The 72,089-nt window shown below is 48.6% G+C and overlaps 1 protein-coding gene across 1 annotated transcript; it reads left to right on the forward strand.

Moving 5' to 3' along the window:
• The first annotated feature begins 21,232 nt into the window (after positions 1-21,232).
• On the forward strand, positions 21,233-41,169 carry LOC141191496 (PIH1 domain-containing protein 1-like). The gene is made up of 10 exons (XM_073661392.1): positions 21,233-21,307; positions 22,463-22,593; positions 22,804-22,870; positions 23,099-23,284; positions 23,641-23,702; positions 23,783-23,864; positions 38,381-38,480; positions 39,211-39,258; positions 39,660-39,750; positions 41,020-41,169. The coding sequence occupies exons 2-10, from the start codon at positions 22,513-22,515 to the stop codon at positions 41,167-41,169; spliced, it is 867 nt and encodes a 288-aa protein (XP_073517493.1). The 5' UTR covers positions 21,233-21,307; positions 22,463-22,512.
• The last annotated feature ends 30,920 nt before the right edge of the window (positions 41,170-72,089 follow it).

Here is a 72,089-nt window from a genome sequence, read left to right on the forward strand (position 1 = left end):
TACTGGGTGTAATTCTCTGTGTATGTATTATTCTGTATATACAGTATATACACTGGATAGAACCAATTCTCCTGTCCTCCATACTGGGTGTAATTCCTGTGTATGTATTATTCTGTATATACAGTATATACACTGGATAGAACCAATTCTCCTGTCCTGTATACTGGGTGTAATTCCCTGTGTATGTATTATTCTGTATATACAGTATATACACTGGATAGAACCAATTCTCCTGTCCTGTATACTGGGTGTAATTCCCTGTGTATGTATTATTGTGTATATACAGTATATACACTGGATAGAACCAATTCTCCTGTCCTCCATACTGGGTGTAATTCTCTGTGTATGTATTATTCTGTATATACAGTATATACACTGGATAGAACCAATTCTCCTGTCCTGTATACTGGGTGTAATTCCCTGTGTATGTATTATTCTGTATATACAGTATATACACTGGATAGAACCAATTCTCCTGTCCTGTATACTGGGTGTAATTCCCTGTGTATGTATTATTCTGTATATACAGTATATACACTGGATAGAACCAATTCTCCTGTCCTGTATACTGGGTGTAATTCTCTGTGTATGTATTATTCTGTATATTCAGTATATACACTGGATAGAACCAATTCTCCTGTCCTGTATACTGGGTGTAATTCTCTGTGTATGTATTATTCTGTATATACAGTATATACACTGGATAGAACCAATTCTCCTGTCCTCCATACTGGGTGTAATTCCCTGTGTATGTATTATTCTGTATATACAGTATATACACTGGATAGAACCAATTCTCCTGTCCTCCATACTGGGTGTAATTCTCTGTGTATGTATTATTCTGTATATACTGTATATACACTGGATAGAACCAATTCTCCTGTCCTGTATACTGGGTGTAATTCCCTGTGTATGTATTATTCTGTATATACAGTATATACACTGGATAGAACCAATTCTCCTGTCCTGTATACTGGGTGTAATTCCCTGTGTATGTATTATTCTGTATATACTGTATATACACTGGATAGAACCAATTCTCCTGTCCTGTATACTGGGTGTAATTCTCTGTGTATGTATTATTCTGTATATACTGTATATACACTGGATAGAACCAATTCTCCTGTCCTGTATACTGGGTGTAATTCTCTGTGTATGTATTATTCTGTATATACAGTATATACACTGGATAGAACCAATTCTCCTGTCCTGTATACTGGGTGTAATTCTCTGTGTATGTATTATTCTGTATATACAGTATATACACTGGATAGAACCAATTCTCTTGTCCTGTATACTGGGTGTAATTCCCTGTGTATGTATTATTCTGTATATACAGTATATACACTGGATAGAACCAATTCTCCTGTCCTGTATACTGGGTGTAATTCCCTGTGTATGTATTATTCTGTATATACAGTATATACACCGGATAGAACCAATTCTCCTGTCCTGTATACTGGGTGTAATTCTCTGTGTATGTATTATTCTGTATATACAGTATATACACTGGATAGAACCAATTCTCCTGTCCTGTATACTGGGTGTAATTCTCTGTGTATGTATTATTCTGTATATACAGTATATACACTGGATAGAACCAATTCTGCTGTCCTGTATACTGGGTGTAATTCCCTGTGTATGTATTATTCTGTATATACAGTATATACACTGGATAGAACCAATTCTCCTGTCCTGTATACTGGGTGTAATTCTCTGTGTATGTATTATTCTGTATATACAGTATATACACTGGATAGAACCAATTCTCTTGTCCTGTATACTGGGTGTAATTCTCTGTGTATGTATTATTCTGTATATACAGTATATACACTGGATAGAACCAATTCTCCTGTCCTGTATACTGGGTGTAATTCTCTGTGTATGTATTATTCTGTATATACAGTATATACACTGGATAGAACCAATTCTCCTGTCCTCCATACTGGGTGTAATTCCCTGTGTATGTATTATTCTGTATATACAGTATATACACTGGATAGAACCAATTCTCCTGTCCTCCATACTGGGTGTAATTCTCTGTGTATGTATTATTCTGTATATACTGTATATACACTGGATAGAACCAATTCTCCTGTCCTGTATACTGGGTGTAATTCCCTGTGTATGTATTATTCTGTATATACAGTATATACACTGGATAGAACCAATTCTCCTGTCCTGTATACTGGGTGTAATTCTCTGTGTATGTATTATTCTGTATATACAGTATATACACTGGATAGAACCAATTCTCCTGTCCTGTATACTGGGTGTAATTCTCTGTGTATGTATTATTCTGTATATACAGTATATACACTGGATAGAACCAATTCTCCTGTCCTGTATACTGGGTGTAATTCTCTGTGTATGTATTATTCTGTATATACAGTATATACACTGGATAGAACCAATTCTCCTGTCCTGTATACTGGGTGTAATTCCCTGTGTATGTATTATTCTGTATATACTGTATATACACTGGATAGAACCAATTCTCCTGTCCTGTATACTGGGTGTAATTCTCTGTGTATGTATTATTCTGTATATACAGTATATACACTGGATAGAACCAATTCTCCTGTCCTGTATACTGGGTGTAATTCTCTGTGTATGTATTATTCTGTATATACAGTATATACACTGGATAGAACCAATTCTCCTGTCCTGTATACTGGGTGTAATTCTCTGTGTATGTATTATTCTGTATATACTGTATATACACTGGATAGAACCAATTCTCCTGTCCTGTATACTGGGTGTAATTCCCTGTGTATGTATTATTCTGTATATACAGTATATACACTGGATAGAACCAATTCTCCTGTCCTGTATACTGGGTGTAATTCTCTGTGTATGTATTATTCTGTATATACAGTATATACACTGGATAGAACCAATTCTCCTGTCCTGTATACTGGGTGTAATTCCCTGTGTATGTATTATTCTGTATATACTGTATATACACTGGATAGAACCAATTCTCCTGTCCTGTATACTGGGGTGTAATTCTCTGTGTATGTATTATTCTGTATATACAGTATATACACTGGATAGAACCAATTCTCCTGTCCTGTATACTGGGTGTAATTCTCTGTGTATGTATTATTCTGTATATACAGTATATACACTGGATAGAACCAATTCTCCTGTCCTGTATACTGGGTGTAATTCTCTGTGTATGTATTATTCTGTATATACTGTATATACACTGGATAGAACCAATTCTCCTGTCCTGTATACTGGGTGTAATTCCCTGTGTATGTATTATTCTGTATATACAGTATATACACTGGATAGAACCAATTCTCCTGTCCTGTATACTGGGTGTAATTCCCTGTGTATGTATTATTCTGTATATACAGTATATACACCGGATAGAACCAATTCTCCTGTCCTGTATACTGGGTGTAATTCTCTGTGTATGTATTATTCTGTATATACAGTATATACACTGGATAGAACCAATTCTCCTGTCCTGTATACTGGGTGTAATTCTCTGTGTATGTATTATTCTGTATATACAGTATATACACTGGATAGAACCAATTCTCCTGTCCTGTATACTGGGTGTAATTCTCAGTATCTGTATATACACACTGCACTGCTAAAATAAAATGTATAATAATAATAATTTGAGTGGTTTACCCTCTGATACGTACCACTCCCAGCATGCACTATCAGATTTAATCCTTCAGGGCCTGCTGGGAGTTGTAGTTTGTTACAGCAGTGATGATGCGGGGACAGGTATTGCATTTGAACCCACAGCATCAAGTCATTCACACTTAAAGAGAACCTGTCGCGTCCTACCTGCCCTTTACACTGCCCCCATAGCGTTGGTAGTGGTGCAATGTGCATCACTAACAAGCTGTTTTCATGAAAATCAAAGTAGCTAGGATGAATTTATAATGTTACTTATATCCTACCTGCCTTTTCAGTCATAGGGACGTGCTTGTCATATTCAGTCAAGGGTGGGCGCAGCATTCACTCACTGCTGGCGCCGTCCATGTATTTGAATCCTGTTCCCAACAAGTGCTAATATTGTAGATGTCCGGCCGCCTGCGCAGTGAGGCTGTGTGATTACCAGATTCTCTGCGTATGCACCGGGAACATAGCGCGTCATAGTGCATGCGCAGTGAGGCTGTGTAGTCCTCAGCTGCACTGCGCATGCGCTATGACGCTCTATACCCCGCGCATGCGCAGTGAGGCTGTATGATTATGACTTTTTCTTCACTTTGAAAATTGTTTAAGTTGGCTGAGGGACTGGGTGGTTTACCTAGGACAAGGAATGGCCATGTGTAAGAAAAACCGCTACTGATTGTAAATGACAGATTCTGTTAACTACAATAAATAAGTTGGTTAACAAGAAACACTTTGATATAGTGCACTACACAATACAGTTCTCTTTTACACACTGTATAGTTTGCTAAAAGGCACAAGTTTTAGTGGGAGAGGCCAAAAAATGAACGAGTAATACAACCGTTTATGGTAGCTGTAGTGTGGGCCACTAGAGTCAATTCTCCTGGTGGGCCCTAGTCACCCCAGTCCAACCCTGGGTATAATAATTTTATAGGCTGGGTTATTACAGATGACCGATAACAAGTGTGCACTTTTTTGGCTTTATTTTAGTTTATTTCTAAAAAAAACATTTTTATTGGCACTAAAAAATTTAAGCCAATATTTAGAAATTTTTTTGTTTTCTTTTACATTTTAGCCCCTTTTTGTAATATGATCTTACTATTAGCGCCATATAGTAGTTTTGGCCAACATCTTGTAGTAATGTCCCCATCATGGTCCCTATCTTGTGCTTATGTCCCCCATCATGGTCCTCATCTTGTTTTATTGTCCCCCATCATGGCCATCTTGTAGAAATATCCTCCAACCTGGTCCCCTTCTTGTAGCAATCTCACCATTCGGCTCCCTATCTCATAGTAACGTGTCCCTTCCTGGTCCCCTTTTTGTAGTAATGTCTCTTTGCAGTAATGTCAGGATCCTGATCCTCATCTTCTAGTCCTGTTCCCATCCTGGTCCCCTGCGGACATTAGCTGCTGGCCTGTGATTGACCCACAGTTGGCATTGGTATAGCTGAGCAAAGAGCTTGTCTGTGCACGGCGCCTGCAATATGTTCCACTGAAATAGTGCTGACGTGCCACAATCCTCCAGGTGTATGGTGCCTGCGGCCTGCATGAAGCAGCCCCTGTGGCCAAATGTTTGAGACCCCCGCTCGAGTCTATAAAGCTACAGCTGCCAATCAAAATACAGGGTGCCATGATATACTGAGGGGCTGCGATTGGTTTGATTAGTATTTCTGTGATGACAGAGTCTCTTTACCCCCTGAGTGATTTCAGACCAATCACCTATTCTGTGGAGAAGTGATAAAGCCATGGGGAGCCATGTCATCTTCTGGTGTAGGTCCACTGTGTTTTATCAAGACCAAACTCAGCGCAGCCGTCTACCAGGACATTTTACAGCACTTCATGCTTCCCTCTGCAGACAAGCTTTTTGGAGATGGAAATGTCATTCTCCAGCAGGACTTGGCCCCTGTCCACACTGCCAGAAGCACCAATACCTGGTTTACACAACAGTATCACTGTGCTTGATTGGCAGCAAACTCGCCTGAGCTTAACCCCATAGAGAATCTATTATAGAGAATCTATGGGGTATTGTCAAGAGAAAGATGAGAGACACCAGACCCAACAATGCAGACGAGCTGAAGGCTTCTATCAAAGCCACCTGGGCTTCCATAACACCTCAGCAGTGCCACAGGCTGATCCCTCCATGCCACATTGCCGCATTGATGCAGTAATTGATGCAAAAGGAGCCCCGACCAAGTACTGAGTGCATTTACTGAACATACATTTCAGTAGGATAACATTTCGGATTTTAAAATAATTTTTCAAGCTGTTATAAAAGTATTCTAATTTACTGAGATAATGACTGTTGTGTTTTCATTGGCTGTAAGCCATAATCATCAACATTAACAGAAATAAACACTTGAAATAGATCCCTCTGTGTGTAATGACTCTATATAGGAGTTTCACTTTTTGTATTGAAGAACTGACAAAGTAACTTTTTGATGATATTCTAATTTAGTGAGATGCACCTGTAGATAAAAGGGTTTCTTAACTTGAATTGACGTCATAGCACAGACCTGCATCAACTCAGCTTAAACAGAACAAACCCATAGGACCCTATTCATCATAGTGTTTACTCCAGAATTCTGTTATAAAATGCTCAATCGTATAATTTGGATGCAACTGAAGGCTATGTAAAAACGTTGGAACTTTTTGCTTTCTAATGACATTTTTATCGGTAAGTGGGCAGGGTTGTGATGACTGCTGTTTGGCAACTTCATCATGAGCAGCGGTGGTCGCTACAAATCCTACTCCAGTAAGTGGAATAGCATGGAGGCGCTGCCCAGCCATCAGACGCCTCTGATGAATATGTCTCTTACTGAATCAGGAGCTGCGTCCTTCACCCCCGCCCTCTCCAGACCGGCATGAACATTAATCAGGTGCATAGTTCTTTTAAGGCGACAATGCAGCAATTTAGCTGGAGTAATTAATATTTTGTATGCATTTATGTACATAAATGACATAGCCGAGTGCTGTGATGGCCTATTTTTATTAGTCCCATACAGAATCCATGAATGGACGGACAGACCTGTGCTAAGCATACGTGAAAATTATTTTATTAAACCTGGACTTAGTCTTTCCTAAGTAACTTTAGGGTCCCTGGTGGTCCTAACCTCAGCAACTTATGTTTTATCCAATATGACAGGAACAGTGTGTCCCTCCCCAGCCTGTGTTCATGTACTCTATGTAATGTAACCTGCTTTAGTGTAAGGGGTGTAAGGCTATGTGCCCACGATGCAGAAATGCTCAGTTTCTACATCTCCCTGGCAGAAAAAACGCATGCGGATTGTACATGCGGATTGTACATGCGGATTGTACATGCGGATTGCACATGCGGATTGCACATGCGGATTGTACATGCGGATTGCACATGCGGATTGCACATGCGGATTGTACATGCGGATTGTACATGCGGATTGTACATGCGTTTTTCCTGCCAGGGACATGCGGATATGAAGTGTTCTTCACATGCATTTCCGCATGCGGGTGTCAAGCGCTTTCCAAGCGATTTTAGCATCACTTGGAAAGTGCTTGACAACTTGGTCACACTATATAAATCCATGCAAACAGCATGGATTTATATAGTGTGACCGTAAGAATGGTAAAAAATAAATCTATACTTACCTTCTGATGGCCCCCGCTGTCTTGCTTCGCTCCGTTCTGGCTGCCGGCAGCTCGCGGTACACTGAAGGACCTGCCGTCACATGACTATGACGTCAGCGCAGGTCCTTCAGTCCACAGCGCGCTGCCGGCAAGTGAAGACAAGGACACCGCGGGCCATCAGAAGGTAAGTATAATATTTATTTTTATTTTATTCTTTTTTTCACAGGTACTATGGTACCCGGGTCCAGAGGAGAGTCTCCTGTCCTCCACACCCGGGTACCACCCGGGTACCATCCGCACATAGAAATGCATATTATCCGTGTGTGCAAATGTGCGGACACGGATAATATGCGTTTCAATGCAAGTCAATGGTGGCAATTACGCTGCGTGTCCGCAAAATTAATGGACATGCTGCGTATTTTTCCGGAATGATAATCCGCAGCATGTGCACAGCATGGATTATCATTGGGGAACATGGCAGGTCTTCTACCATGCGTTTAAGCGTTTCTGCAGCATTTTTGCCGGTGCTTAAACGCATGGTGGGCACACAGCCTAACAGCGTGTCCCTCCCCCGGCCTGTGTTCATGGACTGTAATGTAATCAGGCCTAGGTCAACATCTCTTGTAGCATCTAGAGGGTGTGAACCCTTCCCCCATCCAGGGGCTGATCCCAGTAGACAGAACAATAGACTGTTTGGCCCAGTCAGTTGCGTGGGGCCTCCCGACGCTGGAGGGTCTCAGGCTGCGGCCAGACCCTCGTGGTGTGTGTGGATTGATAGAAGCTGCCACGTTGGATTGTGTTGTGTCCCTCATCTGCTGGATCCATTGAACTCATCCAAGGACTATTTCTATATTTTCCCTGGCGGGAGGCGCCCCCGGACTTGTTTCTGCTGTTATATAGCAAAAACGAACCAAATACAGAGTATATGGCAAAGAATCAAAAAACTTTATTGTAAACAATATACAGAAAAGACAAACATGATTAAAAAGGACGACACACAGACAACCAAACTGGGTGACACATACACAACATAATAATAGATGTTAAATATCTACTGGGAGAAAGTGCAAGAAGTGCTCGTATTCAAGGCATTTATGCACTGGTACAAAATTATGGGATATTTCATCACTATGGATATGTACCACGTGCCATATGGCCTATAGTGCCCTATGAAGAAATGCTAAAGAATTATATTGCACTCTTACCCATATTAGATCAGCACCCAGAATAAACAAGGACCCCAATGCGTGTTTCGCGTGGTATATCCTATGGATTTCTCGGGGATATTGTTTAATAGGACCTTCCATGTCTGTTTAAATATACTTTGGTCCGTTCCAGTCCCGTGACCGCAGGCCCTAATCATCTCCTGAACCATCAGCGCATGCGCGCTGAACCACCCGAACCAGATACGTCACACACGGCCATCAAGGTGAACCACGCATGACAGGGAACCAGGACACGTTACCATGGCCCCCCAACATGCGCAGACACCATGCAGATGCCGTGCATGACGCAGAGGCAAGGGGAGGCACAGCACCCACGCGCTCGCCAAAAAGAACAACACAGCAACGCATTAAGACAAGTATAGTAACGCAACTACTTAATAATGCAAAAATGTGTTAGAGTAAGAAGTAATATTTTCCTATAATTGCAACACGATTCTGTCAGTACAAAAATCAATTTTCTTGGTCCAATTTAATTGTTGCTCGTAGTATCCTCATATTAACCATATGTAGGTGATCCATATAGATGGTGCATATAGACTATGGAGGGAGAAAGTTACAAATGACAAAGAAAACAAATTAAAATCAACACATACAGTACAGACCAAAAGTTTGGACACACCATCTCATTTAAAGATTTTTCTGTATTTTCATGACTATGAAAATTATACATTCACACTGAAGGCATCAAAACTATGAATTAACACATGTGGAATTATATACTTAACAAAAAAGTGTGAAACAACTGAAAATATGTCTTATATTCTACGTTCTTCAAAGTAGCCACCTTTTGCTTTGATGACTGCTTTGCACACTTTTGGCATTCTCTTGATGAGCTCCAAGAGGTAGTCACCGGACTCTACATGCCTGGTTCCCACCGTGAAGCATGGAGGAGGAGGTGTGATGGTGTGGGGGTGCTTTGCTGGTGACACTGTTGGGGATTTATTCAAAATTGAAGGCATCCTGAACCAGTATGGCTACCACAGCTTCTTGCAGCGGCATGCTATTCCATCCGGTTTGCATTTAGTTGGACCATCATTTATTTTTCAACAGGACAATGACCCCAAACACACCTCCAGGCTGTGTAAGGGCTATTTCACCAAGAAGGAGAGTGATGGGATGCTACGCCAGATGACCTGGCCTCCACAGTCACCAGACCTGAACCCAATCGAGATGGTTTGGGGTGAGCTGCACCGCAGAGTGAAGGCAAAAGGGCCAACAAGTGCTAAGTATCTCTGGGAACTCCTTCAAGATTGTTGGAAGACCATTTCCGGTGACTACCTCTTGAAGCTCATCAAGAGAATGCCAAGAGTGTGCAAAGCAGTCATCAAAGCAAAAGGTGGCTACTTTGAAGAACCTAGACTATAAGACATATTTTCAGTTGTTTCACACTTTTTTGTTAAGTATATAATTCCACATGTGTTAATTCATAGTTTTGATGCTTTCAGTGTGAATGTACAATTTTCATAGTCATGAAAATACAGAAAAACCTTTAAATGAGACTTTTGGTCTGTACTGTACAATTGTTTAAAAATACCACAAAGATTATATCTATTAAAGAAATGGGGTGACGCTCAGGGCCTCATTAAGGCCATTTGGCGTCATTGTTCCCAGTTCCACTATCCGTTTGGTTTCCCTTTGAGCCAGAAGTTTTTTTTACATTTCCACCCCTAATGCCACTATGGATGACATCAATACCACGTACCATAAATGTTTTAGGATTTCTCCCAAGACAGATTTTAAAATGGCGTGCTATCGTCTTTAAGGAGATTGTGTCGGCCACCGTCCTCATACCCCATGCTCCCTCACACCAGCCCCCTGGTTGCCCTTCTACATTCCCCATGCCCCTCAAAACAGCCACGCAGCCCCCTGGATGCCCATCACAGCAGCCACACAGCCCCCTGGATGCCCCTCTACATACCCCATGCCCCTCACACCAGCCACACAGCCCCCTGGATGCCCCTCACACCAGCCACACAGCCCCCTGGATGCCCCTCTACATTCCCCATGCCCCTCACACCAGCCACACAGCCCACTGGATGCCCCTCACACCAGCCACACAGCCCCCTGGATGCCCCTCTACATTCCCCCTGCCCCTCACACCAGCCACACAGCCCGCTGGATGCCCCTCACACCAGCCACACAGCCCCCTGGATGCCCCTCACATCAGCCACACAGCCCCCTGGATGCCCCTCTACATACCCCATGCCCCTCACACCAGCCACACAGCCCCCTGGATGCCCCTCACACCAGCCACACGGCCCCCTGGATGCACCTCTACATACCCCATGCCCCTCACACCAGCCACACAGCCCCCTGAATGCCCCTGTACATACCCCATGCCCCTCACACCAGCCACACAGCCCCCTGGAGGCATCTCTACATACCCCATGCCCCTCATACCAGCCACACAGCCCCCTGAATGCCCCTCTACATACCCCATGCCTCATCAAACCAGCCACACAGCCCCCTGGATACTCCTTTACATACCCCATGCGCCTCACACCAGCCACACAGCCCCCTGGATGCCCTTCTACATACCCCATGCCTCCTCACACCAGCCACACAACCCCCTGGATGCCCCTCTACATACCCCATGCCTCCTCACACCAGCCACACAGCCCCCTGGATGTCCCTCTACATACCCCATGCCTCCTCACACCGCCCCCTGGATGCCCCTCTACATACCCCATGCCCCCTCACACCAGACCCCTGGATGCCCCTCTACATACCCCATGCCCTCTCACACAAGCCACACAGCCACCTGGAAGCCCCTCTACATAACCCATTCCTCCTCACACCGCCCCCTGGATGCCCCTCTAGAAACCCCATGCCTCCTCACACCAGCCACGCAGTCCCCTGGATGCCCCTCTACATACCCCATGCCCCCTCACACCAGACCCCTGGATGCCCCTCTACATACCCCATGCCCTCTCACACAAGCCACACAGCCACCTGGAAGCCCCTCTACATAACCCATTCCTCCTCACACCGCCCCCTGGATGCCCCTCTAGAAACCCCATGCCTCCTCACACCAGCCACGCAGTCCCCTGGATGCCCCTCTACATACCCTATGCCTCCTCACACCGCCCCCTGGATGCCCCTCTACATACCCCATGCCCCCTCACACCAGCCACACAGCCCCCTGGATGCCCCTCTACATACCCCATGCCCCTCACACCAGCCACACAGCCCCCTGGATGTACCTCTACATACCCCATGCCCCCTCACACCAGCCACACAGCCCCCTGGATGTCCCTCTACATACCCCATGCCCCCTCACACCAGCCACGCAGCCTCCTGGATGCCCCTCTACATACCCCATGCCTCCTCACACCACCCACACCGACCCCTGGATGCCCCTCTACATACCCCATGCCCCCTCACACCAGCCACGCAGCCCCCTGGATGCCCCTCTACATAGCCCATGCCTTTTCACAACAGCCACACTGCCCCCTGGATGCCCCTCTACATAGCCCATGCCCCCTCCATAGGCGGATTATAATGAGGACGATCTGGGCTACCGCCCGGGGCCCCGAACCTCCAGGGGGCCCAGAGCTCCGGGTGTCTATGGCCAGATTGTCCTCATTATATGTGCTGCGCGGCACATACCGGCAGACAGTGGCGGGGGGGGGGCCCGGCCGCTGCATTTACTTCGGCCGGGCCAGCACTGCAGCAGTTAACTTCCCTGTGCTGGCCCGGCCGCGTCACTGCTAGGAGACACGGCCCTGTGCGCGGCCGAGTCTCCTAGCTGTGATGTCACGCAGTGCGCACCTGGCCTGCAGTGCTGCACCGGAAAAGAGCTGGAGCCGAGCCAGGGGATGGTGAGTGTGTGTATGTATGTGTGTGTGTGTGCAGGCAGATATCATTGTGAGATGTCTGTTTATATGTATTTTTGTGTTTCAAATGTGTTTATGCGTGTATGTATATGTCTTTATATGTTTGTTTGTGCGTGACTGCGTGCGGCCTCCTGCTGAGTATAGATGGCGCCGTGCGGCCTCCTGCTGTCTCTGGGGTGGGGGCACCATGCGGCCTCCCGCTGTGTATAGATGGCGCTGTGCGGCCTCCTGCTGTCTCTGGGGGGGGCGCCGTGCGGCCTCCCGCTGTGTATAGATGGAGCCGTGCGGCCTCCTGCTGTCTGTGGGGGGGGGCTCCGTGCGGCCTCCCGCTGTGTATAGATGGCGCCGTGCAACCTACCGCTGTTTATAGATGGCGCCGTGCGACCTCCCGCTGTGTATAGATGGCAACGTGCAGCCCCCTGCTGTGTATAGATGGCATCGTGCGGCCTTCCGCTGTGTATAGGTGGCGCCGTGCGGCCTCCCGCTGTGTATCGGTGGCGCCGTGCGGCCTCCCGCTGTGTATCGGTGGCGCCGCCCGATGTGTATAGGTGGCATCGTGCGGCCTCCCGCTGTGTATAGGTGGCGCCGTGCGGCTTCCCACTGTATAGGTGGCGCCGTGCGGCCTCCCGTTGTGTATAGGTGGCGCCGCCCGCTGTGAATAGGTGGCGCCGTGCGGCCTCCCGCTGTGTATAGGTGGCGCCGTGCGGCCTCCCGCTGTGTATAGGTGGCGCCGTGCGGCCTCCCGCTGTGTATAGGTGGCGCCGTGCGGCCTCCTGCTGTGTATAGGTGGCGCCGTGCGGCGTCCTGCTGTCTCTGGGGGCGGGGGCGCTGTGCGGCCTCCCGCTGTGTATAGATGGCGCCGGGGGATGGTGAGTGTGTGTGTATGTATGTATGTATGTGTGTGTGTGCAGGCAGATATCATTGTGTGATGTCTGTTTATATGTATTTTTGTGTTTCAAATGTGTTTATGCGTGTATGTATATGTCTGTATATGTTTGTGTGTGCGTGACTGCGTGCGGCCTCCTGCTGAGTATAGATGGCGCCGTGCGACCTCCTGCTGTCTCTGGGGGGGGGGCGCCGTGCGGCCTCCTGCTGTGTATAGATGGCGCCGTGCGGCCTCCTGTTGTCTCTGGGGGAGGGTGCTGTGTGGCCTCCCGCTGTGTATAGGTGGCGCCGTGCGGCCTCCCGCTGTGTATATGTGGCACTGTGCAGCCTCCCACTGTGTATATATGGCACCATGCGGCCTCCTGCTGAGTATAGATGGCGCCGTGCGGCCTCCTGCTGTCTCTAGGGGGGGCGCCGTGCGGCCTCCCGCTGTGTATAGGTGGCCCCGTGCCGCCTCCTGCTGAGTATAGATGGCGCCGAGCGGCCTCCTGCTGTCACTGGGGGGGGGCGCCGTGCGGCCTCCCGCTGTGTATAGATGGCGCAGTGCGGCCTCCTGCTGTCTCTAGGGGGGGCGCCGTGTGGCCTCCCCCTGTGTATAGATGGCGCCGTGCGGTCTCCTGTTGTCTCTGGGGGGGCGCCGTGCGGCCTCCCGCTTTGTATAGATGGCGCCGTGCGGCCTCCTGCTGTCTCTGGGGTGGCACCATGCGGCCTCCCGCTGTGTATAGATGGAGCCGTGCGGCCTCCTGCTGTCTGTGGGGGGGGCGCCGTGCGGCTTCCCGCTGTGTATAGATGGCGCCGTGCAACCTACCGCTGTTTTTAGATGGCGCCGTGCGACCTCCCGCTGTGTATAGATGGCAACGTGCAGCCCCCTGCTGTGTATAGATGGCATCGTGCGGCCTTCCGCTGTGTATAGGTGGCGCCGTGCGGCCTCCCGCTGTGTATCGGTGGCGCCGTGCGGCCTCCCGCTGTGTATAGGTGGCGCCGCCCGATGTGTATAGGTGGCGCCGTGCGGCCTCCCACTGTGTATAGGTGGCGCCGTACGGCTTCCCACTGTATAGGTGGCGCCGTGCGGCCTCCCGTTGTGTATAGGTGGCGCCGCCCGCTGTGAAAAGGTGGCGCCGTGCGGCCTCCCGCTGTGTATAGGTGGCGCCGTGCGGCCTCCCGCTGTGTATAGGTGGCGCCGTGCGGCCTCCTGCTGTGTATAGGTGGCGCCGTGCGGCCTCCTGCTGTGTATAGGTGGCGCCGTACGGCCTCCTGCTGTCTCTGGGGGCGGGGGCGCCGTGCGGCCTCCCGCTGTGTATAGATGGCGCCGGGGGATGGTGAGTGTGTGTGTATGTATGTATGTATGTGTGTGTGTGCAGGCAGATATCATTGTGTGATGTCTATATGTATTTTTGTGTTTCAAATGTGTTTATGCGTGTATGTATATGTCTGTATATGTTTGTGTGTGCGTGACTGCGTGCGGCCTACTGCTGAGTATAGATGGCGCCGTGCGACCTCCTGCTGTCTCTGGGGGGGGCGCCGTGCGGCCTCCTGCTGTGTATAGATGGCGCCGTGCGGCCTCCTGTTGTCTCTGGGGGAGGGTGCCGTGTGGCCTCCCGCTGTGTATAGGTGGCGTCGTGCGGCCTCCCGCTGTGTATATGTGGCACTGTCCAGCCTCCCGCTGTGTATATATGGCACCATGCGGCCTCCTGCTGAGTATAGATGGCGCCGTGCGGCCTCCTGCTGTCTCTAGGGGGGGCGCCGTGCGGCCTCCCGCTGTGTATAGGTGGCGCCGTGCTGCCTCCTGCTGAGTATAGATGGCGCCGAGCGGCCTCCTGCTGTCACTGGGGGGGGCGCCGTGCGGCCTCCCGCTGTGTATAGATGGCGCAGTGCGGCCTCCTGCTGTCTCTAGGGGGGGGAGCCGTGTGGCCTCCCCCTGTGTATAGATGGCGCCGTGCGGTCTCCTGTTGTCTCTGGGGGGGCGCCGTGTGGCCTTCCGCTTTGTATAGATGGCGCCGTGCGGCCTCCTGCTGTCTCTGGGGTGGCACCGTGCGGCCTCCCGCTGTGTATAGATGGAGCCGTGCGGCCTCCTGCTGTCTGTGGGGGGGGCGCCGTGCGGCCTCCCGCTGTGTATAGATGGCGCCGTGCAACCTACCGCTGTTTATAGATGGCGCCGTGCGACCTCCCGCTGTGTATAGATGGCAACGTGCAGCCCCCTGCTGTGTATAGATGGCATCGTGCGGCCTTCCGCTGTGTATAGGTGGCGCCGTGCGGCCTCCCGCTGTGTATCGGTGGCGCCGTGCGGCCTCCCGCTGTGTATCGGTGGCGCCGCCCGATGTGTATAGGTGGCGCCGTGCGGCCTCCCACTGTGTATAGGTGGCGCCGTACGGCTTCCCACTGTATAGGTGGCGCCGTGCGGCCTCCCGTTGTGTATAGGTGGCGCCGCCCGCTGTGAATAGGTGGCGCCGTGCGGCCTCCCGCTGTGTATAGGTGGCGCCGTGCGGCCTCCCGCTGTGTATAGGTGGCGCCGTGTGGCCTCCTGCTGTGTATAGGTGGTGCCGTGCGGCCTCCTGCTGTCTCTGGGGGCGGGGGCGCCGTGCGGCCTCCCGCTGTGTATAGATGGCGCCGGGGGATGGTGAGTGTGTGTGTATGTATGTATGTGTGTGTGTGCAGGCAGATATCATTGTGTGATGTCTGTTTATATGTATTTTTGTGTTTCAAATGTGTTTATGCGTGTATGTATATGTCTGTATATGTTTGCGTGTGCATGACTGCGTGCGGCCTCCTGCTGTCTCTGGGGGGGGCGCCGTGCGGCCTCCCGCTGTGTATAGATGGCGCCATGCGGCCTCCTGCTGTCTCTGTGGGGGGGCGCCGTTCGGCCTCCTGCTGTGTATAGATGGTGCCGTGCGGCCTCCTGTTGTCTCTGGGGGGGGCGCCGTGCGGCCTCCCGCTGTGTATAGATGGCGCCGTGCGGCCTATTGCTGTCTCTGGGGGGAGCGCCGTGCTGCCTCCCGCTGTGTATAGATGGCTCCGTGTAGCCTCCCGCTGTGTATAGATGGCGCCATGCGGCCTCACGCTGTGTATAGGTGACGCCGTGCGGCCTCCCGCTGTGTATAGGTGGCTCCGTGCGGCCTCCCGCTGTGTATAAGTGGCACCGCCCGCGGTGTATAGGTGGCGCCGTGCGGCCTCCCGCTGTGTATAGGTGGCGCCGTGCGTCCTCCCGCTGTGTATAGGTGGTGCCGTGCGGCCTCCCGCTGTGTATAGGTGGCGCCGTGCGGCCTCCCGCTCTGTATAGGTGCCGTGCGGCCTCCTGCTGTTTCTGGGGGGTGGGCACCGTGCGGCCTCCCGCTGTGTATAGGTGGCGCCGTGCGGCTCCTGCTGAGCATAGATGGCGCCGTGCAGCTTCCTGCTGTCTCTGGGGGGGGTGCCGTGCGGCCTCCCGCTGTGTATAGATGGCGCCGTGCTGCCTCCTGCTGTCTCTTGTGGGGGCGCTGTGCGGCCTCCCGCTGTGTATAGATGGTGCCGTGCGGCCTCCTGCTGTCTCTGGGGGGGTGCCGTGTGGCCTCCTGCTGTGTATAGATGGCGCCGTGAGGCCTCATGCTGTCTCTGGGGGGGGCGCTGTGTGGACTCCCGCTGTGTATAGATGGCGCCGTGCAGCCTCCCGCAGTGTATAGCTGGCGTCTTGCGGCCCCCTGCTGTGTATAGGTGGTGCCGTGCGGCCTCCTGCTGTGTATAGGTGGAGCTGTGCGGCCTTCCGCTGTGTATAGGTGGCGCCGTGCAGCCTCCCGCTGTGTATAGATGGCGTTGTGTGGCCCCCTGCTGTGTATAGGTGGAGCCGTGCGGCCTCCCGCTGTGTATAGGTGGCTACGTGTGGCCTCCCACTGTGTATAGATGGCTACGTGCGGCCTGCCGCTGTGCATAGATGGCTACGTGCGGCCTCCTGCTGTGTATAGATGGCTACGTGCGGCCTCCTGCTGTGTACAGATGGCTACGTGCAGCCTCCTGCTGTGTATAGATGGCTATGTGCGGCCTCCTGCTGTGTATAGATGGTTACGTGTGCTCAATATTGAGTCATACAATTAGGCTGTGTGCCCACGATGTGTTTTTAATGCGTTTCTGCAGCATTTTAATGCGGAAACGCATTAAAAACGCATGGTAGAAGGGCAGCAATGTTCCCCAATGATAAACCGCATGCTGTCTCTGGGGGGGTGGGCGCCGTTCGGCCTCCCGCTGTGTATAGGTGGCTCCGTGCGGCCTCCTGCTGAGAATCGATGGCGCCGTGCGGCCTCCTGCTGTCTCTGGGGGGGGTTCCGTGCGGCCTCCAACTGTGTATAGATGGCGCCGTGCGGCCTCCTGCTGTCTCGGGGGGGCACCGTGCGGCCTCCCGCTGTGTATAGATGGCGCCGTGTAGCCTCCCGCTGTGTATAGGTGGCGCCGTGCGGCCTCCCGCTGTGTATAAGTGGCTCCGTGCGGCCTCCCGCTGTGTATAGGTGGTGCCGTGCGGCCTCCCATTGTGTATAGGTGGCGCCGCCCGCTGTGTATAGGTGACGCCGTGCGTCCTCCCGCTGTGTATAGGTGGTGCCGTGCGGCCTCCCGCTGTGTATAGGTGGCGCCGTGCGGCCTCCCGCTGTGTATAGGTGGCGCCGTGCGGCCTCCTGCTGAGTATAGATGGAAATGTGCGGCCTCCTGCTGTCTCTGGGGGAGTGGGCACCGTGCGACCTCCCACTGTGTATAGGTGGCGCCGTGCGGCCTCCTGCTGAGTATAGATGGCGCCGTGCGGTCTCCTGCTGTCTCTGGGGGGTTGCCGTGCGGCCTCCCGCTGTGTATAGATTGCTCCGTGCGACCTCCTGCTGTCTCGGGGGGGGTGCCGTGCGGCCTCCCGCTGTGTATTGATGGTGCCGTGAGGCCTCCTGCTGTCTCTGGGGGGGTGCTGTGCGTCCTCCCGCTGTGTATAGATGGCGCCGTGAGGCCTCATGCTGTCTCTGGGGGGGGCGCTGTGCGGCCTCCCCTGTGTATAGATGGAGCCGTGCGGCCTCCCGCTGTGTATAGCTGGCGCCGTGCGGCCTCCCGCTGTGTATAGATGGCGTCGTGCGGCCCCCTGCTGTGTATAGGTGGCGCCGTGCGGCCCCCTGCTGTGTATAGGTGGCGCCGTGCGGCCTCCTGCTGTGTATAGGTGGAGCACTGCGGCCTCCCTATGTGTATAGGTGGCGTCGTGCGGCCCCCTGTGTATAGATGGAGCCGTGCGGCCTCCCGCTGTGTATAGCTGGCGCCGTGCGGCCTCCCGCTGTGTATAGATGGCGTCGTGCGGCCCCCTGCTGGGTATAGGTGGCGCCGTGTGGCCTCCTGCTGTGTATAGGTGGAGCAGTGCGGCCTCCCGCTGTGTATAGGTGGCGCCGTGCTGCCTCCCGCTGTGTATAGATGGCTACGTGTGGCCTCCCGCTGTGTATAGATGGCTACGTGTGGCCTCCCGCTGTGTATAGGTGGCGCCGTGCGGCCTCCTGCTGAGTATAGATGGAAATGTGCGGCCTCCTGCTGTCTCTGGGGGAGTGGGCACCGTGCGACCTCCCACTGTGTATAGGTGGCGCCGTGCGGCCTCCTGCTGAGTATAGATGGCGCCGTGCGGTCTCCTGCTGTCTCTGGGGGGTTGCCGTGCGGCCTCCCGCTGTGTATAGATTGCTCCGTGCGACCTCCTGCTGTCTCGGGGGGGGTGCTGTGCGGCCTCCCGCTGTGTATTGATGGTGCCGTGAGGCCTCCTGCTGTCTCTGGGGGGGTGCTGTGCGTCCTCCCGCTGTGTATAGATGGCGCCGTGAGGCCTCATGCTGTCTCTGGGGGGGGCGCTGTGCGGCCTCCCCTGTGTATAGATGGAGCCGTGCGGCCTCCCGCTGTGTATAGCTGGCGCCGTGCGGCCTCCCGCTGTGTATAGATGGCGTCGTGCGGCCCCCTGCTGTGTATAGGTGGCGCCGTGCGGCCCCCTGCTGTGTATAGGTGGCGCCGTGCGGCCTCCTGCTGTGTATAGGTGGAGCACTGCGGCCTCCCTATGTGTATAGGTGGCGTCGTGCGGCCCCCTGTGTATAGATGGAGCCGTGCGGCCTCCCGCTGTGTATAGCTGGCGCCGTGCGGCCTCCCGCTGTGTATAGATGGCGTCGTGCGGCCCCCTGCTGGGTATAGGTGGCGCCGTGTGGCCTCCTGCTGTGTATAGGTGGAGCAGTGCGGCCTCCCGCTGTGTATAGGTGGCGCCGTGCTGCCTCCCGCTGTGTATAGATGGCTACGTGTGGCCTCCCGCTGTGTATAGATGGCTACGTGCGGCCTCCCGCTGTGTATAGGTGGCGCCGTGCGGCCTCCCGCTGTGTATAGGTGGCGCCGTGCGGCCTCCCGCTGTGTATAGGTGGCGCCGTGCGGCCTCCCGCTGCGTATAGGTGGCGCCGTGCGGCCTCCCGCTGCGTATAGGTGGCGCCGTGCGGCCTCCCGCTGCGTATAGGTGGCGCCGTGCGGCCTCCCGCTGCGTATAGGTGGCGCCGTGCGGCCTCCCGCTGCGTATAGGTGGCGCCGTGCGGCCTCCCGCTGTGTGTAGATGGCTACGTGCGGCCTCCCGCTGTGTATAGATGGCTACGTGCGGCCTCCCGCTGTGTATAGATGGCTACGTGCAGCCTCCTGCTGTGTATAGATGGCTACGTGCAGCCTCCTGCTGTGTATAGATGGCTACGTGCAGCCTCCTGCTGTGTATAGATGGTTACGTGTGCTCAATATTGAGTCATATAATTAGGCTGTGTGCCCACGATGCGTTTTTAATGTGTTTCTGCAGCGTTTTTGCAGCTGCGGAAACGCATTAAAAACGCACGGTAGAAGGGCAGAAATGTTCCCCAATGATAATCCGCATGTGCTGTGCACATGCTGCTGAAATTTCCGCTGCGGATTATTATTGCGGAAAAAAATGTAGCACTACCAATTATTTTGCGGAAGTGCTGTGTCTTCGCCGCCATTGACTTGCATTAGAACGCGCCAATTTCGCAAGATTGCATCTGTACTTGTGTAATTGGCGCGTTCTAATGTGTGGATGGTACCCGGGTGTAGAGGAGAGGAGAGTCTCATCGACACCCAGGTACAATTAAAAAATCTAGAATAAAATAAAAAATAAATATATATTTACTTTCCGGCGGCCCGCGCTGCGCTCCTGCTTGCTTCCCGGCACTTCGCGATGAAGGACCTGCGCTGACGTCAGAGTCATGTGACGGGTCACGCGACGCTGACGTTGGCAGGTCTTACAATCCACCGCTGTCGGCAAGGGAGAACGGAGTGTAAAGCAGGACACCGCGGGCCATCGGAGGGTAAGTATACATTTATTTTTTTATTTTTAACCACTCTCTCTGGTCGCACTATATAAATCCATGCTGTTTGCATGGATTTATATAGTGTGACCTAGTTGTCACAAGCACTTTCCAAGTGATGCTAAAATCGCTTGGAAAGCGCTTGTCAACCCGCATGCGGAAATGTCAGTGAATAACGCTCCATTTCCGCATGTCCCTGGCAGGAAAACGCATGTACAATCCGCATGCGTTTTTTTCTGCCAGGGAGATGCAGAAACGCTCAGGAAAAATCCTGAGCATTTCTGCTTCGTGGACACATAGCCTGAATGTAAGGCTATGTGCCCACGATGCAGAAATGCTCCGGATTTTTTTTTGAGCGTTTCTGCATCTCCCTGGCAGAAAAAAACGCATGTGGATTGTACATGCGTTTTCCTGCCAGGGACATGCGGAAATGGAGCCCTTGCTACTTAGGCTAAGTGCCCACGATGCAGTATCCACCCCATGCCCCTCACACCACCCCCCTTTATGCCAGCACAGCATTTATTCACATGGTCAGTTCTCTCCGCCTCAGTCCTCACAGCACAACGCTGAACACGAGCTCCTCATCACCATCCTCCGGTCCCGGCACAATGTGCGCACTGCTGCAGCTGCAGGTGGAAGAGCGTCCACTGGACTGAGAAGCCCCGCCCCTTCCGGTGACGTCATGATAGAATGAAATCACTCCTCCCCCTCAAGAAATCTACTCCAATCTAGACGCTCCGCTGCTGCTGAGGCGTGGTGACGCTGTAGCTGGGTGATTGCAGTCAGAGTAGTGGTGTTTGGCGTCTGTACTACAGGTAAGAAGATGGGAATGTGCCAAGGTGATTACTACATTCAGGACAATAAGTAGCTAGCTGTAGGTGTGCAGAATCCCACTCCCAATATTGTCAGGGTCTCGCACCCCCTCATGTCGTGGGCTGTCAGGCTCCCGCACCCCTTCATGTCGTGGGCTGTCAGGCTCCCGCACCCCCTCGTGTCGTGGGCTGTCAGGCTCCCGCACCCCCTCGTGTAGTGGGCTGTCAGGCTCCCGCACCCCCTCGTGTCGTGGGCTGTCAGGCTTCCGCACCCCCTCGTGTCGTGGGCTGTCAGGCTCCCGCACCCCCTCGTGTCGTCAGCTGTCAGGCTCCCGCACCCCCCTCGTGTCGTGGGCTGTCGGGGCTCCCGCACCCCCTTGTGTCGTGGGCTGTCGGGCTCCCGCACCCCCTCGTGTCGTGGGCTGTCGGGCTCCCGCACCCCCTCGTGTCGTCAGCTGTCAGGCTCCCGCACCCCCTCGTGTCGTGGGCTGTCGGGCTCCCGCACCCCCTCGTGTCGTGGGCTGTCGGGCTCCCGCACCCCCTCGTGCCGTGGGCTGTCGGGCTCCCGCACCCCCTCGTGCCGTGGGCTGTCGGGCTCCCGCACCCCCTCGTGCCGTGGGCTGTCGGGCTCCCGCACCCCCTCGTGCCGTGGGCTGTCGGGCTCCCGCACCCCCTCGTGCCGTGGGCTGTCGGGCTCCCGCACCCCCTCGTGCCGTGGGCTGTCGGGCTCCCGCACCCCCTCGTGCCGTGGGCTGTCGGGCTCCCGCACCCCCTCGTGCCGTGGGCTGTCGGGCTCCCGCGCCCCCCCCTCGTGCCGTGGGCTGTCGGGCTCCCTCACCCCCTCGTGTCGTGGGCCGTCGGGCTCCCTCACCCCCTCGTGTCGTGGGCCGTCGGGCTCCCGCGCCCCCCCCTCGTGCCGTGGGCCGTCGGGCTCCCGCACCCCCTCGTGCCGTGGGCCGTCGGGCTCCCGCACCCCCTCGTGCCGTGGGCTGTCGGGCTCCCGCACCCCCTCGTGCCGTGGGCTGTCGGGCTCCCGCACCCCCTCGTGCCGTGGGCTGTCGGGCTCCCGCACCCCCTCGTGTCGTGGGCCGTCGGGCTCCCGCACTCTCCCCTTGTCGTTGTCTGTGGAGAAGATTAATACATATTTTCATTTTTCAGGTTTTCTCTTATAAAACAAGATCCCTGAGCTTCTGTCTTTGACCGAAAAAATGGCGTCTGACAAGTCGCTGCTGTCTGCAGAAATGAACACAAACATGGAGGAAGCGCTGTATGAACAGATGCTGATGAAGGTACGAAAGATGAATTGGAGAGGCCAGCAATCACCGGGTGAATGTCTCCTCCGTCAGCTGCCGGGGGCGCGGCAGTCTCCAACATTTACCTAATGTGTATTGTTGGTTTTAGTCCCCTCACAGTTGTACTATTTTGGTGCAGGAAAAATCAGTTTGCAGAACCATCCTGTTCATGTTACTCACTGATTCTCACTTGTTGCCTCATTTCAGGCCAAACAGGAGATACAGAGCAGAATACCGAACTTACCAGAAAGCAGACAGATCAGACCCCGGCCGGGTGAGATGGGCATCCTCTGATTATTATCCAGATTACTTTGTGCATATTATGTGACAGATACCACAGTGGGGCAGTGGGGTCTTATTGACTGCAACGGTCACATGATGCAACCAACGTGGGGGGGTCACATTTGTTTTTTCTTATGCAGTTGATTACATGTAAATGCTGCTTGGCTTTTGCCGATTTTATTGTGCTTTTGTTCACTTTTTGTTTTTATTTCTGTGTTAGGTTTCTGCATTAAAACTCGCACATCCAAAAATACCAAAATCTTTATTAACATCTGCAAGTCGAACCAGATCTCAGCGCCCCCGGACCTGACGGAGCAGGAGTTAGTCAGCATCCTGGAATCTGATGATCCCTCCGGCTATCGAGTCCCCATGAGCCTTGGAGAGCCCCACGTTGAAGTTGATAATAGTACGTTTCTTTGTTGTTTTTTTTTTAAATACAGCACGTCTCTTTTTAAAGGGGTAGTCCAGAGATATCCTTAAAGGGGTTAAAATAGCAAGTATTACAACTTACTAATCCTTAATGGTCAAAGGTGCCATCTCCACAGGTTTTGGTAGGTCCACTTCCAGTCTGCGGAATAAAGTTTGACATCTTGTTGTTGACTTTTGAGCTTTTTTTGTTTAGATTTGGGACTTAAAGGGATTGTCCACTACTTGGATTCCCCTTTACGAACTTATACCACTTATTCATAGCAGCCCTACTAAGGTCAATGGATTGAGTCGGCACCGCAAAGTATCTAAGTCCTGGTGCACTTTGTCCTACAGGTGGAAGCGGCTGCATGGCGTACGACATAGTGATTAATGGCACCTTCTTTGAGAAAATTAAGGTAACTACAATTGCTTATTCCGACATACAAGCTGTCTGCTCTGCTTTGTGTCAGCTCCTTACTTTGTATTTTTTTATTAGAATAATGAGCTTTTCAGGGAATTTTTTATCACCGTGGCCATGGAGGGACTAGAGAACAAGTACGAAATGGAGCTGTCAAGAGGTAACGACCGCATCACTGATATTTTCCTTGATTTTTTCCATCGACCACACAAGGACTTGTTCTTTCGTGGAGCAAGTTTACCATATACAGTGCCTACAAGTAGTATTCAACCCCCTGCAGATTTAGCTGGTTTGATAAGATGCAAATAAGTTAGAGCCTTCAAACTGCAAACGAGAGTAGGTTTAATGAACAGAAGCATAAATCTTACAAACCAAAAAGTTATGTTGCTCAGTTGAATTTTATTAAATTTTAAACATAAAAGTGTGGGTCAATTATTATACAACCCCTATGTTTAATATTTTGTGGAATAACCCTTGTTTGCAATTACAGCTAATAATCGTCTTTTATAAGACCTGATCAGGCCGGCACAGGTCTGTGGAGTTATCTTGGCCCACTCCTCCATGCAGATCTTCTCCAAGTTATCTAGGTTCTTTGGGTGTCTCATGTGGACTTTCTTCTTGAGCTCCTTCCACAAGTTTTCAATTGGGTTAAGGTCAGGAGACTGACTAGGCCAGGGGTCTCAAACTCGGCTGGGTATATGGGCCGCACATGGAAAAAATTTGAATTTGGGGGGCCGCATTCTTTGTTCAATGTGACATTTTTAGTGATACCATTTTTTTTGTATACACCTTTTGAACATTTTTGCCGTGTTTATTTTTTTATGGCTTGGGTCGTTATGGATGTGGCGATAATAAACGTGCACTTTTTTGTGTTTACTTTAGTTTACATATAAAACAGCATTTTTAGTGCCCAATATTTTTTCATGCTTTATTTTATTTTTGATTTTTTTTACAATTTTATTTCCCCCAATTGGCCACATACAGTAATATTGTCTTACAATTAGCATCATATAGTAATAATGGAAAACATCTTGTAGTAATGTTCCCCATCCAAGTCCCCATCTTGTACTAATGTGCCCCATCCAGGTCCCCATCCTGTGGCTATGTGCCCCATCCAGGTCCCCATCCTGTAGCAACGTTCCCCATCCTGTCGCCCATCTTGTACTAATGTGCCTCATCCAGGTCCCCATCTTGGGGCTATGTGCCCCATCCAGGTCCCCATCCTGTGGCAATGTTCCCCATCCAGGTCCCCATCTTGTGGCTCTGGTCCCCATCTTGTGGCTCTTTGCCCCATCCAGGTCCCCATCTTGTGGCTCTGTGCCCCATCCAGGTCCCCATCTTGTGGCTCTGTGCCCCATCCAGGTCCCCATCTTGTGGCTCTGTGCCCCATCCAGGTCCCCATCTTGTGGCTCTGTGCCCCATCCAGGTCCCCATCTTGTGGCTCTGTGCCCCATCCAGGTCCCCATCTTGTAGCTCTGTGCCCCATCCAGGTCCCCATCTTGTGGCTCTGTGCCCCATCCAGGTCCCCATCTTGTGGCTCTGTGCCCCATCCAGGTCCCCATCTTGTGGCTCTGTGCCCCATCCAGGTCCCCATCTTGTGGCTCTGTGCCCATCCAGGTCCCCATCTTGTGGCTCTGTGCCCCATCCAGGTCCCCATCTTGTGGCTCTGTGCCCCATCCAGGTCCCCATCTTGTGGCTCTGTGCCCCATCCAGGTCCCCATCTTGTGGCTCTGTGCCCCATCCAGGTCCCCATCTTGTGGCTCTGTGCCCCATCCAGGTCCCCATCTTGTGGCTATGTGCCCTATCCAGGTCCCCATCCTGTGGCAACGTTCCCCATCCTGGCGCCCATCTTGTACTAATGTGCCTCATCCAGGTCCCCATCTTGGGGCTATGTGCCCCATCCAGGTCCCCATCCTGTGGCAATGTTCCTCATCCAGGTCCCCATCTTGTGGCTATGTGCCCCATCCAGGTCCCCATCTTGTGGCTATGTGCCCCATCCAGTCCCCTCTTGTGGCTATATGCCCCCTGTGCTGTTCTTCACACACATAAAATAGAAAAAAAAAAAGATGGTTCTCACCTGTCCTCCGTTCCCTCGGCGGCCTTCCTGCAGATGTGGCCCGCAGGCACCACAGAGTCAGACCCCTTGACGATCCCGACCTGGTCCAGGAGGAGCCGCCGACAGCAGCGCTGAATTGCCACACAGAGACTGTCTCCCAGCACTGCATTTCCAATGCCAGCCGCTGGCCAATCAGAGGCCAGCAGCTGACATCTGCATATGGCAATGACGTCATACTCGCTGCGCCGACACGCAGATATCAGCTGCTGGCCTCTGATTGGCCAGCGGCTGGCATTGGAAATGCAGTGCTGGGAGACAGTCTCTGTGTGGCAATTCAGCGCTGCTGTCGGCGGCTCCTCCTGGACCAGGTCGGGATCGTCAAGGGGTCTGTGCCTGCGGGCCGCATAAAGCAACCTCAAGGGCCGCATGCGGCCCGCGGGCCGCGTGTTTGAGACCCCTGGACTAGGCCACTCCAACACCTTGACTTTTTCCCTCTTGAACCAGGCCTTGGTTTTCTTGGCTGTGTGCTTTGGGTCGTTGTCTTGTTGGAAGATGAAATTACGACCCATCTTAAGATCCTTGATGGAGGAGCGGAGGTTCTTGGCCAAAATCTCCAGGTAGGCCGTGCTATCCATCTTCCCATGGATGCGGACCAGATGGCCAGGCCCCTTGGCTGAGAAACAGCCCCACAGCATGATGCTGCCACCACCATGCTTGACTGTAGGGATGGTATTCTTGGGGTCGTATGCAGTGCCATCCAGTCTCCAAACGTCACGTGTGTGGTTGGCACCAAAGATCTCGATCTTGGTCTCATCAGACCATAGAACCTTGAACCAGTCTGTCTCAGAGTCCTCCAAGTGATCATGAGCAAACTGTAGACGAGCCTTGACATGACGCTTTGAAAGTAAAGGTACCTTACGGGCTCGTCTGGAACGGAGACCATTGCGGTGGAGTACATTACTTATGGTATTGATTGAAACCAATGTCCCCACTGCCATGAGATCTTCCCGGAGCTCCTTCCTTGTTGTCCTTGGGTTAGCCTTGACTCTTCGGACAAGCCTGGCCTCGGCACGGGAGGACACTTTCAAAGGCTGTCCAGGCCGTGGAAGGCTAACAGTAGTTCCATAAGCCTTCCACTTACGGATGATGCTCCCAACAGTGGAGACAGGTAGGCCCAACTCCTTGGAAAGGGTTTTGTACCCCTTGCCAGCCTTGTGACCCTCCACGATCTTGTCTCTGATGGCCTTGAAATGCTCCTTTGTCTTTCCCATGTTGACCATGTCTGAGTGCTGTTCACAAGTTTGGGGAGGGTCTTAAATAGAAAAGGCTGGCAAAAGAGATCTTTAATCCACACATGTGAAGCTCATTATTCTTGGTGCCTGAACTACTTCTTAATACTTTAGGAGGACCAAACAGAATTCTTGTGGTTTGAGGGGTTGAATAATAAATGACACTCTGAATTAACTTTTAACGTTTTAAAAAAAAAAAAAAATTTGCTGCAGTGCATTTCCCACTTCCAGGCTGATCTACAGTACAAATGTCACAATGCCAAGTTAATTCTGCATGTGTCAACCAGCTAAATCTGCATGGGGTTGAATACTACTTGTAGGCACTGTAATATATTGAACATTTTTATGTACCAACCTGCTGTATGGCACCGTATCAAATGCCTTTGAAAAGTCCAGATAGACAACATCCACTAAGTTTCCCTGGTCCAACCTAGAACTTACCTCCCCATAGAATCTTTTCAGATTAGTTTGCAGGACAGATCCCTCATAATCATATGTTTAGGTTATTCTTATTGAGGTGCTCCAGGTTAGTATCTCTTAGCAAACCCTCAAAGATGTTGCCCACAGTACAAGTTAAACTTACCGGCCTATAAATTCCAGGCTCAGATGTTATCCCCTTCTTGAATATTGGTACCACATTTGCTATGTGGGTGTAACACTGGTGGATATGGACCCACTGCCCCACGGGAGGGTTGTGACTAGGTGTCTACTGGGTCTCCACTAGAACCACTGGTGGTGAGGATAGACTGGGCCGCCGATAGACACCAGGTACAACTTCAGGGCAGTCCCCGGGACTGCAGCAGCATTCCGGAGGTACCAGGGTACCAGACACAGGAGAGCGAAGACAAGGACTAGGTCAGACAGTCTGAGATCCGGGCAGGCAGCACAGGTTCAGGATAGAGAAAAATGGCAAGGGGGACAGGGGTTTTTGATACCAGAAAACTCCTTTAACGCTTGCAACCTCTGTTGCTTGACTGCAACTCAAACAGTCAAATCAGTCAGTAAGAATTTAGAGCACTTCCATGGCGATATTTTGCATCAGTATTTGTTAGCAGATGCCAGGAGTGGATCCAAAACAGAAGAGGTGAAAGTGTTTCAGTTACTATTTTTCACTGTGTTTGTTCCCCTCTGGTTTTCAGCTTACAAATACTGATGTAAATTAGTGCCCAAAATACTCACTGTGTGAATGAGGCGAGGAAGCTGCTTGTAGTACTGTAATAGAAGTCCTTATTCTGAGGATGAGTGCTGTAATTCTTGTCTTCTCTGCTCCATCAAACTCCCCAGAGCAGGGGCAACCCCTGGGGCAAAACTGCTGGCGGCAGATGTCCAGACGTATGACTCAGTGAAGTGTGATGGACCCCGACTCCCAAACAAAATGAATCAGACACATACAAAATAAATACACAAAGCATTGCAGTTAGGTGTCAAACGTTCTCAACTTTATTTAAATTTACATGACACCGAAAATGGCACAACCCTCGACTCACGAAGAGTCACCCTCCAGCGCTCAGGAGAGGAAAACCCCCTGTGGAGGAAACCTCTAGGGAACCATGGCTGGAGGGCTGCCCTTCCCTTGGGCTTAGAGAGTTAGTGCCGATATATGACGGAGTTTTAGAATTTCTACATATTTACAGAGAACGACATAACAAATATAGACTATTAACGTGATAAACTGGATGTGGGAGAGATCTGGCTGTGATATCTGTCACCACATTTGTTGCTGGAACGAATTTAGTTGATTTGATTTCCCAGGTGGATCTACCACTTCTCCCTTACAGATCCAGCTCCGTCTCTCAAGAAGTTGGGTACTTGGTTACAGGGGTTGCTCATTATAGATAACCCCTAATAGGATGAGTATCCCCTCCCCCTCCCAATTTATCACCCATTAAAGTCAAGTATCCATCCATGAACTCCCAAAGAAGAGCAGCTGTTTGTACATAGTAACAGAAGGGGATCCTGTTTTGGTGACCCCCCCTCTGTTACCTTCCCTTCCCCCCGGGGTGTCTAAGAAGACAACCCCTTTCCCTGCTAGAACCTCCAAATTACACCAACGTTGGCTCATTACGTGGGATGGTCAAGCTCAAGGTCCTCAGGCGCATTATCAGTAATGGCGCTGATCGTGGCAGCGCGGCATTCTTTTATGGAATCTTCTTTATGACACTTGTTTATGCCCTCACAATAGTTGTCATGGTTACTACAAGGGCTATTACTGTTATGTTCTGCTACCAAAGCTAAGGAAAGAGAGGAGATCTGTCCCTACTATAAGACTCAGCTGAATCCCTACGATGTAACAGGGAACCTGATCCTGCGATCAGACCTGCTAAAGTCCTAATCTAGTCTGTACGGAGACCTATAGATTTGGGGAGGGAATCCCTACAAGTACTAAGGACTGGGAGGAATATGGGACACCTCCTAACAGAAATAGTAGCAGACAGACGAACAAACAAAATAGATAGAACATAGAGGTCCGTAGACCAAGCAAACTAACAGAGTTAGATACAGAGCACAGGCTAGCTAGAAAGTAGATATACAATGAAGTCCAGCAAAGCCAGAAGGGCGGAGCAGGACTAAATAGGCCAACAAGGTCATGTGACCAGCAAAGGAAAAAAAAACCTAACAGCAAGGTTCTAACAGTACCCCCCCTTCTAAGAGGATCCTCCGGATCCCCTAGGACCAGGCTTATCAGGAAATCTCCTGTGAAACACTCTGATAAGTCTGGACGCGGAAACATCATCTGACCTCACCCAAGAGTTATCCTCGGGTCCGAAACCTTTCCAGGCCACAAGATACTGCAAACTACCTCTATACCGTCTAGAGTCAAGGATGCGAGAAATTTCATATTCCCCGTCCTCCACCACCGGAGGAACAGAGGCAGAGGCGTCACAATCCGACACAACAGCTTTTTTTAACAGAGAGACATGAAAGACCGGATTAATTCTCCAGGAGGTAGGAACCTCCAACCTAACAGCAGATTGGTTGACAACCTGAAGCACCTTAAAGGGCCCTACAAACTTGGGACCCAATTTCTTAGAAGGAATCCTCAACCGCAGATTCCTAGAGGACAACCAAACCATGTCACCAACAGCGAACAAAACCTCCTGTCGTTTCCTATCAAAGTAGTCTTTAGATTTTCTGTTGGCCTCCTGAAGATTACCACGCACATCCGTCCAAACTCTTTCCAAATCACCGGAAAAATTCTCCTCCTCAGGCACGGCAGATCCCAACTTGGAGAACGACCCAAACGACGGATGTCTCCCAGAACAACAAAAAAAAGGCGAACAACCAGCAGAAGAAGATGTATGATTGTTCAGAGCAAATTCGGCAAGTGGCAGAAACTCAGACCACCCCTCTTGATTGTCTGCCACAAAACAACGCAAGAACTGCTCAACATCCTGGTTTTTCCTTTCTGTCTGGCCATTAGATTCAGGATGATATCCGGACGAAAACGACAAATGAATTCCCAACCTGTCACAAAAGGCACGCCAAAAACGAGCCACGAACTGAGGACCCCTATCAGAAACAATGTCAGTAGGAACGCCATGAAGTCTGACAATTTCCTTGACAAAGGCCTTAGCGAGAGTTTTAGCGCAGGGCAGTTTGACGAAGGGAACCAAGTGACACATCTTGCTAAAACGGTCCACGACCACCCAGATGACAGTAAAACCCTCAGAGGGGGGAAGGTCAGTTATAAAGTCCATAGCCAAATGTGTCCAAGGAGCACTGGGGACCTCCAAAGGACAAAGCAACCCCGCAGCAGGAGTATGTGAGGACTTAGATCTAGCACATATAGTACATTGACGCACCCACTTAATGACTTCCTTCTGCCATCCAGGCCACCAAAAACTGCGACCCACCAGTCTCTTGGTCTCAGAGATTCCGGGATGACCTGCCAACCGAGATTCGTGACACTCAACAAACAAATCTCTCCTAAAGGTCCCAGGCACAAACAACCTCCCATGAGGAGTGTTAGATGGGGCATTCTCCTGAGCTTTAAGAATCTCATCTTCCAAAACGGAGTCTAAAGCAGCTATCACAACACCTTCTTGTAAAATGTTTTCCTCATTCTCAGCACCGACTATGGGAGAAAAACTGCGAGACAAGGCATCCGCCTTAACATTCTTAGTACCAGGGATGTAAGTAACGGAGAAATTAAACCGCGAGAAAAACAGTGCCCACCTAGCCTGACGGGCATTCAGGCGCTTGGCAGCGTCAAGATATATCAGATTTTTATGATCCGTAAGAACCTGAACGGGAAATTCCGCACCTTCCAAGAAGTGGTGCCAGTGTTCAAATGCGAGTTTAATAGCCAATAATTCCCGATTACCAATATCGTAATTCAATTCAGTCTCCGAAAATTTTTTTGAAAAAAATGCACAGGGATGTAATCCATCCCCGTTATCCTGAGACAATACTGCGCCAACCCCCACAGAGGAAGCATCAACCTCAACCAAAAACGGCCTAGTAACATCAGGCTGCATAAGGATGGGAGCAGAGGTGAACCTCTCCTTGAGATACACAAAAGCTTCAATGGCCTCAGAAGACCACTGAACCGCATCAGCACCTTTCCTGGTGAGATCAGTCAGAGGTTTGACAATACTAGAAAAATTTTTTATGAATTTTCTATAGTAATTGGCGAAACCCAAAAACCTCTGTATCGATTTCAAACCAATAGGCCTAGGCCATTCCTGCACAGCCTGAACCTTAACCGGATCCATCTCAAAACCTTTGCTGGAGATAATGTAGCCCAAAAAACTAATTCTCTGTACAGCGAACTCACATTTCTCCAGCTTAGCAAAAAGCGAATTGTCCATTAATAACTGTAATACCTCACGCACGCTCCGCCAATGAGACTCCAGATCTGGCGAATAAATCAAAATGTCATCCAAATACACAACCACATTTTTACCGATCAAAGGTCTAAGGATGTCATTAATCAGATTCTGAAAAAATGCAGGAGCATTAGTAAGACCAAAAGGCATAACCAAATTCTCAAAATGACCCACAGGAGTGTTAAAAGCAGTCTTCCATTCATCACCCTCCTTCATGCGCAACAGATTGTATGCCCCCTTAAGGTCAATTTTAGAGAACCACTTGGCCCCCAATAACTGGTTAAACAGATCAGGAATCAATGGCAGTGGGTAAGGATTGCGTACCGTAATTTTGTTAATCTCACGAAAATCCAGACAAGGACGTAAACCGCCGTCCTTTTTTTTTACAAAAAAAAATCCAACCGCCACAGGAGACTTAGAGGGCCTAATGTGACCGGCGGCCAAACTTGTCTGTATGTATTCCTCCAAAGCCTTCCTCTCAGGAATAGTAAGGTTAAATAAACGACTTTTAGGAAGAGTCGCTCCAGGGACAAATTCAATAGAACAATCATAGTCTCTATGGGGAGGCAAAACCTGCGATTCTTTCTCAGAAAAAACTCTCCAAAAATCCTGAATAGGAACAGGCAATTCTCCCCTATCCAAAGCTGCAATACGCCCGTTACAACACTTGTCATAACATTTATGGCTCCAGGATTTAATTTCACTGGTAGACCAATCCAGTACAGGATTGTGAAATTTTAACCAGGGCAATCCCAATATTACTGGAGAAGGCAAGTTATTCAACACTACCAAATCCAATTTCTCATGGTGAACACCATTAATAGTGAGAGGAAATTCACTGACCTTGAGAGTAATATTCTTCAAAGGGGAGCCATCCACAGAAACCACAGCAATGGGGGATGATAAAGGTTCAGGTTTTAAATTGAGTTTTTCCACGAATCCCCCATCAATAACATTCAGTGTAGACCCGCAATCAACAAACACCCGAAATTCCATTAATTTTTCCTGAGCAATCGTGGAAGCAGCTAAAAATATACCCTTGGAATTTAAACAGGCAATACGGGCGTGACTGACCATTTTTTTTTTCTTTCTTCATACGAAGCTCACAGCCTTTAATCAAATGACCAGATTTCCCGCAATAGAAACACAAGCCTTCTGAAAAACGACGGTGTTTTTCTTGAGAGCGAGGTGCCACCGATCCAATCTCCATCGGTTCACCACTGTTAGTACACACATTCTCATAACCAGAAACTGACATAGCAGAGGATTTGCTCTCATTAACCCTTGCACGCAGTCTTCTATCCACCCGTATAGCTAATTGCATAGCCTGTTGCAAATCTTCAGGTGTAGGATAAGCAATTAGCAGGTCTTTAACCTTTTCACTGAGCCCAGCAAGAAATAGACTTTTCAGAGCAGAATCGTTCCACCCTGTTTGAGTGGACCAACGACGAAAATAAGTACAATATTTTTCGACATTACCTGATCCTTGTTTTAAACGTCTCAACTCAGTCTCGGCTGATGCCACACGGTCAGGATCATCATATAATAGTCCTAAAGCAGAAAAAAAACTATCCACTGATCTGAAGCATGTATCACTAGGTTGCAAAGAAAAGGCCCACTCCTGAGGCTCTTTGCGCAAAAGTGACATTATGAACCCTACGCGCTGGGATTCATCCCCAGAGGACTTGGGTCTCAAACGAAAATACAATAAGCAAGCATTTTTAAATGAAAAAAATTCTCGATGTTCACCAAAAAATAAATCCGGCAAACATACCTTAGGCTCCAAGAAATGTGCTCCAGGACAGTTACTCACGTGCTGACGGAGCTCGGCCACCTCCAGAGAGAGTCCCTGCAGGCGATGAACCAAATCCTGAACCGACACCATGATGGAACAAAAAAAATCTTTCCTTAGAGAATTTGCAGGCTGGACTTACTGTTATGTTCTGCTACCAAAGCTAAGGAAAGAGAGGAGATCTGTCCCTACTATAAGACTCAGCTGAATCCCTACGATGTAACAGGGAACCTGATCCTGCGATCAGACCTGCTAAAGTCCTAATCTAGTCTGTACGGAGACCTATAGATTTGGGGAGGGAATCCCTACAAGTACTAAGGACTGGGAGGAATATGGGACACCTCCTAACAGAAATAGTAGCAGACAGACGAACAAACAAAATAGATAGAACATAGAGGTCCGTAGACCAAGCAAACTAACAGAGTTAGATACAGAGCACAGGCTAGCTAGAAAGTAGATATACAATGAAGTCCAGCAAAGCCAGAAGGGCGGAGCAGGACTAAATAGGCCAACAAGGTCATGTGACCAGCAAAGGAAAAAAAAACCTAACAGCAAGGTTCTAACAATTACTGATGCAGGGTCCAAGTATTAACCCTTTCATCATTGGTAATTCACTTTCATTATGGAGGCAAACAACTGCACTTGTTACCAAGCAGGAGTCTTATCATTACGGCTTCCCTTAGGCACCATAAGAAATAGAGATTATAGAACATACGTACAAGTGTTTCAGGAGTGTTTTGCACTTTTTAGATCCATAGATTGGGCTTATAACTAGCACTTTACAAAGCCGAAAATTAAGAGGAAATTACTTGTAAAATAATATTATAGGGAATTGCATTTCAAGCATTTTCCTAATGTGCATTCTACATACTTGCATAGTTACAGTCATATGAAAAAGTTTGGGCACCCCTATTAATCTTAAGCTTAATATTTTCTTAAAATTGGTGTTTTTGCAACAGCTATTTCAGTTTGATATATGTAATAACTGTTGGACACAGTAATGTTTCTGCCTTGAAATGAGGTTTATTGTACTAACAGAAAATGTGCAATCTGCATTCAAACAAAATTTGACAGGTGCATAAGTATGGGCACCCTTATCATTTTCTTGTTTTAAATACTCCTACCTACTTTTTACTGACTTACTAAAGCACTTTTTTTTGTTTTGTAACCTCATTGAGCTTTGAACTTCATAGCCAGGTGTATGCAATCATGAGAAAAGCTACTTAAAGTAGCCACTTGCAAGTTGTTCTCCTGTTTGAATCTCCTCTGAAGAGTGGCATCATGGGCTCCTCAAAACAACTGTCAAATGATCTGAAAACAAAGATTATTCAACATAGTTGTTCAGGGGAAGGATACAAAAAGCTGTCTCAGAGATTTAATCTGTCAGTTTCCACTGTGAGGAACATAGTAAGGAAATGGAAGAACACAGGGACAGTTCTTGTTAAGGCCAGAAGTGGCAGGCCAAGGAAAACATCAGAAAGGCAGAGAAGAAGAATGGTGAGATCAGTCAAGGATAATCCTCAGACCACCTCCAGAGAGCTGCAGCATCAACTTCCTGCAGATGTTGTCACTGTGCATCGGTCAACTATACAACGCACTTTGCACAAGGAGAAGCTGTATGGGAGAGTGATGCGAAAGAAGCCATTTCTGCAAGCACGCCACAAACAGAGTCGGCTGAGGTATGCAAAAGCACATTTGGAGAAGCCAATTTCTTTTTGGAAGAAGGTCCTGTGGACTGATGAAACAAAGATTGAGTTGTTTGGTCATACAAAAAGGCGTTATGCATGGCGGCAAAAAAACACAGCATTCCAAGAAAAACACTTGCTACCCACAGTAAAATTTGGTGGAGGTTCCATCATGCTTTGGGGCTGTGTGGCCAATGCCGGAACCGGGAATCTTGTTAAAGTTGAGGGACGCATGGATTCCACTCAGTATCAGCAGATTCTTGACAATAATGTTCAAGAATCAGTGATAAAGTTGAAGTTACGCAGGGGATGGATCTTTCAGCAAGACAATGATCCAAAACACCGCTCCAAATCTACTCAGGCATTCATGCAGAGGAACAATTACAATGTTCTGGAATGGCCATCCCAGTCCCCACACCTGAACATCATTGAACATCTGTGGGATCATTTGAAGAGGGCTGTCCATGCTTGGCGACCATCAAACTTAACTGAACTGGAATTGTTTTGTAAAGAGGAATGGTCAAAAATACCTTCATCCAGGATCCAGGAACTCATTAAAAGCTACAGGAAGCGACTAGAGGCTGTTATTTTTGCAAAAGGAGGATCTACTAAATATTAATGTCACTTTTCTGGTGGGGTGCCCATACTTATGCACCTGTCAAATTTTCTTTGAATGCAGATTGCACATTTTCTGTTAGTACAATAAACCTCATTTCAAGGCAGAAACATTACTGTGTCCAACAGTTATTACATAGATCAAACTGAAATAGCTGTTGCAAAAACACCAATTTTTATAAAACAATAAGCTTAAGATTAATAGGGGTGCCCAAACTTTTTCATATAACTGTACATAGGTTGAAAAAGTTTTAACTTTAATGTCCTTGGTCTATCTCCAAAGTTATACATTTTCTATTACTAGATTATTTATAACCCACAATGTCATGTTTTGTTAAAAAAGTATCCAGCCCTTCTATAAATGCTGTTATGCTATCTGCCATTACTATATCTTGTGGTTGGCATTCCACAGTCTGACTGCTCTAACTGTAAAGAATCCTTTCCTATTAAGTTGCCAGAATCGCTTCTCCTCCTCTTGTTATGAATGTTCCTGGTGCTTTGTAAGGTCCTGGAAAGTGATATGTCATGTGCCAGTACTATGCATTGACCACATATGTATTTATACATATAAATGTATATTTATGAAGGAGATGATAATTACCCTTCATAGAGGTGTTACGATCATTGATAAATTGCTTTCATAGGTTTGATCTCCAGGATTAGGAGAGATTTGGGGTGTAAACGTAATAAACAATGAGTAAAACATCAAAGCAAACGAAAAATGGTTTGTGACCCAAACTGGTAGGTGAGACCGGCTAGCCCCCTATTATACGAGGTCACAACCAGGTTTCGCCTGAGGAGGGCAGCACTAATGAGTCCTCAGGAGCGCATAACCCTGAAATATGCAGCGATTCTACACTACCCATTATAAAAGGGTTTAATATGCTACTTACTACCATGTTTTAATTAAGATACAAGGCATACTTGTAAGGAGAGATGAAAAAGGTGATGGGGGACAACATATAAATATACTGAGGAACTCTATACACTAGTGGCCAAAATTGAGGCAACACCCCCAAGATTTATGAATTTTTAGCATTTTGCCAATACCAATACAAATTTCATGAATGTTTTTGATTTCACAGTAAAGTTTTTAAGTAGAAATAAAATCTCATATAGAAACACAATATTAGCTGGAAATTTGTTAATTTGTCAACAAATTGGACACTATTGTCACTCAGATGACTGTGGGAGAAAAGCCATTGATTTGTCCTATTTTCATATCTAACACTACATGTTAATACTCAGTTGGATAGCCCTCGGCCTTGATGACTGCCTGGCATCTACTTGGCATGCTATCTACCAGTTTGTGTAAATCAGATGGTGTGATGATATGAAGCCATGATTTGATGATGGCTGCAGTGAGTTCCTGCTTGTGTGATCCCGCTGTTTTGACACCGCTCTTTTGAGCCGAACCCAGAGATTCTCAATAGGATTGAGATCTGGGCTGTTTCCTGGCCAATTCAATAGCTGGACATTTTTGTCCTTGAACCAAGAGAGCCATTTTTTTGCTGTATGGCATGGGGCTCCATCTTAAAATAAACGGTGTCCCTTCACCAAATACATCACGTGCCGAAGGAATGAGTTTAGGCTGAAGGACGTCCTTGATGTACTTTTCAGCATTAACTGTTCCTTCAATTACCTGCAGCCTACCACCTGCATCTCTGGACACGCAGCCCCCTACCATAACACTCAGAGGAGGCTTCATGGTGGGTACTGTACCCTCTGGCAACCAGTCCTCTCCAGGTCGTCGTCGAACGTAGCGGACACCGTCGCTGCCAAAGATGGATATGCGTGTCTCATCGCTCCATATAACATTTCTCCATTGTTCAATGGTCCATTTACAATGTTCTTTGGCCCCTGCAGACGTTTCTGACGCTGTGAGGCATTCAAAAATGGCTTTTTACCTGGTATTCTGGCTCTTAACCCCGCGTTTACCAATCGTCGTCGAACCGTCCGATCGGACACTGTCAAGGGAAGAACATTTCTGCACAAAAATCGTGTTGCTCAGCAGGAAAATCCCCTTGATATTGCGTTTTTTGAGATTTTTTTTTTTCCCGTTCTTTAGAAACGCTGCAAAAATACTGAAAGAATAGACATGAAACTGCTTCAAATCTGCAAGGATTCACTTTTCCTGGTACTATCAAACATAGCGTTTTTGGGAACTTGGAGCTCTATATTACAAATATGTCCTTTTACTGGAGGGAAGTTTATATTTTACATGATGTCAGTTTTTGTCTATCGATGATAAAGTGCAGTTTGCAGCAATTTTTATTGTGACATATACCCAAATCATTCACGAAAATATTTCACATTCAATGCGCGTCGGGCGGACCTGCGTGCTCTCACATGCCAGGGCTGAGTTTCAGTTCCAGTCCGACCCTGTTAATCATCTATGGTTTCCCTTCAGAGTGGAAAATGCTGAAAAATCGGAAGTTCCTGGGATCCATTTTTGAACAGAATATCAGAACCAAATCAAAACCGATGATTCAGGAAATGGACATAATGGGGTAAGTCCCAACTTTAAGGTACAAGTCTATGGCATACAGTCTGTAAAAGACGACAGAGTAGGCTGCTGTTGAGCATCGGCGGCTTCTTCTCTGATGTTCCTCGCTCATCCATGCAGTACATGGTCGGCCATTCAATTGATTGGATGTCTTATAATACCACATTTCCCCTAGGGACACATAGTATGACGAGCGCCACTCCTCCTGGTGATAGGTTATACCCAACAGATGGGGCAGCGCCACTCCTCGTGGTGATGGGTTACACCCAACAGATGGGGCAGCGCCACTCCTCGTGGTGATGGGTTACACCCAACAGATGGGGGAGCGCCACTCCTCGTGGTGATGGGTTACACCCAACAGATGGAGGAGCGCCACTCCTCGTGGTGATGGGTTACACCCAACAGATGGGGGAGCGCCACTCCTCGTGGTGATGGGTTACACCCAACAGATGGGGGAGCTACACTCCTCGTGGTGATGGGTTACACCCAACAGATGGGGGAGCGCCACTCCTTGAGGTGATAGGTTATACCCAATAGATGGGGGAGCGCCACTCCTCGTGGTGATGGGTTACACCCAACAGATGGGGGAGCGCCACTCCTCGTGGTGATGGGTTAAACCCAACAGATGGGGGAAGTTGCAGAATGGCTTGTTATGGTGCAAGAACAATGTGGACATTGTTTTTTTTTTTTGTTTTAACTATTATGCCTTTATGGTCTTTATTTTTTTCCTACAGACCCTCCCAGCTAACTCCAAGCAAGTCCCTCATCTCAGAAGTTGAAAGGTTTGGGTTACTTTGAGGTTTAATGCATGCATTTACTTTTTTTAGAATCACATCTTACAAAAGATATAGGATATCCAACTTCTTGGACTCCAAGAATAAGGGGGCTGCAGCCTGGAAGTAACCCAGCTGCCCTTTTTAAAGAATATGCTGGTGTGGGCAGCTACCCGGATATTCACTGTGCAGGAGAACTGCAGCTAAGCCCATTCACTTTGCTGGATCTATGCTGTCGTTCCGCTGCACAGTGGAGGCCATGATGCCAATGTGCAGGGAATGACTGTGAAAGGGGCTGTTCCTCATTACCAGCATCAGTGCCCCTTTATTATATTAGAGATCGACCCCAACAGATCATAAATTGATGGTGTACCCTTGCATTATACTGCTTCCTTCCTTTTTTTTATCAGTTCATCCGTGAAACCAGATTACATGATTGTGGCGGAACCTCCTGTAGGACACCCAAGTTTTCTGGTGGCTGAAATCTCTTTACCTAAAGTGGTGAGACCCTCAGATGTGGTTTAGGATTGTGACCTTTTTGTATTTCATGTGATTTCCAATAGTCTTCCCTTATTAAAAGTCTGTGCCAACCTCGTGCTACCGGTCCTCCTCTGCCAACTTTTATCATCACAGCTTTGATGTGTCCACAGTAGCCAATTGCTGGCAGCTGTGACACATTTGCTGGATGATGATGATATAATTTTTTTTTTCATACCATGGTGGGTTGTTTGCAAGCTGTTGGAATGGGAAAGAAGATCTCTGTAAACGACTGTCAGCAGAGAACGACTGTTCAAACCAAGCACAGACGCCCAGTGCTTCACGGCGGGACCAGTCATTTATATAAACCTCCCCCCCTGCTTGTTTCCCCTCCATCTCCACCATCACCTCTTCTTTGACAGTTCTGGCTTCATAGATCCACAGAGGAGATAGAGGGAAAACAAGCTGGTGGGAAGATGTATATATTATTATTATTATTTAATTATATAGTGCCATTGATCTCATGGTGCTGGTGCATATAAATGATGGTATAATGATGATATAAATGATGAAAGAGGTTTGTTGCAATAGTGTAGAACACGCCGCTCTTTATTTTTTCTATATTAATGCGACATTTGGAGGAATCGCACAGAAAATGCTTTAAATGTATTTATTTTTTTATTTCATTTTTCTCATGTCCATGATTCACATTGCGTTAAATGAGGCATAATGAAGATGAAGAATGTTTCAGCTAATGTAGCCTTCATCAGACAGGATAATGTAGCTTGATGGGACCCACTTGGTTAAATATAGGGGTCAGTTCTGGTCTTCCCAAAAAGCAGATTAAGTAGTCACCACACGGGAATCTGGTGATTACTGGGTTTGCTTTTGGGGACCCCAGATTTCTTCATATAACCGAGTGGGCCTTCTGCCTAATGAAGGCTACGTTATCTGAAATTCTGGTACCATTCATTATGCCTCACTTAAAGGGGTTGCCTGGCACTTTAATATTGATGACCTATCCTAAGGATATTCCATTAGTATTAAAGTGGTGGACAACCCCTTTTAATGCAGTGTGAATCCTAAAAAATATTTGCAGCATTTTCTGTGAGCAGTTCCTCCACGTGTCAGATTTAATGTATGAGACGTGTGGAGCTACACAGTAACTTCTAGTTGGCCACGTATCAAGATAAAAGTTTAGATTTTTGTGCACTTGTTGGTTACAACTGTCTTTCCCGTACAGAAGCATTCAGCGACATAAGCGTTGTTACCACGCTGGTCTTCTCTTTACAGTCTTCTGCTAGATCTCTTGTGTTGGACTTGGGTGAAGACAGAATAGTCAGACGTCCCGATTTGTATCATCTAGACGTCTTCATTCCTTACAATATCATCCAAGAACAAAGTGGAGCTCAGTTCAACAAGGACAGTAAGATGAGACAATAAAGCAAAGCTGGACATGTCTTATAGCCCATTCTGAAATCTCCTTCTTAAAGAGGTTCTCTGAGAAAATGTATAAAATAAAATTTAAAAAAATGTATACATTTATTTAGCAAAAATAAATTCTTTTAATTAGGGGATAATTCTATGTGAATACTTTTATGCCCAAAAATGGCAAAAGTATTCTCGGAGTGATACCTTTATTGGCTAACCAGAAAAAAAATATATATATGCAAGCTTTCAGAGCACAGAGGCTCCTTCTTCAGGCAATATTACACATGAATTCATAATATTTGTAATCCTGCCTGAAGAAGGAGCCTGTGTGCTCTGTAAGTTTGTATATATATATATATTTATTTATTTTTCTTTCTGGTTAGCCAATAAAGGGATCACTCCGAGAATACTTTTGCCATTTTTGGGCATAAAGGTATTTACATCAAATTTTCTGGCTAACACGGTACCACAATATAAATTTGTGCTGTACATCACAATTAGGGGATAATAATTGCGTATGGACATAATGGCCAACGATGTCAGCAGCCATCCATCCTAGATGGGTGAAGGTAAACTGTTTTAGACGGACATTTCTGACCTACCTGTCGGAATCAAGAACGTGCATCTATGTCATCGATTGACTGACTGATCACGTCCATGAGTCAACATGTTGTAAACCTGTCATGATGAGTGAGCAGATAGGATGCTGCCCCTCACCCTGACAGGAACTTATCTATCACAACATATAGTTGCCCAGAGACATCTGAATGCATCGGCTTTCCTTTATGCCATTCATCAAACATGTCGTATATTTTGTGTATAGCGAGTCACAAGCCTCGCACTGCTCTGCGTCTTATCATTTGGTTCTATGAGCTGCAGTTAAACGTGACGTATATTCCAGGTGCTGACGATAACAATGCCGGTGCAGCCAGCATAGCGGTGGGCTCAGAAGATCAGCTTTGGAAATCGTTCCTCTTATATAGATCCAGTGGATCCTACCTACATTCGCTGCTCTTTTACATTGTATGGTTACAAGTCTATTTACACTTCAATATGACTCCAGAATACATTTTTGTCTTTCTTATACTTGCCGTATATTTTTCCCAAGGAAGGGGTTTAGGTATTGTGCTTTTTTTTTTTTTTTTTTAATTTCTACTGTAATATTTCATAATATCTGTGAATAAGTCTTGAAAATAATTTGCATTGAAAAGGTTGAGATCCTCTGAATCTACAGGGATTTTTAGGAATTAAAAATCTACAGCAGTAAATCTGCAGCAGAATTTAAATTTTGCACCATGTCTGGATTTAGTAGCAGCTGCCCCTTTAAATGGAATATGTCAGCAGGTTTTTGCTACCCCATTTGAGAGCAGCATAATCCGAGGCCCTGATTCCAACGATGTATCACTTACTGGGCTGCTTGGTGTTATTTTGATAAAATTGCAGGTTTTTTTTCTCATGCAGATCTCTGAATGCTGAGCTCTGTATAATAACCCCACCCACACCACTGATTGGCTGCTTTCTGTGTACACTGTATATAAACTGCCAATCAGTGGTGGGGGCGTGGTTGGACTACCTGGCTGCAGGTTTACTAGTCCTCTAGTGATAATCTTCTGCTAATAAAAGTGTGATTTTTATCAAAACTACAACCAGCAGCCCTGTAAGTGAGACGTCCCTAGAATCAGGGTCTTTGTCTCTACATCATGCTGCTCTCAACAACAACCAATATATAGTACATCCGACAAGGGGTCAATGTGTTAAAAAAGACCTTTATTATAATAATTTGGGTACATGGCGGCAAAGAAAAGAGCACACACACATATATATAGTAATACCATATAATAGTGAGGAGGTATAATGTAAATATTTGAATTGCAGAGACACCAGGGCTAAATAGTAGTAGCTCCAATTGTGCTAATGCATACTGATAGTATATCCTAGGTCACATAGTAAAAGGATATAATCCCAAATAATAAAAGCCAATATAGGCATTCCCAAGATAATGACCTTTTGGTATATACATATCAAGGGATGTATTATATCCAAGTAGGTTCATTCCTAAGTAACAATAATGTTGTATTGGATTCATTCATACCTGGTATATATTGTCTGCACGTCTTGCAATAGCTCTGGGCTCGGTGGTCCTACTCCTAGTGTGGCGCTCACCCCATCATGCTGCTCTCAGAATAGCCAAGAAAAACCTGCTGACAGATTCCCTTTACAAATAGCTGAAATGGCTCCTAGATACCAGAGAAGGAAAACGTTATTAAAACGGATTATTGTTTCCTAAATAGAAAAGCAAATTAAACACCACTGGATAATGTGGTGTGTGAAACCGTCCATTGGATTGCTGTTTCGGGTGGGCTCAGGAGCAGAGCCCCCATCCTACACAGCTGACATCTTGCTGTAACAGCAGCGGCCAGAGCGGAGCGTGAATCACTGCTGTTTAACCATTTATATGCCGTCAATCACTGATGGCAAGTTAAATAGCGCAATCACCGGTACGCTATGCAATGTTACTAGAAATTTTTTTTTACTTTTCCATTTCCTTGAATTACTTGTTGTGATTTGCGGATCCATTGACTGGCCAAGTGGAAGGGCTGCAGCCGATCATTCATGTCCGTAGCAGATACACATTTACATGTGTAAATAGGCCCTTATAGAAATCAATCAATAGAACGTATACCTGGATATCCAGGTTTATCCTTTGCATACATTTAAAGAGGTATAAGTCATGGCATATTACTAGGATGTCATTCTTGGGGGTCTGACAGCCTAATTTAGAAAGAAGTGGATGCATTATTTTTTTCACGCTCCCAATTTAACAATTTGAGTACAGTTGGATCTATTGTTTTTTTTAGTTTTTGCACTATGGGTGGGTGGTTGGGAGCACAGCTGTGCAGGAAAAAAAAAGCTTACAGGTTCTCAATTCCTTCATTCTTGGGATCGGTGGCGGAACCACAGGTCGGACCATCGCCAATCAAGATATTATATCCCTTCACACTCATCATTGCTCCCAATTAACAATTTGAGTACGTGCATTTTTTTAGGGTATTTTTTTTAGGGTATTTTTGCGCAATGGGTGGGAGCACAACTGTGCAGGAAAAAAAGCTAATAGGTTCCCCATTTCTTCATTCTCAGAATCAGTGGATGGAACATCGCCAATCACAATATTATATCCTTCACACTAATCGTTGCTCCCAATTATCAATTTGAGTACGGTTATACCTATTGTTTTTTTAGGTTTTTTTTTTGCACTGTGGGTGGTTGGGAGCACAGCTGTGCAGGAAAAAAAAAAGCTGATAGATTCCCCATTCCTTCATTCTCAGGATCAGTGGTGGAACCAGAGGGTGGATCATCTCCAATCAAAATATTATATTATTCACACTAATCATTACTCCTAGTTAACAATTTGAGTACCCATTGTGTTTTTTTAGGGTTTTTTTTTTTTTGCACTATGGGTGCAAGTTATAGTAATATGTGTCACCGTAAAAAAATCTGTTGAAAATAGTCTGGTATACACCAGTAAATTATAACTGTGGTTTTGCTGTTCCACGGTAAAAAATCTCTATTATCCTGCTTTTGGCATTTTTTGCCGCAAAGAAAAACAGTAGTAGTGTCTCCTGATTGTTCAGACACAAATATATCTGTTGAAAATAGTCTGGTGTGGGCCCAAGAAATACAAGTGTGGTTTTGCAGTTCCACAGGTCAAATCTTTGTATTATCCACTTTTGGGCCATTTTTGCCTAAAAATAAACAGTTTGAGTGTGTCGCTCATTGTTCAGCCGCAAATATATCTATTTAAAATTTTCTAGTATACCCCAGTAAACAATAACTGTGGTTTTGCCATTCCACGGTAAAAAATCTCTATTATTCACCTTTTGATATTTTTTCCGTAAAGAAAAACAGTAAAAGTTTCTCCCTGATTGTTCAGATTGTTTAAAAGAGTCGGGTGTAGGCCAGAGAAATAGAACTGTGGTTTTCCTCTTCCACGGTTCTAATCTACTTTATTACCCTTTTTCCATTGATAGTGCGAGTGTAAGCTATTTTACTTACTTTACAATGGGCAAGGCGCGTGGCAAGGGACATGGAAGTGGACGTTCTGGTGATGGTGCATGCAGAGGACGGGGCCGTGGCCAAGGTGAAAATGTGCCACAACCAACAGCCATATCTTCTCGCTCCCACTTCTTGACCGAATTACTAGGGAAGCACAGAACAACACCAGTATTGCGAACTGATCAGTGTGAACAGGTTATTAATTGGATAGCAGATAATACTTCCAGTTACCTGGGCACCACCACTTCCGGTCTGTCTTCCACACGGTCAACTCTTAGTAGCCGTGAGTCTCGACCGCATACTCCTCCTCACCCTGATGCTCCTCCCTCCCACCATGCCGAGTGTCGTCAGACAGCAACTGATCCCACACTTGGACTCTCTGAAGAGCTGTTCACTGGTCCATTTCCAGATTTGTGCCCCTCGCCTGCTCCGCTTGAAGAGGTGGAAGAGGAGATCCAATGTAGAGATGCCCAAATATTTGAACAGCCACGGCCACAGGAAGTCAACGCTGGCAATTTGCCACAAGAGGTGGACGATGACGAGACACAGTTGCCAGGAAGTGAGGAGGAGGATTGTGGTGCGCAAGTGGAAGAGGAGGAGGTGGTGGATGATCTAGTAACTGACCCAACGTGGCAGGAGGACATGCAGAGCGAGGCCAGCAGCACACAGGCAGGAAGAAGCAGTGTGGTGGCCGCACACATGGGTATACGCTTCCTCATTTCGGCTGTTTTATGTTCTTCTCCTTATCCTCAGCCTCCACCACCACTATACCACCAGGGTGACCGTGGTCCGTGTTGCCATTATTGAAAGTTCCTCCGTCCTTATTTTTGTCAGCTTTTGCTTGGAAGGCATAAGCAAAGACTGTGGGAGACCCACTCCCCAATAATGGGAATAATATTTTTAAAATGCTGTACTGTATGGCTCTTGTAAGGGGCATTAAAAGCGTCTTGTTAAGCTACTGCGACCTCCACCACTTTTCCGAGGGGCATTCAAACCGTCTTGTTAAGCTACTGCGATCTCCACCACTTTTCCGAGGGGCATTAAAACCGTCTTGTTAAGCTACTGGGACCTCCACGTCTCTTCCAAGGGGCATTCAAACCGTCATGTTAAGCTACTGTGACCTCCACCACTTTTCCGAGGGCCATTAAAAGCATCTTGTTAGCGCTACTGGGACCCCCACCACTTTTCCGAGGAGCATTAAAACCGTCTTGTTAATCTACTGGGACTTCCACGTGTCTTCCAAGGGGCATTCAAACAGTCTTGTTAAGCTACTGCGATCTCCACCACTTTTCCGAGGGGCATTAAAACCGTCTTGTTAAGCTACTGGGACCTCCACGTCTCTTCCAAGGGGCATTCAAACCGTCTTGTTAAGCTACTGGGACCTCCACCACTTTTCTGAGGGGCATTAAAAGTGTCTTATTAAGCTACTGGTACCTCCACCACTTTTCCGAGGGGCATTAAAAACGTCTTGTTAAGCTAGTGGGACCTCCACGTCTCTTCCAAGGGGCATTCAAACTGTCTTGTTAAGCTACTGCGACCTCCACCACTTTTTCGAGGGGCATTAAAAGCGTCTTATTAAGCTACTGGGACCTCCACCACTTTTCCGAGAAGCATTAAAACCGTCTTGTTAAGCTACTGGGACCTCCACGTCTCTTCCAAGGGGCATTCAAACCGCCTTCTTAAGCTACTGGGACCTCCACGTCTCTTCCAAGGGGCATTCAAACCGTCTTGTTAAGCTACTGGGACATCCACGTCTCTTCCAAGGGGCATTCAAACCGTCTTGTTAAGCTACTGCGACCTCCACCACTTTTCCAAGGGGCATTAAAACCATCTTGTTAAGCTACTGGGACCTCCACGTCTCTTCCAAGGGGCATTCAAACCGTCTTGTTAAGCTACTGGGACCTCCACCACTTATCTGAGGGGCATTAAAAGCGTCTTGTTAAGCTGCTGTGACCTCCACCACTTTTTCGAGGGGCATTAAAACCGTCTTGTTAAGCTACTGGGACCTCCACGTCTCTTCCAAGGGGCATTCAAACTGTCTTGTTAAGCTACTGCGACCTCCACCACTTTTTCGAGGGGCATTAAAAGCGTCTTATTAAGCTATTGGGACCTCCACCACTTTTCTGAGGAGCATTAAAACCGTCTTGCTAAGCTACTGGGACCTCCACGTCTCTTTAAAGGGGCATTCAAACAGTCTAGTTAAGCTACTGGGACCTCCACGTCTCTTCCAAGGGGCATTCAAAGTGTCCTGTTAAGCTACTGGGACCTCCACCACTTTTCTGAGGGGCATTAAAAGCATCTTGTTGAGCTACTGGGACCTCCACCACTTTTCCGAGGAGCATTAAAACCATCTTGTTAAGCTACTGTGACCTCCACGTCTCTTCCAAGGGGCATTCTAACCGTCTTGTTAAGCTACTGCGACCTCCGCCACTTTTGCAAGGGGCATTAAAACCGACTTGTTAAGCTACTGGGACCTCCAGGTCTCTTCCAAGGGGCATTCAAACCGTCTTCTTAAGCTACTGTGACCTCCACCACTATTCAAAGGGGTATTAAAACCGTCTTGTTAAGCTTATGTGACCTCCACCACTTTTCCGAGGGTCATTAAACAGTCTTGTTAAGCTACTGGGACCTCCACGTCTCTTCCAAGGGGCATTCAAACCGTCTTGTTAAGCTACTGGGACCTCCACGTCTCTTCCAAGGGGCATTAAAACCGTCTTGTTAAGCTACTGGGACCTCCACCACTTTTCCGAGGGGCATTAAAACAGTCTTGTTAAGCTACTGGGACCTCCACGTCTCTTCCAAGGGGCATTCAAACCGTCTTGTTAAGCTACTGGGACCTCCACTTCTCTTCTCAGGGGCATTAAAAGTGACTTGTTAAGCTACTGTGACCTCCACCACTTTTCCGAGGGGCATTAAAACCGTCTTGTTAAGCTACTGGGACCTCCACGTCTCTTCCAAGGGGCATTCAAACCGTCTTGTTAAGCTCCTGGGACCTCCACGTCTCTACCAAGGGGCATTCAAACCGTCTTGTTAAGCTACTGCGACCTCCACCACTTTTTCGAGGGGCAGTAAAAGCGTCTTATTAAGCTACTGGGACCTCCACCACTTTTCCGAGAAGCATTAAAACCGTCTTGTTAAGCTACTGGGACCTCCACGTCTCTTCCGTGGGGCATTCAAACTGTCTTGTTAAGCTACTGGGACCTCCGCGTCTCTTCCAAGGGGCATTCAAACCAACTTGTTAAGCTACTGGGACCTCCATGTCTCTTCTGAGAGGCATTAAAAGCATCTTGTTAAGCTACTGGGACCTCCACAACTTTTTCGAGGGGCATTAAAACCGTCTTGTTAAGCTGCTGGGACCTCCACGTCTCTTCCAAGGGGCATTCAAACTGTCTTGTTAAGCTACTGCGACCTCCACCACTTTTTCGAGGGGCATTAAAAGCGTCTTATTAAGCTATTGGGACCTCCACCACTTTTCTGAGGAGCATTAAAACCGTCTTGTTAAGCTACTGGGACCTCCACATCTCTTCCAAGGGGCATTCAAACAGTCTAGTTAAGCTACTGGGACCTCCACGTCTCTTACAAGGGGCATTCAAAGCGTCCTGTTAAGCTACTGGGACCTCCACCACTTTTCCGAGGGGCATTAAAAGCATTTTGTTAAGCTACTGGGACCTCCACCACTTTTCCGAGGAGCATTAAAACCATCTTGTTAAGCTACTGCGACCTTCACCACTTTTGCAAGGGGCATTAAAACCGACTTGTTACGCTACTGGGTCCTCCACGTCTCTTCCAAGGGGCATTCAAACCCTCTTCTTAAGCAACTGTGACCTCCACCACTATTCAAAGGGGCATTAAAATCATCTTGTTAAGCTTATGTGACCTCCACCACTTTTCCGAGGGTCATTAAACAGTTTTGTTAAGCTACTGGGACCTCCACGTCTCTTCTGAGGGGCATTAAAAGCGTCTTGTTAAGCTTATGTGACCTCCACCACTTTTCCGAGGGTAATTAAACCGTCTAGTTAAGCTACTGGGACCACCACGTCTCTTCCAAGGGGCATTCAAACAGTCTTGTTAAGCTACTGTGACCTCCACCACTATTCAAAGGGGCATTAAAACCGTCTTGTTAAGCTTATGTGACCTCCACCACTTTTCCGAGGGTCATTAAACAGTCTTGTTAAGCTACTTGGACCTCCACGTCTCTTCCAAGGGGCATTCAAACCGTCTTGTTAAGCTACTGCGACCTCCACCACTATTCAAAGGGGCATTAAAACTGTCTTGTTAAGCTACTGGGACCTCCACATCTCTTCCAAGGGGCATTCAAACCGTCTTGTTAAGCTACTGGGACCTCCACGTCTCTTCCAAGGGGCATTCAAACCGTCTTGTTAAGCTACTGCGACCTCCACCACTATTCAAAGGGGCATTAAAACTGTCTTGTTAAGCTACTGGGACCTGCACCACTTTTCCGAAGGGCATTAAAACAGTCTTGTTAAGCTACTGGGACCTCCACGTCTCTTCCAAGGGGCATTCAAACCGTCTTGTTAAGCTACTGGGACCTCCACTTCTCTTCTCAGGGGCATTAAAAGTGACTTGTTAAGCTACTGTGACCTCCACAAATTTTCCGAGGAGCATTAAAACCGTCTTGTTAAGCTACTGGGACCTCCACGTCTCTTCCAAGAGGCATTCAAACCGTCTTGTTAAGCTACTGGGACCTCCACGTCTCTACCAAGGGGCATTCAAACCGTCTTGTTAAGCTACTGCGACCTCCACCACTTTTTCGAGGGGCAGTAAAAGCGTCTTGTTAAGCTACTGGGACCTCCACGTCTCTTCCAAGGGGCATTCAAACCGTCTTGTTAAGCTACTGGGACCTCCACGTCTCTTCCAAGGGGCATTCAAACCAACTTGTTAAGCTACTGGGACCTCCATGTCTCTTCTGAGCGGCATTAAGAGCATCTTGTTAAGCTACTGTGACCTCCACAACTTTTCCGAGGGGCATTAAAACCATATTGTTAAGCTACTGGTACCTCCACGCCTCTTCTAAGGGGCATTCAAACCGTCTTGTTAAGCTACTGGGACCTCCACGTCTCTTCCAAGGGGCATTCAAACCGTCTTGTTAAGCTACTGGGACCTCCACCACTTATCTGAGGGGCATTAAAGCGTCTTGTTAAGCTGCTGTGACCTCCACCACTTTTTCGAGGGGCATTAAAACCGTCTTGTTAAGCTACTGGTACCTCCACGTCTCTTCCGAGGGACATTCAAACCATCTTGTTAAGCTACTGGGACCTCCACGTCTCTTCCAAGGGGCATTCAAACCGTCTTGTTAAGCTACTGCGCCCTCCACGTCTCTACCAAGGGGCATTCAAACCGTCTTGTTAATCTACTGCGACCTCCACCACTTTTTCGAGGGGCAGTAAAAGCGTCTTATTAAGCTACTGGGACCTTCACCACTTTTTCGAGGGGCATTAAAACCGTCTTGTTAAGCTACTGGGACCTCCACGTCTCTTCCGTGGGGCATTCAAACCATCTTGTTAAGCTACTGGGAACTCCACTTCTCTTCTCAGGGGCATTAAAAGCGACTTGTTAAGCTACTGCGACCTCCACCACTTTTTCGAGGGGCAGTAAAAGCATCTTATTAAGCTACTGGGACCGCCACCACTTTTCCGAGAAGCATTAAAACCATCTTATTAAGCTACTGGGACCTCCACGTCTCTTCCAAGGGGCATTCAAACCGTCTTGTTAAGCTACTGGGACCTCCACGTCTCTTCCAAGGGGCATTCAAACCATCTTGTTAAGCTACTGGGACCTCCACGTCTCTTCTGATAGGCATTAAAAGCATCTTGTTAAGCTACTGTGACCTCCACAACTTTAACGAGGGGCATTAAAACCATCTTGTTAAGCTACTGGGACCTCCACGTCTCTTCCAAGGGGCATTCAAACCGTCTTGTTAAGCTACTGGGACCTCCACCACTTATCTGAGGGGCATTAAAAGCGTCTTGTTAAGCTGCTGTGACTTCCACCACTTTTTCGAGGGGCAATAAAACTGTCTTGTTAAGCTACTGGGACCTCCACGTCTCTTCCGAGGGGCATTCAAACCGTCTTGTTAAGCTACTGGACCTCCACGTCTCTTCCAAGGGGCATTCAAACCGTCTTGTTAAGCTACTGCGACTTCCACGTCTCTACCAAGGGGCATTCAAACCGTCTTGTTAAGCTACTGCGACCGCCACCACTTTTTCGAGGGGCAGTAAAAGTGACTTATTAAGCTACTGTGATCTCCACCACTTTTCCGAGGGGCATTAAAACCGTCTTGTTAAGCTACTGGGACCTCCACGTCTCTTCCAAGGGGCATTCAAACCGTCTTGTTAAGCTACTGGGACCTCCACGTCTCTACCAAGGGGCATTCAAACCGTCTTGTTAAGCTACTGCGACCTCCACCACTTTTTCGAGGGGCAGTAAAAGCGTCTTAATAAGCTACTGGGACCTCCACCACTTTTCCGAGAAGCATTAAAACCGTCTTGTTAAGCTACTGGGACCTCCATGTCTCTTCCAAGGGGCATTCAAACCATCTTGTTAAGCTACTGGGACCTCCACGTCTCTTCTGATAGGCATTAAAAGCATCTTGTTAACCTACTGTGACCTCCACAACTTTTCCGAGGGGCATTAAAACCATCTTGTTAAGCTACTGGGACCTCCACGTCTCTTCCAAGGGGCATTCAAACCGTCTTGTTAAGCTACTGGGACCTCCACCACTAATCTGAGGGGCACTAAAAGCCTCTTGTTAAGCTGCTGTGACCTCCACCACTTTTTCGAGGGGCAATAAAACCGTCTTGTTAAGCTACTGGGACCTCCACGTCTCTTCCGAGGGGCATTCAAACCGTCTTGTTAAGCTACTGGGACCTCCACGTCTCTTCCAAGGGGCATTCAAACCGTCTTGTTAATCTACTGCAACCTCCACGTCACTACCAAGGGGCATTCAAACCGTCTTGTTAAGCTACTGCGACCTCCACCACTTTTTCGAGGGGCAGTAAAAGTGTCTTATTAAGCTACTGGGACCTCCACCACTTTTCCGAGAAGCATTAAAACCGTCTTGTTAAGCTACTGGGACCTCCACGTCTCTTCCAAGGGGCATTCAAACCGTCTTGCTAAGCTGCTGGGACCTCCACGTCTCTTCCAAGGGGCATTCAAACCATCTTTTTAAGCTACTGGGACCTCCACGTCTCTTCTGAGAGACATTAAAAGCATCTTGTTAAGATACTGTGACCTCCACAACTTTTCCGAGGGGCATTAAAACCATCTTGTTAAGCTGCTGGGACCTCCACGTCTTTTCCAAGGGGCATTCAAACCGTCTTGTTAAGCTACTGGGACCTCCACCACTTATCTGAGGGTCATTAAAAGCGTCTTCTTAAGCGGCTGTGACCTCCACCACTTTTTCGAGGGGCATTAAAACCATCTTGTTAAGCTACTGGGACCTCCACATCTCTTCCAAGGTGCATTCAAACCGTCTTGTTAAGCTGCTGCGACCTCCACAACTTTTCCAAGGGGCATTAAAACCGTCTTGTTAAGCTACTGGGACCTCCACCACTTTTCCGATGGGCATTAAAAGCATCTTGTTAAGCTACTGGGACCGCCACCACTTTTCTGAGGAGCATGAAAACCGTCTTGTTAAGCTACTGGGACCTCCACTTCTCTTCCAAGGGGCATTCAAACCGTCTTGTTAAGCTACTGGGACCTCCACCACTTTTCCGAGGGGCATTAAAACCATCTTGCTAAGATACTGGGACCTCCAGGTCTCTTCCGAGGGGCATTCAAACCGTCCTGTTAAGCTACTCGGACCTCCACGTCTCTTCCAAGGGGCATTCAAACCGTCTTGTTAAGCTACTTGGACCTCCACGTCTCTTCCGAGGGGCATTAAAAGCGTCGTGTTAAGCTACTGTGACCTCCACCACTTTTTCGAGGAGCATTAAAACCATCTTGTTAAGCTACTGGGACCTCCTCGTCTCTTCCAAGGGGCATTCAAACCGTCTTTTTAAGCTACTGGGACCTCCACGTTTCTTCTGAGGGGCATTAATAGCGTCTTTTTAAGCTACTGTGACCTCCACCACTTTTCCGAGGGGCATTTAAACCGGCCAGTTAAGCTACTGGGACCTCCACGTCTCTTCCAAGGAGCATTCAAACAGTCTTGTTAAGCTACTGGGACCTCTACCACTTTTCTGAGGGGCATTAAAATCATCTTGTTAAACTACTGGGACCTCTACCACTTTTCTGAGGAGCATTAAAACCGTCTTGTTAAGCTGCTGGGACCTCTACGTCTCTTCTGAGGGGCATTAATAGCGTCTTGTTAAGCTACTGCGACCTCCACGTCTCTTCCAAGGGGCATTCAAATCGTCTTGTTAAGCTACTGTGACCTCCACGTCTCTTCCAAGGGGCATTCAAACCATCTTGTTAAGCTACTGCGACCTCCACCACTTTTCCAAGGGGCATTAAAACCATCTTGTTAAGCTACTAGGATCTCCACGTTTCTTCTGAGGGGCATTAAAAGCGTCTTCTTAAGCTACTGTGACCTCCACCACTTTTCCGAGGGGCATTAAAACCGTCTTGTTAAGCTACTGGGACCTCCACATCTCTTTTGAGGGGCATTAAAAGTGTCTTGTTAAACCACTCTGAACTCCACAACTCTTCCAAGGGGCATTGATATGTTGTTTTTAATTAACTCTAACCTCCACGACTCTTCGAACGGGCATTGCATTTCCTCTTAATTTTTGGCTGCTTTTTCTTGGAAGGCATAAGCAAATACTATGGGAGACCCACTCCCCAATAATGGGAATAATGTTTGTAATATGCTGTACTGCATGACTCTTGTAAGGGGCACTGCAAGTTCCTCTGTCCTAATTTTTGGCAGCTTTTGCTTGGAAGGCATAAGCAAAGACTATGGGAGACCCACTCCCCAATAATGGGAATAATGTTTGTAATATGCTGTACTGCATGGCTCTTGTAAGGGGCATTGCAAGCTCCTTCGTCCTAATTTTTGGCAGCTTTTGCTTGGAAGGCATAAGCAAAGACTATGGGAGACACACTCCCCAATAATGGGAATAATGTTTGGAATATGCTGTACTGCATGGCTCTTGTAAGGGGCATTGCAAGTTTCTCCATCCTAATTTTTGGCAGCTTTTGCTTGGAAGGCATAAGCTATGACTATGGGATACACACTCCCCAATAATGGGAATAATGTTTGTACTATGCTGTACTGTATGGCTCTTGGAAGAGGCATTAAAATCCCCTTTTCCGAGGGGCATTCAAACCGTCTGGTTAAGCTACTGGGACCTCCACGTCTTTTCCGAGGGGCATTAAAACCATCTTGTTAAGCTACTGTGACCTCCACGTCTCTTCAAAGGGACATTAAAACAGTCTTCTTAAGCCACTCTGAACTCCACAGCTCTTCCTAGGGGCATTGAAATGTTGCTTTTAATTACCTCTAACCTCCACGACTCTTCCAACGGACATTGCATTTCCTCCTAATTTTAGTCAGCTTTTGCTTTTCAATGCAAAGGCGAAAACTAAGGGAGACCCACTCCCCAATAGTGGGTAGAAGGTTTTTAGTATGCTGTAATCCACGTCTGTTTCAAGGGGCATTGCAGTTCCTCATAATTTTTGGAAAGCCTTCCATTCACTGTTTAGGCCAACAGTGTACAGGAGACCCAGTTGATATAAATGGAAAAAACGGTTTAGTTAAGGCCCTCTGACCTCCATGTCATTTCCAAGGTACATTGGAGTGCCTCGAAATTTTTGGTAGGCATTGCACTCACTGTATGCCCTATAACTATGTAGCCAAACCGCTCCTTTTGTTACAGAAACATATCCTACAAGACATATGTGGTTGACTGGCCTGATATTGATGTGAATGGTCCCTGTTCCTCCTGCTCTTTCTCCTTTGCCACCACCTCATCCATCATTCATCACCTGAAGCTTTGTTTTAATGGGAGTCATAGAACTGGGATAGTAGCAGGAAAACATCCAGCAATCCTCGGAGGAGGTAGGATATGCGCCAAAACGCTGACCACCTCAGGCCTAGCCGCTACTACATACATACGCTTGCATTCCAAGAAAACAAAGCAGATGCTAACTTGTATCATCATCATCATGGTCCTTACCTTGGCACTCTCAACTCCCCTGATGGAGAAGCCAGGGCCCACCGGAGGAGTCTGGTTCTCTGGTGGGCTCGTCCAATGCTGCCTTAAAGCAGGCCAGGCTAAGAAAAGTGTGTGGGGGGATGTTCCAAGGAGAAATAGGGGCGGCTGGGGACCGTTTATGGACACCCGGCTGCCCCCAGGGGGCTGGGGACCGTGTGTGAACACCCGGCCGCGGGGCGGCTGGGGACCGAGTATGGACACCCGGCCGCCCCCTGGCGGCTGGGGACCGAGTGTGGACACCTGGCAGCCGGGCGGCTGGGGACTGAGTATGGATTCCAGGCCGCCAATGCTGCCATGACTCGGTGGTCAGATTCCGCCTCCACGTGCCTTAAAAGGCCCAATTTCAAGTTCAAGCAAGCAAGCCGTATGGTAATGCAGCCTGGCGGTGGGTGGGTGGGTGGCAGGCTGCACACTTACGCTTGCATTCCAAGAAAACAAAGCAGATGCTAACTTGTATCATCATCATCATGGTCCTCACCTTGGCACTCTCAACTCCCCTGATGGAGAAGCCAGGGCCCACCGGAGGAGTCTGGTTCTCTGGTGGGCTCGTCCAATGCTGCCCTAAAGCAGGCCGGGCTAAGAAAAGTGTGTGAGGGGATGTTCCAAGGAGAAATAGGGGCGGCTGGGGACCGTTTATGGACGCCCGGCTGCCCCCAGGCGGCTGGGGACTGAGTATGGACACCCGGCCGCCCCCTGGCGGTTGGGGACCGAGTGTGGCACCCCGCCGCCGGGCGGCTGGGGACTGAGTATGGATACCAGGCCGCCAACGCTGCCATGACATGGTGGCCAGATTCCGCCTCCACATGCCTAAAAGGCCCAAGTTCAAGTGCAAGCAAGCAGTATGGTATTGCAGCCTGGGGGTGGGTGGGTGGTTGGCTGCATTTTTGCGCTTGCATTGCAAGGAATGGGGGAGGTACAATTGAACCCTTCCCTGGGACAAGAACTTGCACGGGGATAGTTGCAAGTCTGCATCTTCTGATGCGGCAAGGATGACTTCTGATGGGCACACTTTTAGGCAGTGACTGGGGAGTCAGAGATGCTTCCAGGGGTCTTTCCCATGCTGTCCCCATGTCTTTTCAGCACTGTATGCATGTGTCACACAGCACATGGCCAGATAAGGTTGTAAAATGTTAAAATGACATTTCCCGGTGAATGCATTTGTCATGGTTGAAGCAATACAAAAGTGCAAAAACGCATTAAAAATGCTACTTGTGAACATAGCCCAAGGTGTGGAGGAGTATTTTTTTTTTTGGTTATTTATTTTACCTTATACACAAGTCTTTACTCTGGAAAGGAACTTCCTTAACATATTTCACAGGAAAGCAGTTTCAGTTTAGTTTTTGAACGTTTTATTGTGAGCCCTTAAAAGTGGCTTAATACCTCTGACCACGTTGTTGACAGCAGTGACCTGAGGGGCAGAAATGCTTCCTGGGGCGATCCCCATGCTGTCCCCATGTCATTTGAGCACTGTCACTATCGTTTTGGGCACTTGTTAGGCTTTTAAAAGACAGCCGGGGATGCCGCCGCAAAAATGCTCGGGTCTCCCATAGACTAACATTGGGCTCGTGGCTCAGGTCGAGCAACCGAGTATCATGGCGAGCTCGGCCCGAGCTTCGAGCACCCGAGCATTTTAGTGCTCGCTCTTCACTACTAAATACCCTTCATTATTTATTATTTTTGCACTTTGCGATTTACCCATTTACTTCCAGTTACTTGGTTATTTTGCTTCCCTTTGGTTTTTCTTTGTCTAGTGGCCTTGTGTGAACATGCATTTACATTTTGCATGCAGTTTATGTTTCAGTTCAGACTTCTAGGTTTTTTCTTTGTAGTGTGCTTTAGTACATATTAGGGTGTGGCCACCCTTTGTCTGAGCTGAAATGTTTATTCTGCCTCAGGTCTATGCTTCTACTAGGGGGTCAATCTCTCTCTCCTTATCCATATGTACGTCACTTGACAAATGGTAAGGTTTTAATATTAGAGTTAGGACTGTCCCATAAGGGTTGCCGTGATGTGGCGGGATAGTTTTTGCATTATTTTTATCAAAATTATGTTAACTAAATACCCTTCATTATTTATTATTTTTGCACTTTGCGATTTACCCATTCACTTCCGGTTACTTGGATATTTTGCTTGTCTTTGGTTTTTCTTTGTCTAGTGGCCTTGTGTGAACATGCATTAACATTTTGCATGCACATCAATTTATGTTTCAGTTCAGACTTCTAGGTTTTTTCTTTATATGCTATATATGCTGTATGTGCGGGAAGGGAGCTTGTCTGTACACTGCTTGCTATGTGTGGGGGAGGGAAGCTGTCGGACAAAGAGGGGTCCTGCAAACATCCAACTAATGGCCCCCCATATATATTACAGGAAGGTAGGTCAAACCCAAGGATTTTTGCTGGAGCAGCCGACCATGTGCTGTGTATGGGGCCATCTCCCCCACACATATAACCACATTCATGTATATGGGGGAGTCGGGATGTGTTGTGTGGACAAGCGTCCGGTCTAAAGCTAACTAGTGTATGGGCATCTGAGACTAAGGCAAGTTATCATCCAGAAAGTCTTTCTCCAGCCTGCTGAAAAAATGCCGGATAGAGAAAGGCTTTTATCACCTAAGCCAGATCTCACTGGAGGGGAAGCAAGAAGAAAAAAGGAGAAATGTAAAATAAGACACAAGTCCAGACAGTTGTCATCCAAAACTTTATCTGGTATCGACCAAGAAAATTACAATCAGTAAAAGTATAAACCACATTTAGGAAAAACACAGATGAGCTGCGGGACCATCGCTTCTTCTTCTGGGACTTTTTGGCGGACAGGTTGCTCTGCTGTCGGAGGCCTTTCTTGTTCTTGGACTTCTCCTTCATGTGGATTCTGAAGACTAGGAGGCTCCTGAGGGTCCATCTCTCCTGCCGGCAGCTCAGAATGACTTGGAGATATGTTTCCTTCAGTCCAGGAAAGCAAGAGAGGAAAAAGATGAATGTGATGTAATAACAAGACAAACCTAAAAAAAAAACATGTATAAAAAATCATGTAACTGCAAACTGCACAAAAATGACCCCAATAACGTAAGTGCTGTAGTATTAAAGAACCTGCAAAACGAGTGGTGTGAAAAGACCTGGGACTTGTCAGAAATATGTAATGTTTTGTCTAAAATGACAAAAAAAAAGAAAAGATTCAAGGGATGAGCAGCATTTTATAACAGGTAAAAAATATACAAATTTGTGACAAGTGATCGGTATTAAGTATTGTGGATGATAACCAGACGTTTATTTCAAATGAAGAGTTTAATGAACGTCTTGTATTTGGCCAATTGGAACCTTCCCGGAAATGTCTGCGCCGGTGATAAAATCTACTTACTAATAGAGTTCCCGACTGGACACAAAGAACTGCAGCTCATGGAGGAATGAAGCTTCTTTCCTTCTCAGCCAAGAACTTCTTATACCAGTCCCGTACGGCCTCTATCATGTGCTGATATCTAGCAGAAAGAGAAAAAATCAACTATAAACTAAATAAAATGTATTAAAGAAAAAAAAACCTCCTGCAAACATGAAGCATTTGTTGCAAAGCACAGCCATTATTTACAGAGCACAATTGTTTTACTTTATTCTATATTAGTGGCCGCTCTGTGCAAAAACTTGTGGGAAATTACTGCAGCACTAATATTGTCCGTCCAGAGAGCACCCAAGTATTCCCCAATTTCTGACTCCACCGCCCGATTGCCCCCACAAGCACAATGCTGCACCGCTGTCACCTGCCTGGTACAGGCTCCTTTATAGGGTCCTTTCAGCTGTTGTTCACCAAGATGTGAAGTAATCCGAGTACAGGGTTTCCCATGTCTGAGTGCAGGGGTGGAGAGCAGAGAGGATCAGACAGGGACAGGCCCATACACAGACTGCTGGTATATAGAGGACAAATCTCACTGAACAGCAGCTACAAGAAGCTTCTGGATGGGGGCAGTGGGGGTGAGACAGCACTTCAGCAACGTGTTTGGGAGAGAAGTAAGAAAATAAGCAAATGAAGAAAATTTATAAAGTTCACAAGTCTGCAATGTGAGGAGGATAATTACATGAAGAAAACCCTCTAGGTGCAGCGTCCGCAACCGGAAAACCGCCCCAAGGTCCACCTGTGTCATCAGCGCCCCCCTGCTGGACCCCTAATCAGTTGTACTGCAGACTCTGATGATTGATAGTGACACTAGGTCAGCTCTTTCCCTATGGCGGCACTAGCTGACCATCCTGTGGATAGGACAGGTGCCGGATCATTCAGTCCTTTCCCTCTTCCCCAACGTGAAGCAAACATCCCTCTGACCAGACAAACATCACTCTGACCAGACAAACATCCCTCTGACCAGACAAACATCCACCTGACCAGACAAACATCCTCCTGACCAGGCAACCATCCCCCTGACCAGGCAAACATCCCCCTGACCAGGCAACCATCCCCCTGACCAGGCAAACATCCCCCTGACCAGGCAAACATCCCCCTGACCAGGCAAACATCCCTCTGACCAGGCAAACATCCCCCTGACCAGACAAACATCCCCATGACCAGGCAAACATCCTCCTGACCAGGCAACCATCCCCCTGACCAGGCAAACATCCCCCTGACCAGGCAAACATCCCCCTGACCAGGCAAACATCCCCCTGACCAGACAAACATCCCCATGACCAGGCAAACATCCCTCTGACCAGGCAAACATACAACCCCTTTTTTTCTTTCCCATTTTACTTGCTTTATTAATTTCACCTCCAACATTACTGACAACTCCAAGTTCAATAGTTTGATAGTCTCATCTCCTGCCTTTGTATGTGGAGGAGGCAATAAACCGCCGTATACATCCTAAACCTGTCACAAGGACTTTCTCTGCAACTCCCTACTCTCAGCTGTCCCCCTGTAACAATCCACCTTTTTCTCTTTCTCGCTCATACATTTCAGACACTTTATTAACATGTTAATCATATTTCCAAACTTACTGCATTCCACTTCATCTGATCATACATCACCGTTTAAAAGAATCACAATCACTTACTTGTCTGCTGCGGTAATTCTTGGATTGTTTTCTTGCTGTTGCTTGGTCTTATTTTGCTGTTTGCTGTCCTTAAACCACCATCTGTCGCACAGTGTCCACATCTTGTTCCACCGGGTCGCTCTTTTGATCCCTGCAACAACAGACACTATGCGAGTATGACTTCACATGTGACATTTCCAAGTCCCTTGACCATTGTGGTGCCAATGGAGTACCCCATTTCTCGTTATCATGCCACCGAAGCACACCATTTCCCGCTAGCATGCCACCGTAGCACACCTTTTCCTGTTAGTATGCCACCAGGCACACCTATTCCCGTTAGCATGCCATCGGAGCACACCTATTCCCGTTAGCATGCCACCGGAGCACACCTTTACCATTAGCATGTGACCGCAGCACACCTTTACCGTTAGAATGCCACTGGAGCACACCTTTACCATTAGCATGCCACCGGAGCACACCTTTTCCCGTTGGCTTGCCACCGGAGCACGCCACTTTCCCGTTGGCTTGCCACCGGAGCACGCCACTTTCCCGTTGGCTTGCCACCGGAGCACGCCACTTTCCCGTTGGCTTGCCATCGGAGCACGCCACTTTCCCGTTGGCTTGCCACCGGAGAACGCCACTTTCCCGTTGGCTTGCCACCGGAGCACGCCACTTTCCCGATGGCTTGCCACCGGAGCACGCCACTTTCCCATTGGCTTGCCACCGGAGCACGCCACTTTCCCGTTGGCTTGCCACTGGAGCACGCCACTTTCCCGTTGGCTTGCCACCGGAGCACGCCACTTTCCCGTTGGCTTGCCACCGAAGCACGCCACTTTCCCGTTGGCTTGCCACCGGAGCACGCCACTTTCCCGTTGGCTTGCCACCGGAGCACGCCACTTTCCCGTTGGCTTGCCACCGAAGCACGCCACTTTCCCGTTGGCTTGCCACCGGAGCACGCCACTTTCCCGTTGGCTTGCCACCGGAGCACGCCACTTTCCCGTTGGCTTGCCACCGGAGCACGCCACTTTCCCGTTGGCTTGCCACCGAAGCACGCCACTTTCCCGTTGGCTTGCCACCGGAGCACGCCACTTTCCCGTTGCCTTGCCACCGGAGCACGCCACTTTCCCGTTGGCTTGCCACCGGAGCACGCCACTTTTCCGTTGGCTTGCCACCGGAGCACGCCACTTTCCCGTTGGCTTGCCACCGGAGCACGCCACTTTCCCGTTGGCTTGCCACCGGAGCACGCCACTTTCCCGTTGGCTTGCCACCGGAGCACGCCACTTTCCCGTTAGCTTGCCACCGGAGCACGCCACTTTCCCGTTAACTTGCCACCGGAGCACGCCACTGTCCCGTTGGCTTGCCACCGGAGCACGCCACAGTCCCGTTGGCTTGCCACCGGAGCACGCCACAGTCCCGTTGGCTTGCCACCGGAGCACGCCACAGTCCCGTTGGCTTGCCACCGGAGCACGCCACTTTCCCGTTGGCTTGCCACCGGAGCACGCCACTTTTCCGTTGGCTTGCCACCGGAGCACGCCACTTTCCCGTTGGCTTGCCACCGGAGCACGCCACTGTCCCGTTGGCTTGCCACCGGAGCACGCCACTGTCCCGTTGGCTTGCCACCGGAGCACGCCACTGTCCCGTTGGCTTGCCACCGGAGCACGCCACTGTCCCGTTGGCTTGCCACCGGAGCACGCCACTGTCCCGTTGGCATGCCACCGGAGCACGCCACTGTCCCGTTGGCTTGCCACCGGAGCACGCCACTTTCCCGTTGGCTTGCCACCAGATCACGCCACTTTCCCGTTGGCTTGCCACCGGAGCACGCCACTTTCCCGTTGGCTTGCCACCGGAGCACGCCACTTTCCCGTTGGCTTGCCACCGGAGCACGCCACTTTCCCGTTGGCTTGCCACCGGAGCACGCCACTTTCCCGTTGGCTTGCCACCGGAGCACGCCACAGTCCCGTTGGCTTGCCACCGGAGCACGCCACTTTCCCGTTGGCTTGCCACCGGAGCACGCCACTTTCCCTTTGGCTTGCCACAGGAGCACGCCACTTTCCCGTTGGCTTGCCACCGGAGCACGCCACTTTCCCCTTGGCTTGCCACCGGAGCACGCCACTTTCCCGTTGGCTTGCCACCGGAGCACGCCACTTTCCCGTTGGCTTGCCACCGGAGCACGCCACTTTTCTGTTGGCTTGCCACCGGAGCACGCCACTTTCCCGTTGGCTTGCCACCGGAGCACGCCACTTTCCCATTGGCTTGCCACCGGAGCACGCCACTGTCCCGTTGGCTTGCCACCGGAGCACGCCACTGTCCCGTTGGCTTGCCACCGGAGCACGCCACTTTCCCGTTGGCTTGCCACCGGAGCACGCCACTTTCCCGTTGGCTTGCCACCGGAGCACGCCACTTTCCCGTTGGCTTGCCACCGGAGCACGCCACTTTCCCGTTGGCTTGCCACCGGAGCACGCCACTTTCCCGTTGGCTTGCCACCGGAGCACACCACTTTCCCGTTGGCTTGCCACCGGAGCACGCCACAGTCCCGTTGGCTTGCCACCGGAGCACGCCACTTTCCCGTTGGCTTGCCACCGGAGCACGCCACTTTCCCGTTGGCTTGCCACCGGAGCACGCCACTTTCCCGTTGGCTTGCCACCGGAGCACGCCACTTTCCCGTTGGCTTGCCACCGGAGCACGCCACTTTCCCGTTGGCTTGCCACCGGAGCACGCCACTTTCCCGTTGGCTTGCCACCGGAGCACGCCACTTTCCCGTTGGCTTGCCACCGGAGCACGCCACTTTCCCGTTGGCTTGCCACCGGAGCACGCCACTTTCCCGTTGGCTTGCCACCGGAGCACGCCACTTTCCCGTTGGCTTGCCACCGGAGCACGCCACTTTCCCGTTGGCTTGCCACCGGAGCACGCCACTTTTCCGTTGGCTTGCCACCGGAGCACGCCACTTTCCCGTTGGCTTGCCACCGGAGCACGCCACTTTCCCGTTGGCTTGCCACCGGAGCACGCCACTGTCCCGTTGGCTTGCCACCGGAGCACGCCACTGTCCCGTTGGCTTGCCACCGGAGCACGCCACTTTCCCGTTGGCTTGCCGCCGGAGCACGCCACTTTCCCGTTGGCTTGCCACCGGAGCACGCCACTTTCCCGTTGGCTTGCTACCGGAGCACGCCACAGTCCCGTTGGCTTGCCACCGGAGCACGCCACTTTCCCGTTGGCTTGCCACCGGAGCACGCCACTTTCCCGTTGGCTTGCCACCGGAGCACGCCACTTTCCCGTTGGCTTGCCACCGGAGCACGCCACTTTCCCGTTGGCTTGCCACCGGAGCACGCCACTTTCCCGCTGACTTGCCACCGGAGCACGCCACTGTCCCGTTGGCTTGCCACCGGAGCACGCCACTGTCCCGCTGGCTTACCACCGGAGCACGCCACTTTCCCGCTGGCTTGCCACCGGAGCACGCCACTTTCCCGCTGGCTTGCCACCGGAGCACGCCACTTTCCCGCTGGCTTGCCACCGGAGCACGCCACTTTCCCGCTGGCTTGCCACCGCAGCACGCCACTTTCCCGCTGGCTTGCCACCGGAGCACGCCACTTTCCCGCTGGCTTGCCACCGGAGCACGCCACTTTCCCGCTGGCTTGCCACCGGAGCACGCCACTGTCCCGCTGGCTTGCCACCGGAAGCACGCCACTTTCCCGCTGGCTTGCCAAGGGAGCACGCCATCATCCATTTAATAAAATGGGCCACACTTAGCTTTTTCTTTTATATAATGGGCCCATATAGTTTTTCATTGAATATATTGGGCCCTACATAACCTTACATTTAATATATATAATCGTCTTATCATGTCTGTCTGTCTGTCCTTCTGTCCAGGAAGTCCTGCGTCGCTGATTGGTCCGACCGTGGTCAATCAGCGACGTGGGATTTCAGAAAAAGATGGCGGCCATTAGCAGCTCATCTGCCGCACGGAGGTCAGCGGCGATGTAGCCGGGAGATGACCGGCGCTAGCCGGTCAACTCCCGGTTGCTCGCAGCAGAAGTACCCCGACCAGCGGCGCCGCTGACCTCCATGCGGCTACCGTCGGGAGATCAGCGGTTAGGGCCGCTGATCTTCCGACGGAAAGTGTGAAGGGAGGACCGGGGAGCGGCGCCACCGGTCCGGATACTTCTGCTGCGAGCAGCCGGTCATTTCCCGGCTGCTCGCATTGGAAGTACCCGCACAGGCAGCGCCGCTCCCCTGTCCTCACTAATACGATTCGGCGGCCACGACCAATCAGCGATATTGGCTCCAAATTTAAACACCGCTCTGCACAGAGGTCAGTGGCGATGCAGCCGGTAATCTCCCGGCTGCTTGCAGCAGAAGTACCCTGACCTGCGGCGCCGCTGACCTCCATGCGGCTACCGTCGCTAGATCAGCGGCTAGGGCCGCTGATCTCCCGACGGCAAGTGTGAAGGGAGGACCGGGGAGCGGCGCCGCCGGTTGGGATACTTCTGCTGCGAGCAGCCGGTCATCTCCCGGCTGCTCACAGTGGAAGTACCCGCTCCCCGGTTCTCACTAATACGATTCGCTGATTGGTCGCGGCCGCCAGCCGTGACCAATCACCGGTTTTGGCGCTAAATTTAAACATGCTCTCCGGTCCTCACTAACACGGTTCGCTGATTGGTCGCGGCCGGCCGCATACATATTCTAGAATACCCGATGAGTTAGAATCGGGCCACCATCTAGTTTAATATAATGGGCCACAAATTGCCTTCTAGTTATTACAAGAGGTCCTGCATAGTCTTCCATTTATTTTAATAGGCCCCATATAACCTTTCAGCATCTGAAACAACGGATACTGAAAGCCTGTGCTAGCATTTCTTCTGCGGTGTTGGTATCAGTGTGTCAAGAGTGGGAGAAGAGGGTTGCATTGACAATCCAACACAATGGGCAGCACTTTAAACACATTTTATAAGTGGTCATAAACTTGTAAAAAATTCATGAAAGAATAAAGTTATGTTAAAACCAAGCACACCATTGTATTTTCTTATGAAATTCTCAATGAGTTTGATGTGTCACATCACCCTCTTACCATTGAAAAAAATAAAGTTAGATCCAAAATGGCCGACTTCAAAATGGCCGCCATAGTCACCACCCATCTGGAAAAGTTTCCCCCTCCCATATACTAATGTGCCATAAACAGGAAGTTGACATCACCAACCATTCCCATTTAATTTAGGTGTATCCATATAAATAGCCCACCCTGTATTATTACCATTTTTATTATTGCTGTACATACTGTAGCTTTTCATTTAATTTATTGGGCCCCATATAGGCTTCCATTTAATATAATGGGCCCCACATAGCCTTCCATTTAATTTAATGGGGTCCACATAGCCTTCCATTTAATTTAATGGGGTCCACATAGCCTTCCATTTTATTTAATGGGACCCACATATGTTTTTATTTAATATAAAGAGCCCCACATAAGCCCCTAATTAATATAATGGGCCCCACCTTGCTTTCCATATAAAATAATGGGTCCCACATAGCCCTCCCTTTTGTTATGATGAGCCTTACATATCACACCATTTCCCGATGATCTGCCACCGAAGTACACCATTGGCTGCTGGGGTGCCACTGGAACACACTCTTTACAGTTGGGGTGCTAACAGAGCACACCTTTCACCATTAGCATGCCACCGGAGTACACTTTTTGCCACTGGCATGCCACTGAAGCACACCCTTTACCATTGGAGTACCATCGGGCACACCCTTTACCGTTGGTGTGCCATCGGAGAACTCTATTTCCCGTAGGCCTACCAGAGGGGCCCAATATGTGACCTTTTTTGCTTACCACCGGGGCACCCATCTTGGGCTTTTTAGCTTCCACCGGGGTGCACTCTTTGGCCTTTTAGCTTACCACCGGGGCACCCAACTTGGGCTTTTTAACTGCGACCGGGGTACACTCTGACCATTTTGCTTACCACCGGGGCACTCATTTTAGGCTTTTTTAGCCTGCCACCGGGGTGCACTTTTTGGCCTTATTGCTTACCACTGGGGCGCACTCTAGGGCTTTTTAGACTACCACCAGGGTACATTCTTTGGCCTTATTGCTTATCACTGGGGCGCACTCTAGGGCTGCTCAGTCTGCCACCAGAGTCTACTCTTTGGCCTTTTTGCCACTGGTGTGCCACCAGAGCACACCCTATGACGTTGGAGTGCCACCGGAGCACACCCTTTACCTTTGGAGTGCCACCGGAACACACAATTTGCCATTGGCAAAAGTATAATGGACCCCCACATAGAATTCTATAAAGTATAATGGCCCCCACATAGCCCTCTATATAGTATAATGAGCCGCACATTGCCTTCCATGTACTATAATTTAATTTATTGGGCTCCACATAGCTTTTCATTTAATTTATTGAACCCCACATAACCGTCAATTTAATATAATAGGCCGCACTGGACTCCATTTAATATATTGGACCTGACATAGCCTTCCATTTAATAAAATGGGGCCAAAATATCCCTCTATTTAATATAATGGGCACCAAAAAGCCTTCCATGTTTTATATTGGGCACCACATAGCCCTCTATTTAATACAATTGGCCCCACTTAACCTTCCATTTAAAATATTGGGCCCCACATAGCTTTACATTTAATTTACTGGGCTCCATATAGGCTTCCATTTAATATAATGGGCCCCACATAACCCTCCATTTAATATAATGGTCCCCACATTGCCTTCCATTTATTATAATGGAGCCAAGATACATCTCTATTTAATATAATGGACAAAACACAGGCTTCCATTTAATATAATTGGCGCTACATAGCCCTTTATTTGATAAATGCGCCTCACATAGCCCTCCATATAATATTATGGGCCCCGCAACGCTTTCCATTTAATTTAATAGGCCTCACATAGCCCTCAATTTAATACAGAGGGCCCCACAAAACCTTCCAGATAACATAGTGGGCCCCAATATAGCTTTCTTTTTAATGTATTGGTCCCCACATAGCTCTCTATTTAATATAATGGGCCTCACATAGCCTTCCATTAAATATCATGGGCCCCATATAGAATTTATCATATACGTAGATGTCCCTTTAAGATAACGGGCCCCACATAGCTTTCCCTTTAATATAATGGGCCCCACATAGATTTTATTATTATATAATGGGCCCCACATAGCTTTCCCTTTAATATAATGGGCCCCACATAGCTTTCTCTTTAATATAATGGGCCCCACATAGCTTTCCCTTTAATATAATGGGCCCCACATAGCTTTCGCTTTAATATAATGGGCCCCACATAGCTTTCTCTTTAATATAATGGGCCCCACATAGCTTTCTCTTTAATATAATGGGCCCCACATAGCCATCCATTTAATATAATGGGCCCTACGTAGATGTCCCTTTAAGATAACGGGCCCCACATAGCTTTCCCTTTAATATAATGGGCCCCACATAGCTTTCCCTTTAATATAATGGGCCCCACATAGCTTTCTCTTTAATATAATGGGCCCCACATAGCTTTCCCTTTAATATAATGGGCCCCACATAGCTTTCTCTTTAATATAATGGGCCCCACATAGCTTTCCCTTTAATATAATGGGCCCCACATAGCTTTCCCTTTAATATAATGGGCCCCACATAGCTTTTTCTTTAATATAATGGGCCCCACATAGCTTTTTCTTTAATATAATGGGCCCCACATAGCTTTCCCTTTAATATAATGGGCCCCACATAGCTTTCTCTTTAATATAATGGGCCCCACATAGCTTTCTCTTTAATATAATGGGCCCCACATAGCTTTCTCTTTAATAAAATGGGCCCCACATAGCTTTCTCTTTAATATAATGGGCCGCACATAGCTTTCCCTTTAATATAATGGGCCCCACATAGCTTTCCCTTTAATATAATGGGCCCCACATAGCTTTCCCTTTAATATAATGGGCCCCACATAGCTTTTTCTTTAATATAATGGGCCCCACATAGCTTTTTCTTTAATATAATGGGCCCCACATAGCTTTCTCTTTAATATAATGGGCCCCACATAGCTTTCTCTTTAATATAATGGGCCGCACATAGCTTTCTCTTTAATATAATGGGCTCCACATAGCTTTCTCTTTAATATAATGGGCCCCACATAGCTTTCTCTTTAATATAATGGGCCCCACATAGCTTTCTCTTTAACATAATGGGCCCCACATAGCTTTCCCTTTAATATAATGGGCCCCACATAGCTTTCTCTTTAATATAATGGGCCCCACATAGCTTTCTCTTTAATATAATGGGCCCCACATAGCTTTCTCTTTAATATAATGGGCCCCACATAGCTTTCTCTTTAATATAATGGGCCCCACATAGCTTTCTCTTTAATATAATGGGCCCCACATAGCTTTCTCTTTAATATAATGGGCCCCACATAGCTTTCCCTTTAATATAACGGGCCCCACATAGCTTTCCCCTTAATATAATTGGCCCCCCATAGCTTTCCCTTTAATATAATTGGCCCCACATAGCTTTCCCTTTAATATAATTGGCCCCACATAGCTTTCCCTTTAATATAATGGGCACCACATAGATTTATTATAATATAATGGGCCCCACATAGATTTATTATAATATAATGGGCCCCACCTAACCCTCCAGTTTATACACTGCAGTCGCTCTCTTTCTTCTCTTCTTTACCTAGTCCAGTCTTTCGTGACGACTTCCCGCCATGATTCGTCTTTGCAGTTTGCTGTCCAGGTTTCGGCTGCTCCGCACTTTTCAGCAGATCACCGCACTCCTGAAAAACAAAAATGTTACAAATATAAGCGACTTAAATAAATAATGCCGCCCACTGTGCCACCAAATGCAAATATGTGCCACACTGTGCCCATGAGTATATCATTCACCGCAATGAATCCTGCTCCACTGAGAATATAAATCAGTCACTAGCTTGTGCCCCCGTTATAAATAGTGTTGAGCGAGCACTAAAATGCTCGGGTGCTCGAAGCTCGGCCCGAGCTCGCCGTGATACTCGGGTGCTCGACCTGAGCAACGAGCCCATGTTAGTCTATGGGAGACCCGAGTATTTTTGCGGAGGCACCCCCGGCAGTCTGTAGAAAGCCTAAAAAGTGCCCAAAATGATAGTGACAGTGCTCAGATGACATGGGGACAGCATGGGGATCGCCCCAGGAAGCATTTCTGACCCCCAGGTCACTGTTGTCAACAACGTGGTCAGAGGTATTAAGCCACTTTTACAGGCTCATAAGAAAATGTTCAAAAACGAAAGTGAAACTTTTTTCCTGTGAAATATGTTAAGGAATTTCTTTTTCAGGGTAAAGACTTGTGTATAAGGTAAAATAAATAACCAAAAACAAAAATACTCCTCCACACCTTGGGCTATGTTCACAAGTAGCATTTTTTATGCGTTTTTGCACGTTTGTATTGCTTTCAACTGTGACAAATGCATTCACCGGGAAATTTCATTTTAACATTTTACAACCTTATCTGGCCATGTGCTGTGTGACACATGCATACAGTGCTGAAAAGACATGGGAACAGCATGGGGAAGACCCCTGGAAGGATCTCTGACTCCCAGGTCACTGCCTAAAAGTGTGCCCATCAGAAGTGATCCTTGCCGCATCAGAAGATGCAGACTTGCAACTATCCCCGTGCAAGTCCTTGTCCCAGGGCAGTGTTCAATTGTACCTCCCCCATTCCTTGCAATGCAAGCGCAAATATGCAGCCAACCACCCACCCACCCCCAGGCTGCAATACCATACTGCTAGCTTGCACTTGAAATTGGGCCTTTTAGTTTTGAGGAGGCCGAAGCTGGCCACTACCTCATGGCTGCTTCGGCAGCGAGGTATCCATACTCAGTCCCCAGCCGCCCGGCGGCCGGGTGTCCACACCTTGTCCCCAGCCGCCTGGGGGCGGCGGGGTGTCCATAGACGGTCCCCAGCCACCCCGATTTCTCCGCGGAACATCCCCACACACTTTTCTTAGACTGGCCTGCTTTAGGGCAGCATTGGACGAGCCCACTAGAGAACCCGACTCCATCAGGGGAGGTGAGAATGCCAAGGTGAGGAGCATGATGATGATAGAAGTTAGCATCTGCTTTGTTTTGTTGGAATGCAAGCATAAGTGTGCAACCTGCCACCAACCCACCCCGAGGCTGCAATACCATACTGCTAGCATGCGTGCACTTGAAATTGGGCGTTTTAGGCATGTGGAGGCCAGAGCTGGCCACTACCTCATGGCTGCTTCGGCAGCGAGGTATCGATACTCAGTCCCCAGCCGCCCGGCGGCCGGGTGTCCATGCTCGGTCCCCAGCCGCCAGGGGGCGGCCGGGTGTCCACACTCGGTCCCCAGCCGCCCCGCGGCCAGGTGTCCATAAACGGTTCCAAGCCGCCCCGATTTCTCCGCGGAACATCCCCACACACTTTTCTTAGACTGGCCTGCTTTAGGGCAGCATTGGACGAGCCCACCAAAGAACCCGACTTCTCCGGTGGGCCCTGGCTTCTCTATCAGGGGAGTTGAGAGTGCCAAGGTGAGGAGCATGATGAGGATGATAGAAGTTAGCATCTGCTTTGCTTTCAAGGAATGCAAGCGCATGTATGTAGTAGCGGCTAGGCCTGAGGTGGTCAGCGTTTTGGCGCATATCCTACCTCCTCCGAGGATTGCTGGATGTTTTCCTGCTACTATCCAAGTTCTATGACTCTCGTTAAAACAAAGCTTCAAGTGATAAATGATGGATGAGGTAGTGGCAAAGGAGAAAGAGCAGGAGGAACAGGGACCATTCACATCAATATCAGGCCAGTCAACCACATATGTCTTGTAGGATATGTTTCTGTAACAAAAGGAGCGGTTTGGCTACACAGTTATAGGGCATACAGTGAGTGCAATGCCTACCAAAAATTTTGAGGCACTCCAATGCCCCTTGGAAATGACATGGAGGTCAGAGGGCCTTAACTAAACCTTTTTTTCCATTTATGGCAACTGGGTCTCCTGTGCACTGTTGGCCTAAGCAGTGAATGGAAGGCTTTCCAAAAATTATAAGGAACTGCAATGCCCCTGGAAACAGACGTGGATTACAGCGTACTAAAAACCTTCTACCCATTATTGGGGAGTGTGTCTCCCTTAGTTTTCACCTTTGCATTGAAAAGCAAAAGCTGACTAAAATTAGGAGGAAATGCAATGCCCGTTGGAAGAGTCGTGGAGATTAGAGGTAAGGTAATTAAAAACAACATTTCAATGCCCCTTGGAAGAGCTGTGGAGTTCAGAGTGGCTTAAGAAGACGCTTTTAATGCCCCTTTGAAGAGACGTGGAGGTCACAGTAGCTTAACAAGACGGTTTTAATGCCCCTTACAAGAGCCATACAGTACAGCATCTTAAAAACATTATTCCCATTATTGGGGAGTGGGTCTCCCATAGTATTTGCTTATGCCTTCCAAGCAAAAGCTTCCAAAAATTATGAGGAAATGCAATGCCCGTTCGAAGAGTCGTGGAGATCCCAGTAGCTTAACAAGACACTTTTAATGCCCCTCACAAGAGACGTGGAGGTCAGAGTGGCATAACAAGACAGTTTTAATGCCCCTTACAAGACACGTGGAGGTCAGAGTGGTATAACAAGACGCTTTTAATGCCCCTCAGAAGAGACGTGGAGGTCAGAGTGGTATAACAAGACGGTTTTAATGCCCCTTACAAGAGACGTGGAGGTCAG

Source organism: Phyllobates terribilis, unplaced genomic scaffold (assembly GCF_046119375.1).
Source record: "Phyllobates terribilis strain yellow unplaced genomic scaffold, ASM4611937v1 Scaffold_46__1_contigs__length_10046794, whole genome shotgun sequence".
NCBI classification, from domain to species: domain Eukaryota; kingdom Metazoa; phylum Chordata; class Amphibia; order Anura; family Dendrobatidae; genus Phyllobates; species Phyllobates terribilis.

Coding starts and splice junctions, on each gene's coding strand:
- LOC141191496 (XM_073661392.1), top strand. CDS start 22,513: ATGGCGTCTGACAAGTCGCTGCTGTCTGCAGAAATGAACACAAACATG. Junction 39,259..39,659: donor CTCATCTCAGAAGTTGAAAG/GTTTGGGTTACT, acceptor TTTTTTTATCAG/TTCATCCGTGAAACCAGATT. Junction 39,751..41,019: donor AAATCTCTTTACCTAAAGTG/GTGAGACCCTCA, acceptor TTCTCTTTACAG/TCTTCTGCTAGATCTCTTGT.